Source organism: Rhipicephalus sanguineus, chromosome 5, assembly GCF_013339695.2.
Source record: "Rhipicephalus sanguineus isolate Rsan-2018 chromosome 5, BIME_Rsan_1.4, whole genome shotgun sequence".
NCBI lineage: Eukaryota > Metazoa > Arthropoda > Arachnida > Ixodida > Ixodidae > Rhipicephalus > Rhipicephalus sanguineus.
In genome coordinates, this window is record NC_051180.1 from 78492102 (window position 1) to 78556461 (window position 64360).

Below are 64360 nucleotides of genomic sequence, written 5' to 3' on the forward strand. Positions count from 1 at the left end.
CAGCCATGGCGGCGAGTGTGGAACACCCTTTTTCTGCCTGTTGGCGTCACGTAGCACGAACTTTTTACGAGCTGATAATCAATAAATGATTGCTAATGTTGGCTTCATATCAGAATTTACCAGCTAATGTAGTCATATGTTATCTAAGTGATAGCTATTGTTGGCTAAATGATTATAAATATCGATAAATGGTGGCCGCAAAGTCAGCTCTTGTTAGCCATCTGCTGTGTAACATTGCATTGTCTACATTGAATATAAGTCCAATAATTGGGTAGTTGCTCTCACATATACACGAATAGATAACTTGATCTCGTTCTGACTAAATATTTTTATCGGCGAGCAACAACTCACATATTGTACGCTCTAGTGTACCAACTATACGAAGCCGAACTCTTACGGGTTTGACATTGATGGCTTCACGCAGCTTGATCTTCGCGAACTTCATGCGGCAGTTGCCAACCGTTGATTCACTCGATTCATCTCATCGCTATCGTCAAGGGCTCAAAGACAACACATAAGCTCAGCATACCTGCCAAGTTTGGAGAAACGGAATCCGGGAGATCTACTCAACGGGGGGTGGGGGGGGGGGGGGGGTTGAAGTATGCCGACCGCGGGGGGTGGGGGGAGGAGGGGGGTACTGCGATAGCAATTATATGGACACTGTCAGCGGGATTTTGCGGTCGCGGCTGATCTGTACAGAGTCCAAACCGATAACATCGCTTACGCATCGTCTGTTTCACGTGCGAGTAAAAGCGCGCTAACGAACGCGGTTGAAGCAGAGATGAAACGACCCGGCCGTCACCGTCGCGCGAAGGGCACATGCGATAACATCGCTCCGCGCGCGAGGCCTGTCGTCGCTTGCTTACCAGTTATTTCGTCGGGCAAGGGACCATAAGGGGCGCCGTTGAGACGGGGACGGTCGCGAGCGCTGGCGAACACGCTATCTCGACAGACATCGGTAACGGCTACCCTTTTAAGTGCTGGGCTCTCCACTTAAAGCAGTAGTGACACAATATTTTGAAGGCGAGATAACTTGTGGGATAGATTTTCGTGTACACAAACGCATCATCTACGAAATATTAACGGCTGATATAACCTATAACACATTTAGCATCAATTTTTAAATTGCGTGTAGCGCATCTGTACGCGAAACGTCCCACCTCGCGTCACCGTGACGCACGGGGCGCGCAATGCACTGGACGCGCGGGGCAAAACTGGATTTCCGGGAGATTTCTCTATGACCCGTACAACCGAGAGAAACGTTCAAAATCCGGGAGTCTCCCGGGTAATCCGGGAGACTTGGCAGGTATGGCTGAGGAGGCGGTCAAGTGACCACACCGTAGAATTTTTATATGAAGCAGTGCGTCATGCAAGAATTTTGAACGCACATCATCAAGTCTTTGTTCATTGATGTACCTGGAGCACTGTGTTCTGTCTCTATACACTGCCGGTATTTGAACAGGGCCGTGCTACATTTTCCCGCATTGCTACGTGCTTCAGAGAACGCATAATAGTGCGGGCCACCGGCAACTGCATCTGTTCAGGCTCTCGTTCTCTCGGCGCCGTCTTACCCACGGCTCTTTCATAGGTCGTAAACGGGGGTTTACGACTCTGCCTCCTATACTGTGGAATACTGCACTGTGTGTGCGGAACGGCGAATCGTGCTCTCCATTGTTCTCTTATACGTTTCACGAAGCCATTTGGTACGGAAGCTGACACTGTAAGGAGCACGTCGTAACGTAAGCACTGCACATAAAGCTATTCACTGCGCATTCGCTATGTTGTCTCGTCATCGTGGTCGTTGTTGTTGTCGTTGTTGTTGTTGTCGTCGTCGTTGTTGTTGTTGTTGTTGTTGTTGTTGTAGTTGTTGTTGTTGTTGTTGTTAGGAGGCGGAGCACAAAAATGTGACACCGGCCTGCGACGTGGATCGCATTGTATAGTTACACTGGAGAAGGTGGTTGGAATACTGACATATCTGAATAAACAGGCAAAAAAAAATATTGGCCAAAGTCATAGAACGTGGCTCACGTTTCTCATAATTCCAGTGGCCGTTAACTTCCACTAATTCCTTATGTTAGCAACATCTTCTACTCAGATGTATCACTAGCTTACGCTTCTGTAAAAACAAAACGACCAACATCAACATGAGAGAAATTTTGCTAAGACAGAGAAAAATAAAAGGAATGGTAGCGGCGTCCTTAATAAGCACGTGTACCATAAAATCAACAATTCTGATGGTGTCTACGCTTGTGCCCATAAGTGTTCGAGCTTGTTGGTAAGTAATGATTACATCAGTTCCTCAAAGAACCAAACAGTCCACCTTTGGAGCTTCAAGAACTGGTCATCAAAGCAGCCCATACATGAGAAAACACATTGAAATTCTTATCGTCACAGTGATGAAATGGCGCCAACGTTCCGGCGCTAAATACCGCCGCATATTCAGCTCTCATTTTTTCCACAGAGATTAACCCCTTTTTTTTCCTAGTAAATGAGTGACAACGGGGTTTTGACAGGATGGTTTTCCCGCCAAAGCTTAATGACAGTGTTGACATCTAGTACATTTTAGCGGCTACCTTGGAGTCTCCGGCACGTACTTTATTGTGGAGAAAACTAACAATTTTTTTTTTCAGATATCATAATAACGCCCGCTGGAGGAGAGCCTTGTGAAAGCGAGGGCATCGTGTTTCTTCCAAATTCGTACCTGGCACATTACAACCTTTCCTTGGATGCGAGAAAGCAGGCCGAGTCGAACGTTTACAGGCACATCTTAAAGCAGGTGATTAAAGATGCTGCGCAAAAGGCTCTTCAACTCGCGATGTTGATTTCACCATTGCGCCATTGCAGTGCTACGTCGACGTTCGATTAATTTTACTTCGGGTGCGGCCTAAGCAAAGGAAACGCGCAAGCCGTTTTTTTCTCGTGCTTGTTTTGTCGTTAGCACATGTACACTCCAGGCCACTAGTGCACAAAAATGTAGATTTCACATTTTACAGTTGCCTTGCTGACAGCCTATTTGACTCCGATGTAGTATAGGTTTGCAATCCATAATGCTTAGAATATGAAGAACAACTCGTGTTTTCAGCAATTTCCTGGAACTTGTTTTTACTTATGCAATGAATGAATGAATGAATGAATGAATGAATGAATGAATGAATGAATGAATGAATGAATGAATGAATGAATGAACTGGTTCCGGAAAGACCGTGGAAAAATATCCCTTTCGACAGATGTTTTTCGAAAAACAAAACGGCGCACCCTGTACCGAGACAATGAACGTTTAGTCTTTAGGCGCTCTTGCTGATTCATTCGCATAACTACTCGTGGCTTCTTGCAGTGGATCGGTGGCCTCGTCAGCTTCCATTCCTGGAGAGAAGCATGGTTGGACGGTGCCCTGGAGGCGTACATACTGTACGCTCTGGCCAGAATGCAAAGCGTCAAGTCACCCGAGGTACGCGTGGGGTTTGAACTTAACTAAATGCTTGTTTCTTCCGCGATAGTGGAAAGAGCGAAGGCGATAAGGCTCTAAACGCCACCTGAGACAACAGAGCATTCTGGTCTATATTGTAGGTAATTTTATCAACGAGAGCGCATAGTGATTTAGCAAGACAGTTACTCCTTTATCTCTCTATTCGTCGGTTTTGCGGGGAGTTCAGTAGCTACACAACAATGGCGGTGACTTAAAAATGAGGAAGTTGTACATTTGGTGAAGCGGGTATAATAATTCTCCAAGTATTCAATGTCTGATAGGGTGTTGCCGAGGTACGAGTGCTTGAGTGTCCTGGTACAAGGGCTTACGCTAACTTATCGCAAAATGGTGGAGTGAACGTCATTTCAGGACGACGACAAGCTACAAATGAAGATGCGAGAGATGCTCAGCCTGGAAGCAACCCAAGAAATCCCTGCCCTCTCAAGAGACAATTTCTTGCTGGATACCGATACAAACTTGGCCGTTCGCAAGGTAACCTCTCATATTAAACATTATTAAGGAACGACCGCTAAACATTGCTTGAGCGAGAAGCTGACCTCGGTGCTCTGTGCTTGCCTATGTTCTAGGGAGAGCTGTTGCTCCACATGTTCGACAGTGCTGTCGGTTCCGATGGAATTCGGAACGCTCTGCAGGTGACTTAGCCGCGTTATCTACTTTGAATTATCGCTACAGTTGATAACGAGTGCGCCTGATCATTTTTTGCAGGAGTTGATGGTTAAACGTAAACACCAAACTATAACTGAAGAAGACCTGTGGGAGGAACTTTCTAATGTGAGTATTTTTGTTAAATTATGAACGCAGCGTTAGGCCATGGTGGATCGTGGTGTCCATTGGCATAGCCAGAAGAGGGGGAAAGGGCTGGCTAAGCCAATCGATACCCTCCCCCCACCCTAATTTTCAATTTTGCATGTGTATATTTTGCATGTGCATAGGTATATATATATATATATATATATATATATATATATATATATATATATATATATATATATATACGCACGCACAAACGTACACCAAGAGTCATTGAACCCTCCCCCCTCCCCCCCTAAAAAAATGATAATAAAGGAACTGGCTACGCCCATGATTGTGTCAAAGGGGCTGCTACAGTCACAAGGCGAAGTAGAAGGTTGAGTCCCTTCAGAATGTTCACGAAAAGACCTGTCAAAACCTGCCAGTCCTATCAGGAATCGGATTAAAAGAAGTGTATTAATCCTCATTACAGAAGCATGATCACTTTCGTCGGCTAACCAGATGATTAACTAACTATAATATAGCAATATATCCGAGAAAATAAGAAGCCGCCTTCAGCCTGTCCATTTAATGATGAAATAAAGCCTCACTGAGGGCGCCTTTCAGATAATTCGCTGTAGGACAAGGGGCTCACGTAATGTTCAGGCACCCATTGAACAATATAATTATGCATCCTCGAGTTCACGACAGTGTGCTCGTTGGAGCCTGGTTTACGCTTATCAAATTCATAACGCACAACGCCCCGTGCGCATGTGCGCGTGCGCGTTTGACGTTAAGTATCTATTGCATCGGAATAGGAAGCTATGGGTGGTGTGAGCAAATAGCGTAAGTTCGGGTGACCATGATGAAAATATGGTGTCACGGATGACTAGCATTGGTAAAGAAGCCGTCATAGAGAAACCGCGGCTTTTTTTATTAGCCCTATTTGGCTAAACTTTATTTTCTTTGAAATGTGGCGTGCAGCAACGATACTTCGTTCAGTTTTTCCCAAGAAACACGGAAACACAAGACAAGCAATGGTCGGTGCTGCCTAAAGGACAATGTAAACCAAAGTTCTCTTTTGAGAACTTTATCTTGCACGAAATAAAAATTTGTGACGTCACGAAAGGCCGATGCGAGAAATCATAGGTAGCGTCGCCGCTCGTCTTTTATTTCCGGGCCAGTTTTTCGCATGCCAACCTTCAGCTTCGAACAAGACGTGTAGTCAGCCTCATGCATTTTCCTACAATATTTACTAGCGGGAACGGTGGCGCGGGGAGCACTTCAGCTACCCTGAGAATGATGGGCAGTATATGAAGTTGCCTAGTCGTCGTGCTTGCAGCTTCGAACGCACTTGGGGGGTTTATCGTTGTGTTTTGCATTTTGCTTCGGTTGAAAGAATGACTCGTTGGGAACCTCGGAGCTGATTCGAATCGCCGAGCCTAAAAGCATCAAGGTGGTGAAGTGTGACTGCTGAACTTTTATAAAAATTACCAGTCTCAAAGGTCAGAAAGCCACACGGAGCAGAAAGAACTGAGCCTAGGCAAATCTATGTACTACCGATCATTCCCATGATGACTGAAGCGCCATGCCTTGCAGCTCCCATAGACACTAGCGCCAGACTCCCCTCTAGTGTATGACTGTGAAACTCCGTGGTCAGCCCATCCTAAAATTTCCTCTTTTTAAATGCGAGGCATTTCTTAGTGAACCCTACGCACTTTGATAGTTTCTATCTATCTATCTATCTATCTATCTATCTATCTATCTATCTATCTATCTATCTATCTATCTATCTATCTATCTATCTATCTATCTATCTATCTATCTATCTATCTATCTATCTATCTATCTATCTATCTATCTATCTATCTATCTATCTATCTATCTATCTATCTATCTATCTATCTAGCCGCCTACGTCTGGATGCTCTCGTGATCGCCTCCTTAACTTAGTGTAGACCGACATTGGCATGGGAGGGTAAGAGGATTTGACGAGTATGACAGTCTGGTGATGACCTGAATAACGTGAAAATTCTATCGCGTATGTCGTCAAACCCATTGCTCCAGACATGTGTGGAATATACAAGTACACCACGGGCTGTAGTATACGGGTATGCGCCACAGATGATTGACAATTTATATCCACACAGGAACGGCGAGAACAGACATCGGTAATTTTAATGCGAGAGCATTGAGAAAAACCAGCATCGGCAGTGTTGACCCGAAGAATACAAAAAATAAAAATCAGGATTCCAGCAAGAATCGAGCCCAAGCATTCTTCGTGGCAGTCAGGTATTCTACCACAGAGCCACGCCAGGTCTATAAACTGGTTTGGAAAAAGACCCAATGCAGGCGTAATGTCGGTGCAACGTCAATTGTGGTTGTTATGCTGACTATCTAATTTTATAACAAAGCAATAAACACTAGGTATGTACTATGATACAGGCGTCATGTCGGGTTAACGTCAATTGTGGTTCCAGTGTTGGCTCCACTTTTAAACTGTGTAATAGGCATTGCATATGTATTCCTGTGATCCAGCAAGCTATATTCAAGCGTTGTTTGACCCAGGAGGAATACGCTAACGAAAGTTACGTACGATATTCACATCATCGCACCGTAGGGTGCACTTCGTCTCGAAAACGCGGACGTCTGCGCTCTAGTGATAGCTGATACAGCGCCACACCATAAGTTATCATTTAAACGTCTCTGTAGGCGGCGTACCTGGTAAGCGCACACAACGCCTCCATTTACGAAAACACGTCGATCCACCTCGTAACGCTTGGCTCAAAGCCAAAAAAATGCAGCATAGAACTACTGGCTGCCTGCTTCGCATGAATCCGATTCCTATAAGGCGTGGGATCTGCCGAACTTTTTTTTACGTGCCGTTTCGACTGTCCATGCATTTGCGAGGGCGCTGTCATCGTGCAGGTGAACAACGAGAGCTTCCCTGGCGCTGACGTGGCCCGTGCGTGGACGCAGAGCGCCGGATTTCCGCTGCTGACGATCAGTCGCGTCTACGGCCAGAGAGTCGCCGTCGCACGCCAGGAAAGATACGGACAAAGGTACGGGCGCGCATGCGCACACGACGCAGTCGCTTGACGTATTTGCTTTGTCGAACGCTATAGAGGGTGACGCGTTCAGCAGCCCGGTGAGAGGCGCGCATATATGAGGCTCTGAGTTTCGCAGTGAATGGAAGTTTTAGCTGGTCGTCGGCTAATACTAGGAAGAGGCGTTTAGAATATTGGTGGAAGAAAACAGTGGTAATATTGATAGAATAGCAGTCCTTACAGGTCTTCATACCAGTGCATTATAAGAACATGTCTGCATGAAAAAAAGAAAATAGCCAAGATGTTAGACTGTAATAGATGGAGTAATGCATGATTGTAACCAACAGTCTGGGCTACGCGACCAGGCACGCCGTTTGAAAGGGGATGCTAATATGGATAATCATCATCGTCATAATCGTCATTACCATCATCATTAGGCAAAGGCCGCATGCCGTGTGTGCTTCAATCGTCATACTGCATGTTTTATACTATTAAAAGAAGAACGCTGTTGAACCCCTCAATAACGAAAGCTGTCAAGAACGAAATTCTCGCTGCAACGAAGAAATCTGGCGTCCCCGGAGAAGGTCCAGAGTATTCAATGCATTTGCCCCCTCTCGACCCTACTGAAACGTTCCGTATGCCATTCCAATAATTCCGTACGTTTCCGTAAGAATCTTATGGAAATACATGGAAAACATATAGAAAATATACGAAAAACATATGGATTCCGTATGAAAAATATGGAATTATTGGAATGGCATACGGAACGTTTCAGTAGGGGACGGCGAAAAGATTTTAAAAAGCACTCCCGCAACAACGAAAGTTTCAGGTAGTTAACCGCAACATTTTTTTCAACCCATGAGCTAGACTGGAACCCAAAAGTTCGGAAATTGCAGCACCGCTCATTCGACAAGTCGGGCACATACGTTTCCGCTAACAAGCATCGGTGGGACCATTGTTCTTTACATTCGGTCGGATGATAATGATAGTGCAAGGGGGTTTATTAACGACTTCTGGTAGCAGGTAGACCGCAGGTCCAGCGAGAAACAAGCAGGCTCTGCAACCACAGCTCGCGATCAGCGCTCGCGCCTTTGCACCAAGAGATGATCCCACTGGTGGATGCCTTGCTCTTTCACCGCTACAATACCCCGGCGACGAAGAGGAGCCATCCTGGCGACTCAAGGTGACGAGAGGACAGGAGGGTCGTAGTAGGGCTTGAGGCGGCTGACGTGGACCGTCTCACGACCAAGACGGCGCTTGTCCGTGGACGGCTGGACCGGCTCAATCACATAGGTGACAGGAGAGGGGCACTTGATGACGCGGTAAGGGCCGGTATACTTCGGTGCAAACTTGGGAGTCAGGCCAGGAGAGTGAAAAGGCAGTCGAAGCCACACGAGAGAGCCGACGGGGAAAGTGTCCGGGGCCACATCACGGTCATGGCGAACTTTTTGGAGGGCTTGATTATCCGCCGAATAACCCGAACGCAGGTCTAGCGAAGAAAAGAATTCGGCACCTTGGAGGTAATCGAGGGCGTCGTCTATGCGGGGAAGAGGGTAAACATCTTTCCTCGTAATTTTGTTCAGGCGCCTGTAGTCCACGCAGAATCGGATGGAACCATCTTTCTTCTTGACGAGTACAACTGGGGAAGACCAAGGACTACAAGAAGGCTTGATGACTCCGCGCTGTAGCATGTCGTCAACAGAAGGCGCGTCACGAAACGCAGATAGTTCCACTTCGGCCCGAGCGCATTCGACAACGGCGTGATGGCGTGATAAGAAATCCCATCCTAGAATGATATCGTGGGAACATGAAGCCAACACGAGAAATACAATGGTGTACAACACGTCTCGAATTACCACTTTGGCTGTACATGCCGCAACGGGCTCAATTTGTTGTGCGCTCGCAGTGCTGAGGGAAACCACGGGAGAAAGCGTCGTTACTTTACGGATAGAGCGGCAGAGTCTTTGACTGATCACGGATATTGCGGCACCAGTATCGATGAGCGCAAGTGCTTGTACACCTTCGACAGTTACATCAATAAGATTGGCGAGGGACAGGCGAGTACTTACACGAATAGACGATGACGCAGCTCGTGCCTCCGGTGGCGATATTTTGTGCGCGTTCCTTAAACGGACGGGCGGTCCGTCCGTTTGAGTCGCACGCGAGTGGTCAATGTGAGCCAGAAAACAGCCAATGAGCGAAGTGGAAGCCTGCGTTTCAATCTAATCCAAGCCGTCTGGCAGCCAGTTTAATCCATCCGTTTCGTTTCGGACAGTCTCCGACCGTTCTTTCGCCTCCGTCCGAAACATGGTCCGAAAGCAGACACGTGACGCCACGGCTCACGTGACAACGTCGCGGGGCTCGTCAGGCTCACATTGACCAATCGCCTGCGACTGAAACGGACGGACCGCCTCCGTCCGTTTTAGGAATGCTTACAAAATACCGCCGCGGAGCTGCGGCAGTCAGTTTTCCGTCTCAGTGGGGGTGGGTCGTCGACGCATAGGTGACACAGAACGACGATGAGGTGAAGGGGAAGCAGACCGCCGAGAAGCGAAGGTTTGGGTATCGGGAGCAGCTTGCGCGTCGCGTTCGTAAACGTCAGGTGGCGTGTGAGGCGCGCGGTATGGCGGCCGAAACGAGTAGTCGGGATATCTTGGTGCCTCCTGGTTCACAGCGAAGCGCCGACGACATAGGCGTGCAACGTGACCTGGAATCCCGCAAGCGTAGCAGATGGGCCGGTTGTCAGCAGTGCGCCAGGGATTTCCGTAGTGCTGCAGTGTAGCAGAAAATGGCATGGTGGACGGTCGCACAGGTTGTGGGGGCGATACTGGCAGACGACGCGGCGGCCTTGCTGCGGCAGCTGCATAAGTCAGTGGTGCGGCGACGGGTGTCGGTGGAGAGGCGGACGGCAACGGCAACGCCTCGGAGACCTGCTCTTGAATAGCCTGTCTGATGGTCGGCGATAGGCAGTTGGTGGGCACTTCGGTGGTCGGCAAATACGACAGGCACGAGAGCTGTCGAGCCACTTCTTCGCGTACATATTCTTTTATCTGCGCCAACAGGGTGTTATCACCACCGACGGTCAAGGCGGCGAGGGAATCGTCTGCTGTGATAGACCTCCAAACTGAGACGCGTTGCTTACGAAGCTCTGGCACAAGGTCACAAGCTCGGACACAGTACGTGGGTCCTTCGCCAGCAACATTTGAAAAGCATCATCATCGATGCTATTCAAGATATGTCGGATCTTGTCTTGTTCAGTCATCTCAGGGTTCAGGCGCTTGCATAGATCGATGACATCTTCGATGTAGCTGGTGAAGTTTTCGCCCTGCTTTTGCGCACGTCCGCGTAGGCGCTGTTCGGCGCGGAGCTTGCGTACTGCGGGGCGACCAAACACAGCTGCCAAGGTGGTCTTGAAAGCGGCCCACGTGGAAAATTTCGAACTGTGGTTGTGGAACCACAGGCTGGCGACGTCTTTGAGGTAGAATGGGACATACTCCAATTTCGAGGGGTCGTCCCACTTGTTGGCGGCGCTCACCTTCTCAAATAACAGCAGCCAATCTTCCACATCTTGGTCCTCGGTGCCGTTGAAGAAGGGAGGATCGCGTTGGCGCAGGGTGGTAGGCACGATGGCCAGTGGCGACTGAGCCGTGTCTTGTTGGGCGGTGCCTTGCTCGGTGGTCTGATCAGGCATCGTCGGCGCAGTGGGCAGCTTCCGGCTTCGAAGTTCCAGATTTAACTACCCAGCACCTCCACCACTTTGCAAGGAGGTTTATTAACGACTTCTGGTAGCAGGTAGACCGCAGGTCCAGCGAGAAACAAGCAGGCTCTGCAACTACAGCTCGCGATCAGCGCTCGCGCCTTTGCACCAAGAGATGATCCCACTGGTGGATGCCTTGCTCTTTCACCGCTACAATAGCAAGAAGACTTCTTTCTCTTTTTTTTTTTCGCTGAGAACGAAAAATGCATGAAACGTGCACGAAAAGAACGAAAAGTACACGAAGAGTTCAGCGATGACGCTATCGTCGAAAGTATGCGCAAAAATATGAGAGTGACGACGAGAGAGAGCAAAGCAACTAAACGCAAGAAATGCAAGTAAGTTCGCGCTAAGTTCTTGATGCTTTTGGCATTCACACTTTGCTCGGCGGCCACGACGACAACGAAGCTATGCAAAGCTTATTAAGCTGCGAGGCTCGAGCTGATCCCTCGTAGTAGGTTGAGCCATTCCTCTAGGAACCAACCAATCAAGCAGCTCGAGCCAAGCTCCCTCAAAGCAACGTGAAATAGGGCAAGATCAGCGACTTCTTTAAATAAGTTTTGTTTGTGCGGAGTAATTGGTGCGCGTATTTTTCTATTTTCGCGACAACGAAATCCTCACGAGAACGAACAAAAATCGCTTCCTCGGTGATTTTGTTACAGAGGGGTTCGACTGTATGCCCGCTTTACGAAGAAGACTACGTGATAGCAACACTGCAGTCAAGTTCTACAATGTCTAATTTGTCATACAGTCATCTCAATTTGCCCCTTTGAATTTATTCGCGCGCTATTTCGTTCCCTGTCGTTCCTTAGTGCAGTGTCACGGCATGCGTCGTTTATATATTCTAAAAAAAAATTCTTGCCGTTTCTACGTTTGATTATAATTCGAAAGATGAAATAAGCTTGTGTACATTGTCCGGGTTCCTTGATTAATGTTTCCATACGTGTGCCACACCAAACGGTTACTGAAGGCACGTTCACTTTCTATTCGTTTTATTCTTTCTTGCATTGCCCTTGACAGCTCATCACAAACCGTGTGGAGTATTCCGGTTACCTACACTGACGGAACAAAGATGGACTTTGACAACACGGGCAACATTTTTTGGCTGAACACCAAAGAAGGTGGGCGTACTAGTGACACATATTACGTATAGCCAAGCTGGGCAGAATAAATGCATTCTAACTTTGCCTGTTTTGCAAGAAAGTGCTCAAACACAAGTAGGTGGTACGTCACAATGCATTTGTAATGTGAAATCATAATGCACGTTAGCCATGAGATTGCTGAAAGTTCCGTTTTTCGCGCCTGCAGTCATTTACGCTATAATGAGTGCGAGTTTGCTACTGCCGTCCGACAACTTACGGAACTGGTCTAGGATGCCGACTGAGCCGCTCTAAACCCTTACTAGTATTTCTATCTTGTGTGTTCATTCCTCATATGAAAAGGTTCACGCATGGAATTCGCTTGCGTTACATCGCTGTGTCGATATCTCAGACTGTAGACCTGTCGCGTTTTCGTTTCACAGTAGCTTGTGAACGGCGTACTTCAGAAATATAAATATTGTATACGATAATGTCGTGAGAATTGTGTGACCACACCATAATTTTTCTTCACCAGTGAAGAACGAATCATTCGTCATGCGATCACCATCTCTGTCGTAATATTATCATCGCAATCGTCGTCGTTTTGCCATGGTTTTGCTGCTGACGCTCACGCTGACGTCATGCGCACAGACTTTTCGGTCTGGCAGTGCATGGAGACTCCAAAATGATGACAAATAACCGGTTACTTGCAGTGTTCTTCACATAAGATCAGCTTCCTCGTTGCTTGAGATCTGCATAATTTCTTTTTCGGGCAGTTTTCAGAAAACGACGTTGAACTGAGTTCCGCTTTAAAGGGACCCTACAACACTTTTGCATCATGGTCAGAAACCGCTGCCGACCGGTAGTCGAAGTTCCTGAGGACACGAGAGCCAAAACATTACAGCGCAGCACGCGATCTCGCGTTTCTCACATTCCAATTATCGAAATCAGCAAGAAATCACTCCTCCTTCTCTCGACAAATGATGCCATATGCCCAAAATGATCACGTCATAAGCACAAAGTCCACGGACATTGGCTGATTTGAGCATCGGGAGCTGCATAGTTACCGTGGTCGTCGCGGGATGCCGCCACGTGCCCGCGCACGCGCTCGCAACCACACTGAAAGTAAGCCGCGCGTTCGAAGAAAAAAAGAAAAATGCTCAAGGTCACGACGCGCGCTGACGAAGGTACGCATCTTCTTGCCCCCTTGCCCTCCCCTTCCCTGCGTAGCTTTCAGCGCGCTCGCTAGTACGAAAGGAGTGAGAAAGCGCTTGAAGCGTGCGAGAAATCCCTGTAAGTACGTTCGTACTTGACGGATTTTAAAAAAACATGGTTGATCCCTCTGTCATAGGAATCGGTATAACACGAAAGTAAAACGTGTCTTCACAGACGTAGCTGAGCTCTTGTTGTGGATTGTTTCGCCCCCGAGGGCGAAGGAATGAATGCTATGGCAACAAGTTGTAATGTCACGGGAAGAACGGCAAGCAGCTCGAAACTTGCAACGCGCTGCCCAACCAGAAAGGACGCACGGAACGAACATACACAGGATGAGCGCGAACTAACAACTGTCACAGCTCGACAGTTAAAGCGCGCTGGTCAAATACAAAGGAGGACGCACGAAACGAACGCACAAGTATACACAAGATGAGCGCGAACTGTCACAGTTGTAACTTATTTGTTTGTGAGCACCGCGCTCCTTTAGCAAAAGCGGCCGCTGCAGTGAGCGAAGTGACCTTCGTGCTCTCTATAACTTCAGCGCAAACTTGCGGTGACAGCGCAAGACGTACAAGATAAGCGCGCGCGCAGGAGCGACCACGCCCTGTAGAGGCGCACGCTCATCTCAACGCGTGGGGCGACGCGCGCCGTTCGAGCCCTTCGCGCCATCTCGCTAGTCATAACGAAAACACGCTCATGTACCGCGATCCCGGAGTACAGCCACCAGCAAAGGGTGTATATAAATAGCACGTCGTTAGTATGTTCAAGAACGTGCCGCCTGTGACGGAGTCGTTTCGGGCTGCGCGCTGGGGATCGAGGGGTTGTAAGTTCGACTCCCGTTAACGGAACTTTTTCTTCTAGTTTTTTCTTTGCCATATGTTATTCTTTATATTTTAGAACGTCATATCCGTGACGGAAATGCGTCAGTGGAGCCGTGGCGGACCCCGGCATAAAACACTTTCGTGTTAAAATTTTTGCGGCCGTCGATTCGTGAGGCAATAAGCTCTTTTAACCCATATATTGCCAGTGTCCTACATATAGGACGCTTCTTTGTTGCACTCTTAACCATAGGCGTGCGCAGAGGGGGGGCAGGGGGGGGCGGCCGCCCCCCCTAGTAACCTAAGAGGGGGGGCGCAAAATATGCCCCATACATTGACCCCCCTGATCACCTAAGAGGGGGGGGGGCGCAAAATCTGCCTCGTACATTGACTAACAAGGGGGGGGGGGCTGCGATGAACCTTCGCCCCCCCCTGATGGAGAACCCTGCGCACGCCTATGCTCTTAACATCTCTATTTCTTTAGCTGATGACTAGTGCCACCTACAGCACACCAAGCAGGCCTAAGACTGCTTGATGTGCTGTGATGTGATGTGTTAATGGAGCCATTCAACGATTACTCGGAAAATGTTGCAGCGCCCCTTTAACTACATATTTGCAGCCAAGCTTCCGAGAGTACCCAGGGACGATGACTGGTTGATCGCTAACCTGCGTGGCTGCGGTTACTACCGAGTTAATTACGACCCCCGTAACTGGAACCTCATCACCATGGAGCTGAACACCTACCACACGGTAACGATATATTCACCCACACACGCGCACCAGCATGCCTAAAAATGCCAATTTCAGTGTACTCGTTAGTCAACACTATTTTATAAGTACCGTAAACCGAAGGTGTGCTCACTCGTGTCACACGTAATATTCATATGGATCTCAGGTTATATAATACGCACAAATAGATCGACAGTGTATGATAAGGTGTAAGTTCGGGAGATCCATCAAAGGCTGTCGTTCAAAAATGTAGCTGAATATGGGCGTATATTATTTCCGACACCTTATCAGTTCTGCTGGAGGTTTTTAATACATTTCGCCACAAATTTTTCATTTGGTATTTCACGTTGCCACAGTGCTTAAGCTTCGACCATAGAGAGAGCCACCAGGGATAGTGTTGATCGGTAATTTTCTAACGTTTTTCGGCACTTATTTTTCCCTAATTCTGGTCTCGTCTATTCGCAGAATATCGACGTTGTCAACAGGGCCCGGATAATCGACGACGTTTTCGAGTTGGCTGAGTAAGGCTGCTATTTAATCCTATTCAGTTTTTCTCAACCTTTTTATGAGAGCATCGGTAAGGGTAGGTGGTTAAAATGAGTAGGTGGGTATCCTACAATGATTTCGATACTGCAAAGGTTTCGAATAAGTCCAGTGTTCGGCACTACCACGTAAAATGAAATCCGAGGTGGAACCTTAATGTTTAACCTGGACGGAACAAAGTGTCGGTGCTGCCATAATCAGCGGGTGAACAAAGTTTCCTATGCGAAGCTCTGCTTCTGACGTACTTTTTCTAAGCATTGGCCTCGTCCCGTACGGCACGGCTCTCCATGCGTCCGAGTACCTGCGGCGAGAGAAAGAAACCTTGCCGTGGACAACCGTGCTCAAGCGTTGGGAGTACCTTGAGGCCATGCTCGGCAGCGGAGTCGTGCTCGAGAAATGGAAGGTGAGCCCCGCTTGTCTCTTGCCCGCTTGCAAACACCGTCGACGTGAGTTATTAGGCAGGGTGCCAACTGCGTAAGCGCGCCCTCACGCCACGCCCACAACCAATCAAAGCCGTTTAGCTGCTGCCACAGATAGATAGATAGATAGATAGATAGATAGATAGATAGATAGATGATAGATAGATAGATAGATAGATAGATAGATAGATAGATAGATAGATAGAAGATAGATAGATAGATAGATAGATAGATAGATAGATAGATAGATAGATAGATAGATAGATAGATAGATGCTTAATTGCCCCCATTTTCCCGATAGGAGAAGGGTTACTGATTGTTTTTTTTCTCGGTTCGCTGCTCCCAAACGTTCTCAAGAGCGTTCAACAAATTTGTCTATGTTCATGTTTGCGACTGCTTGAGCGTTGAACATCAGTTAACGTTCTTTTCTTTTTTCCTTTTTTTTTTTCCAGCTGTTCATTATTAGGATTCTCATACATCACATCCACAGCTTCAAGTGGTCCCATACAGAAGAAGACAATGCGAAAAGGTGTGTAATGTTGCACGTGGTCTATGGCACCCATGGCCATAGGTCGGCAAAAAATGTGGAGCTCACTCAGACTCACTCATGAAACATATCTTACCCTTAGAGCTCATCCGGACTCAGACTCACTAAAATTTTTCTCAATCGGACTTACTCGGACTCAAGCTCACTACAATATTACTCACCCGGACTCATTCAGACTCAGACTGACGGCTCGATCTGAGACTGAGTGAGTCTGAGTGAGTCGACTCATGAGTGAGTTTGCCGACCTACGCCCATGGCGCGAGTCCGCTTAAACAGTGATGCTTAAAGACCGTTTCGCAGGCAGCTGAGGATAATACACTACGCGTGGGCCTGCAGATACAAGTACGGGCCGTGTCTCATTGAGGCGAGGCACGCCTTTGAGAGTTACAAGTCTCCTGAGTCGACCGCGAAGCCGTAAGTGCTTTCTTGGTCTACTTCTTCAATGCAATGTAGCTATTAAAGGGGTCATGAAGCACCCCTTGGGCTTGTTGAAAGAACACGTCCTGCGGAAAGCTGACACGGCTATGAACTGCTCTGCAAAATATTACAGTCGTGCGCGCCGCGTAAAGGCCACAAGCGGAGCGCGAAGTTGCCGTTTCCTCAGGCGCCCTCTTTTCAAACAGAGGCCGGTTCTCACTCTCGTCGGTGGGCGGGGCGTCTGCACTTTGACGTCGCGGATCTGCCAGTTTACGTCGCAAGAGATATAGCATGCTTATTGGCCGATAGCCGGATGAGATGCGCTTCTTGCCACGGGGTGCCGCCACTTGCCTATTTCGTGTTCTTACGTCCGTTTTGAGCTCCGAGGAAATGAACATCAACCAAGAGATCCAGCTGTCCAACTTGCCATAGGCGACAGTGTTAAGCCATGGCCGGCTTCCTTCTCTCATATGTACTCCAAACAGCAGAAATTTGCGGCGCGTTTGCTCCACAACAAGTGCGAATTTATGCTCTGTTAATGTGTAATGTTTTTAATCTAGCTGGTGAATGGATAGATTGCAATACCAACTACAGAGGGGAACAGTTATTTGGAGGTTATATTCCCAGACAAAGCGAGAATATAGAATATTGCTTGCCTGAGCTGATTGGCTCCACACCGTAACGAGGGTTTCTAAGCAAACGAAATGACAAGGCCAGAGAAAGAAAGACGACATACAGCGGTGTGTCGTCTTTCTTCTTCTAGTCTTGACAGTGCGTTTGGTTGGAAACCCTCCTTACGAGAATACTGCTTTTTCGAACATCTCGCGTCCAGCAAACTTTCGCTGTACGGTGCACACTCTTCGGTATATTCTCGCTCCTTTCAGCTCAAACGGCGCTAGCCGTTGTCTGTCTAGGTTGTTTTGATGTCATTGCGTTCTGATTTTGATTGTGTCGTGATGTGAGTCGCGCTGAACGTTCCGCAAGGATCCTCCTGGAGCACCAGTTCACCGTGTTTTGCACCGTCATCGAGGACGGCGACGAGGCAGACTGGGTGGCGCTGCGCACGCGCCTCGATCACGTGAGCGATGGCGTGGAACGACGAAACATAATCCTTGCCCTCGGATGCACCAGGGACAGAAGCAGGCTCACCAGGTAAGCATACGGGACACAGACTTAGGTATTCACCTTCAGCGCGTCAAATTATGACTAAGCAATGCACGTGCAGTCTGAATCACACGTGTCTAAAGCGGCCAGTCGGCCGCTTTAGCCGCCGTTTTTTTTTTTTTTGCGAAAATATGCAGACTCACATCGTGATGATACCAAACATAGTGATACCGCATGCTATAGGTCATTGCGCTATATTTCAAGCATAAAAGGAGGCTTGCAGCTAACGCGAGGTAGCAGCTGCGGTCTGCGCCAGCGTCCAGAGCGGCGCGCTCGACCGCTCTAGACAAGTGTTATTCATACTGTACTTTTCATTCCACCGCCTTCAGTTCGTATCACATCGGCGTAACATTGGTCCGTACACTTACATGGACGAGCTTCGATGCTAATTTAAGTGGCCCACACACGTGCCAAGCACTTCGTTATGACACGAGAATAGAGAGAAGCTTACTGTAAATTCGAGAAGCCGTTAGCGTGTGGCTGCGCTTGGATTATTTTTATGGCCTTCGTTACTTGCAGGTACTTCGAGGAGTTCTCGGCGCCCGCTGCGAAGATGGTGCCGCTGTTGTTCACGGAGACTGCGAAGCGCGGTAACTTATGGAGACTGAAGACTGCCGAATACGTCATCGCCAACTGGCAAGACCTAAAGTCAACGTGAGCCCGTTTCTATGGCACGTTGTTGGAAGCGATAACCTGATTGTGTGTTACTGAGATACCACGACAGCAAAAATAGCACGTGGTCTCATCTGTCTACCGCCTAAGCTTAATTCGTTTGCACTTAAAGAAAAGCATATTCAAACTAGAACTTGTTGCTGGGCTAGTAGGTACATAAGTTTGAGGGAAAAATTTTGACGCCTAAGCACCACCAGAAGAAATACGAAGCACTAGAAAAGAGCCTCACCGTAAGCTTTGGCCGACAGGACAATGAAGCCACCCTCCTTGTCGACTTGCAAGAGTTGTAGGTTATTCTTCTTAAAGCACAAGGCAACTTCCTTGATTGGACCCTTGGGTGAAGATGCGTGCGATGGTCAGCTGACGTTTAGACGTCTAAATTTTTCTTCAGAGGTATATTCTTTAGCACGAGTATTTTATTACGATAGCAATTATATGGACAGTCTCGGATGGTTTTTGCTGTCGCTGCCGTCATGCACCGTATATATATATATATATATATATATATATATATATATATCACAAGAAAACTACTTCAGAATACTTTCCGACGCGCGGAATCGAACGGCCGACCTCTCGCTTCGAAACGCACGGCGTTAGATGGCTAGGCCACGAAGAGTACCGTCTCTCAGCATTGCTAACGGCCAGCTATTTATATACATCCATTTACTTCAGCGTGCTTTCTTCCTCACCAGCGAAGATGGCGCGAAGTGCGCGCGGGATGCGCTTTAAAGGTCATCGCCCCGCTCCTGCGAACGCCGATGCTGTTCGTCCTACAGGGCGTGGTCGCCCTCGTGCGCTTATCTCGAGGAAAGAATGGGGGTAGGCCGGGGGGGGGGGGGGGGGTGGAGCTGGGGGTTGTATGTCTTGTGCTTGCCCCACGATGTCCGCGCTGAAGTCACAGGACGTACGAAGGTCACATCGCTCGCTGCAGCGGCCGCGTTTGCGAAAGAAGCGCGCTGTTCAAACAGAAATAAGTAACAACTGCGAAATTTAGTTCGCGCTCGTCCTGTGTGTACCTGTTCGTTCGTTTCGTGCGTCCTGCTTTATGTTTCAGCAGTGCGCTTCAAGTATCGAGCTGTGACGCATGATAGTTCGCTCCCGTCCTGTATGCGTTCTTTTCGTGCGTCCTTTGGGCTCGAGCGACGCGCTGGCAATTTGGAGCTGCTTTCCGCTCTTCCCGTTACATTCCACTTTGTTGCTATCGCATTCATTGCTTCGCCGTTGCGGCGATATTGTGACTTTTTCTTTAAAATGATTCATTAAACCTACTTTGCTTGATATATGTTATTAGGTGCAAAAAAATTAAATTATCCATTCAGAAAGTCGTAATCCAGAAATTGTCCATCCAAAAAGAACAGCACGTCTCTTGAACGAAACAAATGGCTCGAGAAAGAGCGCGGAAGCCGCTAATCGCGTAGTGCTACGGCATTTGCGCTAATGAGCTAGAAGTAGCTGGTTCAATAGAGACCCCGTGATCGCGCTTAGACGGTGGTTCAATGCAAATACGCTCGTTTACATAAATTATAATACACATGAAAGAGCCTATCGCGGTGAAAATGATTCTGACAGCTGAAGCATGGCGGCTGCGGTTTATTAAAATTGGTATTGACCCATATATGCCCAGTGTCCTACGTACTGGACGCTTTTTTATGCACTCTAACATCGCCATTTCTTTAGCTGTTGACTAGCGCCACCTACAGCACATCAAGCAGGCCTCATTCTCAACGTGTGCAAGCCTATACATTGCTTGCTTTTCATGCTGCCACGTGCCGACCGCTTTCTCCGGGCAAACGCGTGATTTGTGTGAAAGACGTCATGGAGAGGAAGAAGTGCACACCCGCAAATGGCACCCCTAATAGCCATTGTCCCGTATGTACAGGACAGCTTGAAAAACAGTGTTGCGTTTACCTGGCAGTAAATAAAGAACTTGTGCTTTCCTTAGAGGGTAGAAGTACACTTTTTGTGAAAAAAAAATTGTTTTGTTCATTTTTCTGAGTTTGGGCATGTATGGGTTAACTACAATATACCAATTTTACTGCGGACGTGAGAGGCTAACGAGACTTCGTTTATGGTGCCTGATATTCATAACGTTCTCGTGCATGTCCACGACTACTTTTTAAAGACGATAGTCTTTCTTGGGGAACTTAAACGCAGAAATTTTGGTCTGTCTTTCTGTCTGTCTTTCTGTTTGTCGGCACGTCACTCGATTCAGCCACCCGGCCAAAGTGGAACCACTTGCCCAAGGGCCAGCCTTCTTGAACGGCTGACTAGGTTCATACTTGTGTACATTGTTGATCAAAAAGCAAACATTACGCATATCTGAGACGCAACATCACTAGGTAAGTATTAGGTGGTGTGTTCCTTTAATAGAAAATACATATATACGTAATTCTAGAGACCCTAGTTTCTTAAGCTGCCCTGAAAATGCGACTGCGCCGAAACTTGGCTTCCTCCGTGCCCTCTGCGCGAGCTCATTGTTGTGTTTCGGTTTCGGTTCAGTATTGCACCGTACGAATGCCATGGGGCGCCGCTCTGGCATTCCTGTTTTACCCAGGCGACGTGTAAATAAAAGAGTGTGTGGAGAGTACTCGTTGAGTGCGGACGTTTCTTCTGCTTCGGCGCTTCGCGCCAAACCGCGTGTTCGGGCTAGCTGGCGTCCCCGCCGGTCGCGTTGGTCACCGCCGGTCTTCGCCTGCTGCTGCGCCGGGACTACCGTCATTAATAGACCGCAACACAGCACTCATGTTTCCCGACGTATTGCCAGATGGCGTCCATATCTCTCGCAGCGCCTCTTCTATCGCCTTTAGATGACATTTGCAGCGAAGCACGCAGATACGCGGCCAATTTTTTCTTTCTTGTTGCTTACAAATCTTGCTTTTCTGGAGGCGTTTCAGGTACATTAAAGCAGCATGCAATAACCTAAGCTTTATAGGCTGTCTTGAATTAATATCCACAGAGAAGGCGTAGCTAGCGATAGCGGAGGCCAGGCACTGCTGATGCATTTAAAAAAACTTGGATTATTTTCTATTATAATTATCAACGCATCAGCGAGTTGCTCGGTCAAGAACACGTGTTTTTGATCTGGTCAGTTTTTGGGGTAGTTGGTTGTGCAGTTGGTCAACAGTAAATTTTTGGTGCCTTACTAAACACGATTACGCGTCATTTTATCACGCGCTAATTATTTTGCACTTACGCTCATTCTACGTGCAGGTATCCGCGCCTCTTCAAGGGTATACTCACGTCCGTGTTCAAGTATGTTTCCAGCAACGAAGAACTCTCAGAGGTACGCACTATTTTGACAGTTTCTTTTCGTCCAATCACTTTATACTGGGCTCATTGTACGGTTCACTTTGACATTAGTAAAATGTATACTGTGCAGATATTTGAGCGTGTTCAGCACAAATGACAGACAGTGGATAAAATACTAACACAAATAGCGATGAAAAAATCCGTAAACGGGAGGTGGGTGCTCGAGCCGACGTTTCCACAAGTGGGCTCGTCGTCTTCAAGGCTGGAACTCCAGCCTTGACGAAGACAAGTCCACTTGTCGAAACGTCGGCTCGAGCACCCACCTCCCGTTTACGGATTTTTTCATCGCAAGCTTCCATCTTCCACTTCCTGCCGTTTTTTTGGATAACACAAATAGCGTTACTTTCAAGCAATTTTATTACCACGAAAATTTCGGCCTACCATATGACAAAAAACTTGTGAAATCGATTTATGTGCACCACGGATATATATATATATATATATATATATATATATATATATATATATATATATTAATGAGAACTAACGGACAATAACGCCAAGGAAAGTATAGGGGGCGTTATCTGTAGTATTTAGAACATAAATGTGAAGAAAGTAAAGTGGACGAAAAGATGGCTTGCCGCTGGCAGGGACCGAACCTGCGACCTTCGAATAACGCGTCCGATGCTCTACCACTGAGCTACGGCGGCGGTCATCCTCCCGTCCACTTTTTGGGGTATATATGTTGATTTAAAAGATCACGTGCTACGTGACGCCACCAGACAAAAAAAGAGTGTTCTACACTCGCCGCCATGGCTGCGATTGGCGCTGACTAACACTCCTACGTTTAAATCAACATATATACCCCAAAAAGTGGACGGGAGGATGGCCGCCGCCGTAGCTCAGTGGTAGAGCATCGGACGCGTTATTCGAAGGTCGCAGGTTCGGTCCCTGCCGGCGGCAAGTCATCTTTTCGTCCACTTTACTTTCTTCACATTTATGTTCTAAATACTACAGATAACACCCCCTATGCTTTCCTTGGCGTTATTGTCCGTTAGTTCTCATTAATATTGTGTCTAACAAAGATAAACGAGCCCTTAGAAAATCATCTCCCTTCCTTCATATATATATATATATATATATATATATATATATGGTGCACAAAAATTGTAGACGCTTCGGGTCACTATCGCGGAAAACCCGCGTGTTTTTCCGCAGAGTTGGGGGCTATCAAATATTCCTCTACAATATTGCGCTTGTCGGAGAGTTTCTAGACTGCTATTAAGGTATTGTCTTGACCAGTTCCTTTCTGCGATAATCATCGTCAAGATCGTCACAGTCACTTACCGACACGTAAAGGTCCTCAAAACTCTCCGTGATATGATCTTAGTAGGTAAGGTGTCGGACTGCTCAGCTGTAGGACGCGGGTTCGATTCCCGGCGACATTTTGATGAGAGCGAAATGCAAGAGCCAATGAAGCCAGGTAGGGGCGGCTGCCCCTCGTAATTATCTAACGGGGGCGCTCCCTTACTCCTTACTCAGTTGGACCATGCCTCGTCATTGTTTAAGGTGCTGGGTTATGACCATGCAAGGTTTTGACGACAATGTGGCCACATGCCCTACACTTATAAGAAAAGAAAAATTGACAATCACCCGCTTGTAGCACGAAGCCAAAAGGAAATCCGTATGAATTTCTCAGGAATAATTCGTCTTAGTTGCCGAAGAATTCGTCCTGGTCCGGGGACAATTTTTTCCCCAGTCCCCGGACCAGGACGACTTTTTCGGCAACTAAGAAGCTTTTATTTCTGAGAAATCCGTATGAATGTATACAAACGGGTGGTTGTCAATTTTCCCTTTCTTAACCTTTCCGCCATGTTGCGGGACTCCTATATGTTTATGTCAAGAGCTGATTTTTTACTGCCCACCTTCTCCACCCCACCCCAGGAAAGCCAGGAACTAAAGGCAGGCCGTTGTGAGATGCATGTCATCGCTTATTTTCATTTCTACATATATTGGGAAGCTCGTTTTCTTTCGAACTACCCCCCACGGTGGTCTAGTGGTTACGGTGCTCGAGTGCTGACCCGAAGGTCACGGGATCGAATCCCGGCTGCGGCGGCCGCATTTCGATGGAGGCGGAATGCTGGAGGCCCGTATACTGTGCGATATGTATGCACGTTAAAGAACACCGGCTGGTAAAAATTTCCGGAGCCCTTCACTACAGCGTACCTAGAAATTATATCGTAGTTTTGGCGCTTAAAGCACCAACAATTATTATTAGTTTTCTTTCGAACTTGACCAAAGGAAAGAGGGGGGCTGCCACGAAACTTCTCCCCCCCCTCCCTTGTAGAGAACCCTGCGCCCCCCTGCGAGCACAGGACAATGTGCTGACTTGGAATCTTTTTTCTACTTTTCTGAACTTCAGGTAAACAATCTGTTAAGGCGGCACCGCTGGTCCTTGCTACGGTACAGCGCAACTTTCGACAAGGTCCACGAGATAGCGAAGAAGAACATACAGTGGGTGGCCTCGTACTACGACGAAGTGGCCCGCTGGCTCAAGCGTGACGTTGCGGAATTCATACTGGACGACCAAGTCTTGCACGGCAACGGTACGCTCAGCGGTTTAGGCAACGACACCAGAAACGAGGAGGAACCCGACAGTCTCGACTTTGGAACCAGTGAAGACTTCGGAGCGAGGAGCATTGCCGAGTTCCGTGTCACCGACGGTGTCATCGCCAAAGAAAACAGCTCCGACTTGGAGGCTGAAGTGAGGGAACTCCGAGACGCACATTTCAACCGTAGTCACAGCGAGGGTGTTCGAGAGTTCTCGGAAACTACTACGATGATAAAGGCTTTCGGCTACGCGTTCGGCGCCAAACGTAACGTTGACAGTCGCGAGGTTTCCGTCACTGCTGTCAGTATAGAGACGAGCAGGAGCCTCAACCGAAGCATCGATGCGAGATATCTCGAAGCCAGCAAGAACCACCGAGGCGTGGCGAATGACGCTAATGAAAGTGCTGTCCTAGTGTCTCTAGTATCCGGAGAAAGTTCGTTGAATGAAAATGAATCCTCTGAATTGTTCTCGCAAGGTTATCCCGGGCAAACTCGTGAAGGTAACACCACAAAGAGCGTAGCGATAAATGCTTACGGCCCAAGTTCGGCTGTTTCCTCACGGGGAAGTGCTGTCGAAACTCTGACCAGAAATACGAGGCTGGATAGTGCGATGTTTGAGAACGCGGAGCTGAAACCTCAACGTTCTGAGGACGATGACTATCCAGACACTACCATAACCATAAAAGATTTCGACCACATATTCATCACTAAACATTACCGCGATAGTCGTGATGATCTTAAAGCAGCTGAAGCAGCTGTGTCTAGTAACAACCGCAACGTCAGCCTGAATACGAGAAGTATGGACACGGCAGAGAGGGCTACAGTTGTTTTCACCGGCGAGTACAAAGACGAAGGTGCTGCCATGAATAGCCGTGCTGTTGAGGACATCAGAATGGCTGAAGCAACTGCAGAAAATGCATCGAAGAAAAAAGATTACATTAAAATCTCGGAAAGTTCTCGGAAGAGAAGCGAGAGTAGCGAGAACACGATGACCATGCGGCAAGATGCAACTAGAAGCCTGTTCGTTGCAGCGCAGAAGGTTGCTGAAGTTCCAGCTGTAAAAGGGAAATACAACGCCTTTATTCTTAGGGATTTGGACGAGGGCCTTGGCAACAATGAGCATTATCAAGACTATACGGACACATCCGTAACTATAACAAGGTTCGAGGACATTTTCCTCACTAGACATTGCATCGGCAGTCGCGGAAATTCCGCGCCTCTTGAAAATGCTGTCATGAGCGGAAGCCTCGGTGGCAGCAGTGGCGCAAGCGCGGCAAGAAAAGCAAGAAGAGGTGTCGGCGCCGGTGACAGAGACGAAGGTGTGTCAGAGAACCAAATAAAAACACGGTAGCTGCCTTGAAAGTTACGATGGTACGTTGAACAAACCTCGCCCGTGCCGAAACCGCAATGGAATCAAGGGCTTAGTTTTCAGCTTCTAGGTGAAGGCGGTGACGCTAAAAAACTAAAATATTTGTTTAAGAATTCAAGTAACGAGCTACATTACCACAGTGTAGTGAGCCGATTTCGGCCTTATTTGCCTGCGTAAAGTATAGTGAACGTTACGTTGGTACGATGGAAAGCGTAAACTACAGCCAAACTTGGCATCGCCATAAAGCCTCATACTGCAGTGTGAATCTGTCCGGGTATTTACATCTTTACCTGCTCACGACAGGGGCGTAGCCAAGGGGGGGGGGGGGGTTCAACCCCCCCCCCCCCCGAAATTTTTGAATGTTGCTTGCGTATATATACACGCACACATACAAACGGACGCACGAACATACAAAAAGTATGGTAGGGTGGTATGGAACTTACAATTTTGAACAATTTCTTAAAGAATTTTATATCGTATCCACAATAGTAGTGAGCTGATTTCAGCGTTATTCGCCTGCGTATAGCATGGTGAACATTACGTCGGTACGAAGGCACAGAGTTTTTTAACGTTGTCTTGAAAAGTGTAAACTAGGGGTGCGCGAATAGTGAGTTTTACAACCTAATCGAATACGAATCGAATAGTGATGATACCGAATCGAATACGAATATGAACCGAGTACTGTTCGAATAGTTTTCGAACAGTAACTCAACCATTTTCAATGCAGCCCCATACTGGTAGGTAACAATGCTCAAAACAGCCAAAGAATTCTACAACATTTCATTTGAAACAAATATTCACAGGCGTTAAACAAATGAACATTACGACTACTACTGTCCGACAAAAATACCACAGTTATTTAAACTGTGACAAGCGTACACAGCAGCAACTAGAGCCTTCGAAATATTTTCTAACTGCAGGCTGAAATATAGCAGTGACTGCAGTATTCAAGGTAATACTTTGTCAACAGCTCTTAAGTTTAAACTGATACATAAATAGTAAGCAATTTTCATGAGTGAGCATCATCATGAATGTCATCGTGAAGACAGCGTATTGATGATACTGCCACGCGCGCTTTTATTATTTTTATCTAAGAAGTCTGTTGCACGCGTGGCCGTTGCCTTGCGCAAATTATTTTAGAATCTCCTTAGAGGCTTGAGCGCGCAAACGCGAACAGCTGAGATTATTCTGGAACTAACGCGGCCACCAGCGAATTATCGACGGCCGACGCTCTGTTCGCCGCTATCGGTGTGCAGTGTTTATTGCTGTAGATTTACTTTCCGTTTCCTGGCCACAAGTACGGCCAAATAAAGAGTTTCATATTGGACACGCCGACTGCTGCCTTCGTCGACGTCATGACCCCGTGAAAATACTGTCGCTTCGGTGACTCCATCCAGATGTCTTCTAACATCTCGTTCTTTCGAGCATTTTTTGTCATTGCTGATTATTCGAAAAATCATTCGAAAAATATTCGTTATTTGTAATATACACTATTCGATTAGAGCACCGAATCCAATAGAACGCTATTCGATTCGCTATTCGAAATTTTCGAATATTCGCACACCCCTAGCGTAAACTACAGCCAAACTTGGCGTCGGTAAAAGGCCTTATACTACAGTGTGAACCTATCCGGGTATTTTGAGCTTTACCTGCTCACGAGCATCGAGCAGCAGAGGCTGGTATGGAACATATAGTTTTGAATAATTTCTGAAAGAATTTATCGTATAACATCGAGTAGCAGAAACTGGTATTAAGCAGTTTGTTAACGAAGTGTATATCGTGTAACTGTCGTATCACTAACGAATTGTATACCGTATAATATGTATATCATTAACGAACTGTATATCGTATGAATAAAAGGCCTTATGCTACAGTGTGAATCTGTCTGGGTATTTTGAGCTTTACCTGCTCATGAGCATCGAGCAGAGTTATAATTTCTTAAAGAATTTATCATATAACATCGAGTAACAAACGCTGGTATTCAACAGTTTGTTAACGTAGTGTATATCGTGTAATTGTCGTATAACGAAAGTATATCGTATAAATAAAAGGCCTTATGCTACAGTGTGAATCTGTCTGGGTATTTTGAGCTTTACCTGCTCATGAGCATCGAGTAGAGTTATAATTTCTTAAAGAATTTATCATATAACATCGAGTAACAAAGGCTGGTATTAAGCAGTTTGTTAACGTAGTGTATATCGTGTAATTGTCGTATAACGAAAGTATATCGTATAAATAAAAGGCCTTATGCTACAGTGTGAATCTGTCTGGGTATTTTGAGCTTTACCTGCTCATGAGCATCGAGCAGAGTTATAATTTCTTAAAGAATTTATCATATAACATCGAGTAACAAGGGCTGGTATTAAGCAGTTTGTTAACGTAGTGTATATCGTGTAATTGTCGTATAACGAAAGTATATCGTATAAATAAAAGGCCTTATGCTACAGTGTGAATCTGTCTGGGTATTTTGAGCTTTACCTGCTCATGAGCATCGAGCAGAGTTATAATTTCTTAAAAAATTTATCGTATAACATCGAGTAACAAAGGCTGGTATTAAGCAGTTTGTTAACGTAGTGTATATCGTGTAATTGCCCTATAACGAAAGTATATCGTATAAATAAAAGGCCTTATGCTACAGTATGAATCTGTCTGGGTATTTTGAGCTTTACCTGCTCATGAGCATCGAGCAAAGTTATAATTTCTTAAAGAATTTATCATATAACATCGAGTAACAAAGGCTGGTATTAAGCAGTTTGTTAACGTAGTGTATATCGTGTAATTGTCGTATAACGAAAGTATATCGTATAAATAAAAGGCCTTTTGCTACATTGTGAATCTGTCTGGGTATTTTGAGCTTTACCTGCTCATGAGCATCGAGCAGAGTTATAATTTCTTAAAGAATTTATCATATAACATCGAGTAACAAACGCTGGTATTCAGCAGTTTGTTAACGTAGTGTATATCGTGTAATTGTCGTATAACGAAAGTATATCGTATAAATAAAAGGCCTTATGCTACAGTGTGAATCTGTCTGGGTATTTTGAGCTTTACCTGCTCATGAGCATCGAGTAGAGTTATAATTTCTTAAAGAATTTATCATATAACATCGAGTAACAAAGGCTGGTATTAAGCAGTTTGTTAACGTAGTGTATATCGTGTAATTGTCGTATAACGAAAGTATATCGTATAAATAAAAGGCCTTATGCTACAGTGTGAATCTGTCTGGGTATTTTGAGCTTTACCTGCTCATGAGCATCGAGCAGAGTTATAATTTCTTAAAGAATTTATCATATAACATCGAGTAACAAGGGCTGGTATTAAGCAGTTTGTTAACGTAGTGTATATCGTGTAATTGTCGTATAACGAAAGTATATCGTATAAATAAAAGGCCTTATGCTACAGTGTGAATCTGTCTGGGTATTTTGAGCTTTACCTGCTCATGAGCATCGAGCAGAGTTATAATTTCTTAAAGAATTTATCATATAACATCGAGTAACAAACGCTGGTATTAAGCAGTTTGTTAACGTAGTGTATATCGTGTAATTGTTGTATAAGGAAAGTATATCGTATAAATAAAAGGCCTTATGCTACAGTGTGAATCTGTCTGGGTATTTTGAGCTTTACCTGCTCATGAGCATCGAGCAGAGTTATAATTTCTTAAAGAATTTATCATATAACATCGAGTAACAAACGCTGGTATTCAGCAGTTTGTTAACGTAGTGTATATCGTGTAATTGTCGTATAACGAAAGTATATCGTATAAATAAAAGGCCTTATGCTACAGTGTGAATCTGTCTGGGTATTTTGAGCTTTACCTGCTCATGAGCATCGAGCAGAGTTATAATTTCTTAAAGAATTTTTCATATAACATCGAGTAACAAACGCTGGTATTCAGCAGTTTGTTAACGTAGTGTATATCGCGTAATTGTCGTATAACGAACGAATTGTATATCGCATAATATATCATTAACGAACTGTATATCGTATAAACACGCGTTTCGAGAGCGTTTTAAAATGCTCAATCTTGCTTCCATCGCAATTGAACTAAGACTTCAAAACATGTAATAAATAAAGCCGACTACTTCGCCGCAAACATCACCTTTACTTCCACATAACCTGCAGCTTTTTTAAGGTTCCAGATTTTTAATTTCTCGCTCGTCTTCGGCCAGAAATTTGCTGATCTGCTTGTACTGTGACGCCATCCAAGCCTTGTTGGCAGCGGCGTTATTGTCCAGCTGCTGAAAAGCCCAGGTGACTTCGGCCGAGGTCCCGTTGAAGTTGTAGAACAAATTGCGAACCTTTAAAAGGAAAGGAGAAAAAAAAACGATAAATTTTTTGAGCTCGTATTTGACATTTTGATAATTATCCTGTTAAACGAGCAGGTTAAACTGTTCGTATAACAGGCTGACAGGCTCATTTGACAGACTCGTGAGAAAAATTGTCGAGGCTGGAAAAATAGCGTACCGTCAGTCGCGCGTACGAATAAAGAACTGTGCTCTCTGGCATCGCTTGTGACGGTGCAAACGCGCCCACTCCGCTTTCTTGGAAGCTTTTCAATAAGGTCCAGTTGTCATTGAACGTTTATCATGTCCACAACGAACGTTTCTGTATAACAACGCACTATGTTTATTTCGCTCAACGATTTCACACTGCTTAACCCGTTCGTTTATTTAAAAATGCCGAGAAAACTTACTTGGTCGAGCTCCTGATCGTTCACCATTTTAGCGGCAATGCGAATCAAAATTTCCACGAACTTCGCGCGCCACCTGCGAGGTTTAGCGGTAAAATAATAAGGACGTGTCGTCGTTGACAGTACGACGACCAGTAACTCAAATCATAGCAACAAGTTGTGTAAAAAAAAAGTGTTCTTTGTTGCTCTTGTGTCCCTGTTCGCTTTGCGCTACTCACTACGAAGATCGTGTATCAATAAGTCCTAATTTGAACTGTGTTAATTGAAACAATCAACTAAGCCTCGTGCTGTTCCTTGAACACTTTCATCCCCCTTTAGTTAAAAAGGTCGCGCTACTTACGTCAAAAAATTAAATGCATCCATAAAACACTAACTGCATCACAACAGCAGACAGCGACACCTACAGAAATGAGGTTTGAAGCTCAAGGAAACAAGTGAAATGTATCATGCACGCCTGTGCACAACATCAAACTGCTCTCTAATGTTTTAAATGAATTCCACGTAAAAACAATACAAGCTGCACCGCCGCAGACACCACGAAAGCTAATAAAGTAGTTAGGTACAAATTTCATTTTGGCTGCCAGCTACCCTTCTTGCGTAGTCAGGGAGCTCTTACATGAAGAACATTGACGGCCAGTTCTTGCGGATGAAGTCGAGCGTGAGGTTCCTTCCTTGGACGCTACGCTCAGCGACGGAGGTGAATATGCGACGCAGTCAAACACGTTCAACAGTTTCTCGTTGAGGGTCTTCCTCAGGAGCCTGGGCACAATAGAGACGACTCGGATTGCGTAAAAAAAAAATTAATGACAAGTTTCACACATTGAATTGCGAGACCAGCCGTTCCTTCTGTCCTATTGTTTTCTATTAAAGCGATAGCCTTAGATGCGTCATCAGACGCGAAAATTGGCCGTCGGCGGCGTCAACACGAATTATGCGAATCATCATCACGTGATTACGTCACAGATCACCAAAATGTGTGACGTCGTCGTTTGGTCAAAGGTAGACCGATCCCGGAGGCAGTGCAAAACCACGCTAAGTGCAGAAAGCTTTAAACGAAGGGGCGAGGTCAATCAATTTTGACTGAGAAGAAAAAGTTAAAGAAGGTTGTTTTCGCGTTTGAGTCGTCTTAGGCGAAGACAACAGGTACCGTACGACTTTTTCTTAAACATTCTTTTTCGATAAGTAGCGATGATTAGTACCAGCAGTGTGACCTGTTGCTTCTGTCAAACAAGACCCTTTATACCTTCTGGTGTTCTCAAACCAGTGCGTGGTGTAGTATCGGTGATTTGTGTCCTAAGACTCCGTGTTTATTCACTTGTTCCTTATGACGTTTTGCAGCCAGTTCAGCAATCGACGCGGGTGCCGCATAATCTGTATCAGAGATCGAAGTTCAGGTATATGTGCTTTGTTTCTGGTAGCAACTACTTTGCAACTTGTATGTTTACAAGCAAATTAAGCGCACAAATCTAACTCTGAGCCAAAAAAAGGCAGAACAAAACAAAAAGAAACTGCCCGACCTAAAAGCGTCTGCTCCTCCGGCCCTAAATGACCAAACAGCAATCATTAAAATAAGAATCTGAAGTTCTACGCACCGGAACCGCGATGTCACAATAAGGCACGCCGTGCCGAGTTAATTTTGACCATCCGGGTTCCTTAATACGAACCTAAATCTAAGTACACTGATGTTTTTTTTTTGCATTTCGTCCCCACATACCCTCTAAAGACCCCCCACGCAACGTATTCCAAGCTCAGAATGCGACCGCGCTGTGACTGGGACTCGAACCGGCGTCATTGTGCTTAGCGGCGCAACACGGCAAACGCTAAGTCACCCTTGTGTGTAAAAGGCAAAAAGACCATCGCAAAAGCACGACAAGTGTAACTGAAACGCGCGATTTCCGGTTCTCGAAAAAAAAAGGGAAAAGAAACAGGCCAGTTGCTCCTCAAAGTTATCTTCATCTTGGCGCGTAAGACCTACTCCAGTTTCTTGGACAGTCCGGGAAATCCCCGTTTCTTGAACACGATCGATCGGGCGAAAAATCGATTCGCTGCACTCCCATATTCAAGGCGCTCGTAATGATGCAGGTCAGCAGCAGCGTGGGCTCACTCTTGCAACGAGGGCTTTATTTTTATTTATTTTTTTACTGGGGAGGATACGCGCCAGCCTGAAAGGCAACTGAAACGTGCCAAAGCTCACGCGCGCTCGGCCCGAAACCGCGCCCCAATTAAATCACTATAAAAAAAGAAGAGGAAAAGAAAACTCGGTTTGAGCAATAGTTTCAGCACGACAACGTTCGACAATATCGACAATGAAATGGCTGTCCTTGAGAGCTGGTAAAAACTTGAAGCTTGTTCATGCTCTTGTTTCTTCGAGGCACGGTTTTTTGGGGCTGAATTAAAAAGGATTTTCTGTTTTATATGTTGTCTTTAAAATTTCGCTGTCGTCACCGCTAAAAAAAACTTGCCATGCGCCAAGATTGTCGAAAACTTGCTCTTCGGAGCAATCATAGTATAGGTGTTTTTTGTGAACACGAGATTTTTTCAGTATCGACTGTCGTACGTTCGTCTACAATTCTACAACATACCGACCTTACTGAACATACCACTGTGTGTGCACCAGAAAAAAAACGAAAAAAACACTGCTACGTGCTATGCTCACATATTTTTCATCTTAATTTCCTTCGTTGATTAAAAAGAAATTGAGCAGTGCAAGCAAGATGATATTCCATATGACAGCAAGAGGAAGAAGTGGGAGCTAGGCGAGTCCTATGACGAAGTCCTCCAGCAGATTCCCTGTAAATGATTATATTAACAGAATTGTTACCAAGAAAGCAAAATGCATTCTAAAACGGTTGTAGATAGAATGATGTGCTCAGGTCAAGAAATTTGTAGACACATAATGGGATCGTCTGTCGCAAGACACCGGTAAGCGAAGACGGACGGGAAAAGTTTTGTGATATACGGTGTACATGAAATACGTTGATGATCGGGCTGCAACCTACGCATAATTTCGTATATAGTCTCGGGGCAGGAATGTGCAATTACGTTCTGGTGATCCTCTGATTGGTGGAGCAGCTCAGCGCCCAGATGAACTCGGAGCGCTCGAGTCCCGGTTCGTGCGCATGCTCCACAAAGCGGTCCCAGACGAACCTCCAGTCCGAGTAGTCGCCCCGCTGTACTGCCGTGCAGTACACGAAGCCGCGCTGGTTGCGAGGTATCCTGCGTTGGTACCCGCGGACACACGTTGAGTGCTACTTGGAGTACGGGGCTCGAGGCTGCCACGCTATACTGCAACTAGCGCACTGAACACACCTGCACTCCACAGCCATGTCTCACAAAAACAGAAATGCAAAAACAAGTTTCTCCTTAATGGCGGAGCAGCTCTAGGGCTGGGCCTGACAACAGACCAGTGTCCGTCATGTCATGCTCCGGTTACCAGATACACCCACAGATGACGTGACTGCTTCGGTCGCGGACGAAGCGGTATTTGTAGGTGGCGTTGGCCGGAGAGGTGGTAATGCGAGGCCGCGCTGGGCGCGAGGAGGAGCGGCGCGGTGGAGACGAGGCGACTGACGCATAGAAGCGGGGTTTTAAGTGCGCCGCGCGGTTTCTGAAGATGGGCAAGACTTCTCGTACGCCCGAGGAAGACGACACTCGTCGCGAGCGGCAGCGGGAGTTGGCACAAGAGCGCTGCGCTGTTTCGGCAGCTTTCACTAGTTCGAATTGGCTTTACCTTTCTTTTATTTCTTTAGATAGGGCTTTGTCAATGAGGGCGCTGAATATATATATATATATATATATATATATATATATATATCAATAGAAGCTCTGTAACATTCCATTAGGATTATAACACTCATTGTAACATATGACCCCCGTACGGCGTCTCTTATAATAATATCATGGTTTTGGGCCGTTAAACCCGAGATATTATTATTAACATATGACCTCTTCATGTATAGTGCATATTGTACTTACACGTATTATTTTCACAATCACCCCCTCATCCCCGCATGAGATGCCCTCACGGCCCCTTTGAGTCATATTGATATAAAATGCTTATCTTGTTTTCAACACGCTTCACCTTGACAACAAAATGCTCAAAAACATGTTTGTTGCCACGTTACTTGCGCAAAAATTACATTTGCCTTTAAGCTTGCCGTAATAGTAGCGTGCAAAGTTACGGACGAAAACCAGTGGAGTTAGCGAGCTGAAAGAAAATTTCTTAAGACTTCGTCATCCGCCACACGTTATACGAGTTGCACATGCGAAACAATAAAGTCACAGCAGGGGAACGACAGTTGCTGCTTATGTAAGTCAGTGAGCAAGATATAACCAGAATATAGGCGCGTGCGCACGCTCAATTACAAACGGCTGGCAGTACTAAAAAAAATGAGGCTAATTTTCGGAGTGAAGGAGCTTGCGTTGTACTCAACTTGTTTTGCTGCCGACTGGCGCTCTTGAACGCCTTGAAATAGTTGACTGCAGCCGACACGCAGGGGGCGTAGTCGTAACGACAGGCGAGCGCGTAGATGTCTCTGCGCAGTAGCCTGCCAAAAAAGATGAACACTCACACTGGCAGCCATTGGCGAAAGATTTCGAGCAGTCGTATCAGAATACTATTAGGCAGACCTCATTTGAATACGTACATACATATGAAATGGTAGCTGATACATACGCCGTAAGTGAGAGTCAGTGTCCGTTTCTTTTTTTTTTTTAGTGACGCGTGGATACTCACGAATCTGGCTCCAAGTGCGTTTTGATTTGATATTCAGCGGCGTTGGTTAAGTGAAACAAGAGACAGGCGGGACCGCCAAAGTTTGCATAGCTATACTTTGTGTACTTCGAAAGTACAACATGACATAAGGTGTGAGACTTAAATCAGAGAGCAAACAACTAACTTTAATCCGACTGCAGCAGATTTTGTCGCTGGGCATTGTTAATGATTATCGCACGCTTAAGCGCAGTGACGTAAATACGAGCACAACCAAGCTTACATATTCGCAGTGACCCAGTTTTCGAGATGAGTTGATTAATAAACGCTGCTTCTGGTGATACAGAGTTATTGAGAGAAAAATAAAGCGATCTTTCAAGAAAATGAAATTAAACTTGCGTTTTCTGAACATCGTCGGTAGGCTTCTCTTCCCAGTTTAGCGCCGTGTAAGCGGAGGTGATGAGACGCACGACAAATGCCTAGATGCAAACAAATGAAAAAATATATATATACAATTTTGTTACTGTAAGATACAGCCAATTAATCGGTGAAGCGAGCAGGGGCAAGGATCTTGACAAAATTAAACTCTCTTGCGATTATAATATGTTCAGGAAATCTAAATCCAGAAAATGCAGAATTTTCTGCTAGAAAATGTGGGAATGTTTCATTATATGCGTCGAGAAATGTTTACATAGAAGGAATTTCGGATATTAAGTACTCGCTGGTCAGTCTGCGTAAAGACCCACCTTCCAGGACGGGAATATGTTGGTGCCCAAAAGAAGCTTCTCGATGCCTTTCCAGGCATTGAAGACTGCTTTCCACGGCAGAAACTCTCTTTCCTTGGTCAGGTAGCGACTGGCAGAGAAGGCTAGGCTCATTTGAAGTGCGCCCGACCTAGCACCGAATGCGAACGCAACAATCAAGAAATCGCTTTCAAATTGACTTGTTCACTTTTACGGATAATACTGAGTGCATTAAACTCCCAGATTGGTCTCCCGACATACAAACTTACCGGGCAAGGTCGTAGATGTCGCTGAGTATTTGTGCCCTGTTTTGATGCGGTATGACCTGCAGTGTAATAGATGCGGTGAAAATAAATAGGCTTGGAAAAACTTCGGAACGCAAAATACATACTCAATCTTACGTTGGAAGCTTTCTCGTGTTCAACCTATCTGGCAGCCCGAAAAAATATGCGCCTAAAGGGATTCCACCTCCGAACAAATTAAGTTGACAATATTTTTCGTTCAGCTTGGGTGCGGATGACGACATAACGAGGTAAGTGAACACATTTTGTCGTTAGTACCTCAAGGGCTCAAGGGCAGGCTTGTAAAACGTCCGCGATTCTTAGGCAATTTCTTAGCATGCCAGTTTTGCTTTAAGTAATGTAATAGATATGTGTCTAGTGCAATAGATATGTAACTCTACCATCATACCAGGCCATGTATAAGGTCCTTTAGATATTTAGAGAACAGGAACAGGAAGATATTTAAAGAACAGGCCTTATAGATATATAGAGAACAGGAATCTTTCGATAAGCGACCGATTACCGCAAGTGTAGCAGCCGATTCTGTTCCTTTTTCATGCGTTTATTTGAGCTGTCGCTTTTATCTGGCGCTTAATGTGTGAAATCATGCTACCACCTTAGAAACTCACCAGCCGCATAACGCGTTGCTTCGTAGTGGCGTATCGAAGAGAACGAAATATAGCCGATGATTGAAACGAAGTCACGAGAGCAAGCAGCAAGCTTTCGAGAACATCTCGAAGCAAAGCACGAAGTTGCGACCACAGAACACAAGGGCGGGAACGATTCACTAACCGTGTGGTCTTTCTTCAATTGTTCGATGAGCATCATCCAGTTCCGCTTGTCGTAGTTGACGCGGTAGAAGCCCTTGGCTTTCAGGTTGAGCAGGAGCCAGGTCGTGTTGAAGGGAACGTCAGTCAACTTGCCTGCGAGAAACAACCGCCACCGCAATTGCACGACTGTGATGCGTCCTTCGAAGCCCTTTTGCGATTACTGTGATTAGTTGTTCAAAGCCGTATGTCACTTTGTACAAGGAGTACCGCCGAGAGGCAGTGTCATTTACCATCAGGCTTTGACAACCACACGACGGGAGGGTGGTCCTTGAATTGCGAGAATGGACCGCCGTTGGAAAAAGTGATCGGAATGTGCCACACGTTGCTGAAAAAGGAGGGAAAGCAAGTCAGACAAACCCAAAATCAGGCTGTTTATGCAAATGCGAGAGAGTATCAATGCGTTGAGATTGAATGAATTGCAGAAATCCGTGGATTTCTAACTCCGCACCGCGTTCGAAAATATCACACTAAAATATTTGCGGCTCACGACGTCACTCCTGATTGCTTTTTCAGCGTTTCAAATTTAATGACGCAAAGGGCGAAGAAAGACGCCAACGAAATGACATGTGGGTTCACGCATCCGCCCAAAGTGCTATCGCATTAAAAGCGAATCGGTCGCGATCCCTGACCTGTTTTCCAGGCGAGGTTCGTTGAGGAAGTAGCGGCACTGTGAGACCTTGGCAGTGCCCGAAGCGTAGAATCGTTTCACGGTTACCAAGGGGTAGCCATCTTGCCTTGTCCACGAGTGCATCACCGAGGTCAGGTCCATGGGATTGCCCGACATGTTTTCGACCTGTCGAAACATCACACATGCACGTAATCCACATATATTTATACGCAGCACATAAACATCACGAACACATATCATGCACATCACATACGCATCACATACACATCACATATGCATCACACACATCACGAACACATATCATGCACATCACATACAAATCACACACACATTAACACACATTCAAGCGACGGTTCGTTTCAACTGAGCGTGTGCTTTAACTGCAGTGCAGATACCATGAAATAAGTTTATGAAGTCGAGAGTTTGGCGGAAACCCGCCTTCGCCGGGGAAAGACATGGACGAAGGAAACACAGCGCCGACCAAAAGTAAAAAATATATTCTTATAAAACCTTTTTAAAAACCTTTTTTTTAAAAAAAAAACCTTAAAAAACGGCCTTTTTAAGAATATATTTTTTACTTTTGGTCGGCGCTCTGTTTCCTTCGTCCAATGAAATAAGTTATGCTAACGCTCCTCGCTCCACGCTCCCCCCTCCCCCCAACAAAAAAAGAAAAAAGGAAATCTTCATAGAATAAATGTGAACTTTCTCAGGTTCAACGTATTGCCGGGTCACAGCGGCGCATGAACGAAACCTTACCGTAGCCAGAATTTGTTTAGAAGGGCTAAAGAAGAAGCCGGCTTATTTTTCTGTCAAATGCATGTCAGATATACATGTTCATATAAAGAAGACAGACAAAAAGCGCAGCAAAGGAAAATCAGTAGATGTCTGCTAGTAGCGGAGAGTGCACAACATGAAGATGCCAGTTAGGCAGAAGTTAAATCATGTTGCCGCAACATTAGATTCCTATTTCGCTGAAACGCATGACTATCGGGAAAAGAATAATGTCTAACGTTATTTTGTTTCCATTTCCCCCGTGTTCTTTAAAATGAGTCAATGCTACATATGCGATGCATATTAGCGCCTGCTTTTTCTCGGCAACAGTATGCGTCCCTTCATCTATAGCCGTGATAGCGTAGATTTTGGAGGCAAGGTATGTCAACCCGCAACAAAACCTGCTCATACCATTAACAGCGACCGACAACATGCCCAAAACATTTATGCGGCTGAGTGTCGTTGGCTATGCTGATGGTAGCCCGCATGTCATTGTCGTTGTTGTTGTTGTTGTTGTTGTCGTTGTTGTTGTTGTTGTTGTTGTTGTTGTTGTTGTTGTTGTTGTTGTTGTTGTTGTTGTTGTTGTTGTTGTTGTTGTTGTTGTTGTTGTTGTTGTTGTTGTTGTTGTTGCGACATCTTGCCAAAAGCAGGCGCACAAGTCGAACGTGCAGTCGCCTTACACCAGCCTCAAGACATGCCTCACGTGCAAAAGTACAGCCACTTGTTTTGTGGCAATTAAAAAGTAATGTCAGCGAAGCACGCTTAAACATTTCGAACTGCTAGGCAGTACCTTCTCGAAGGCCCTCCATACGTCGTCCTCGTGTATGCGCTCGTGCCTGTACGACTGGAGGAACTCCTGCGACAATAAACACAAGCACTCATGTATCAGTGGGAACGCAGTGGTTACCGATACACGGCTGCTCCATAAAAAAATTATACAGAGGTTATGATAGCGCTAGTTTACGCAGCGGGTACTCACGCTCAGACCTTTCCGAAAGCTGTTGTTGCTCAAGAACGCCTCCACCATTCTTACCAGTGAGAGTCCCTGGAAGTATTTACAATATTCGCTCAACGTTTCACCACGTGATGGCAATACGAAGAGTTAATGTTGAATGCCCAGTTATTCATTCTGGTGCAAAGTACCTTCTTGAGGTCGACGTTGATGAGAGGGTTTTCGGACGAGTATGTCGATGGATTCTTCGTCCGACAGCGCGTAGTGAGTACCCAGGCTGTCCGAATACAACGCGTCGTGAACGTCGTAGACGAGCTCCAAATCAGCCTGGTTGCGAGAAGAGCAAAGAAAACTAAGTGCGGCAACGTCGTCCACTATATATTTTTAAGCGAAGATTTTATCGTGCTCACGAAAAAAGTCACAGTTTCGCCGCAAGGGCGAAGCAATGAATGCGATAGCAAGAAACTAATGCTATACGAATTAAAATGGATACTCTCAGTTTGAACAGCGCTCCTGTTGCAAAGGCGGCCGAAGCAGCGAAGGAAACTAGAGTGCTTCAAGTGTCGAGCTGTGACACTTGATAGTTCGCGCTCATCTTCTGTTTGTTCGTTTAGCGGCGTCCCTTGAGCTCGAGTGACTTTCGTACGCTCCGTAACATGAGCGCGGACATCACGGTGAAAGCTTGAAAGCGAGCTCGCCGACGACTTTTAATTGCGCCCGTCGCGCTCCTAGCACCATCTCGCTGGTAGTGAAGAAACGCTTATAAGCGCCTACCGTCTCTGAGTCCGTCCAGCGGTAAAGCAGGTAAAGGGTGTGTATATAACGCTCGCCGTTAGCTGTCGAGGATCTGCACTTTGTGGCGTAGTGGTTAGCGCCACTCGCTGCGAAGCAAGAGGTCCGAAGCGCGGTTCGATTCCGCGCTTCGGAAGCATTTTTCTGAATTATTTTGCTCAGGGGCTTTATATATATATATATATATATATATATATATATATATATATATATATATATATATATATATATATATATACTTATACATACACGGTGCATGACGGCGGCGACGGCGACGGCAAAATTCAGCCGAGACTGTCCATATCAAATCAAATCAAATTTTTATTCCGGTGTACAGCGAACACTGTATACCGAGGAAATTGGGCTAAAGGTGTGGTAATACACCTGACGAGGGCCCAACTTCCCTTCGGTAATTGCTACCGCAATGAAATGGGGGCTGCGGGATGATCGAAGGCTACAAATTTTATTTTTCTATCGAGCGCTCGTTCTAAGTACGGCGTATGTCTTCTTTTAGCAACGTTCGGAAGATTAGTTTTCAATGGTACGTGTATGTAGCTTCTAAGTCAGCGTAAAAGAAATGGTTAGAACGTGTCAAGATGTGGGACTAAATCGTGATACGAATGCTGTAATAACCGAACATATGGCTATGTCATTTTGCATTCACCGTGAACCAGTAGAGAAATACGAACTTGGAGTTTTTTTTTTCTTGTACTTGTCGCTGAAGTAAGCTTCCGGCATGCCCTCCTTAAGATGTACACCACACGCTTCAGTCGCTTTTCGGTGTCACAAAAAAGCAACGCTCCAGTCGAGCTGGCTCCTTGTCCTAGGAGATGTCCCCTGGCTTTTCGTCTGCAGCTTGCTTTTCAGTGACGAACCCTAACCTGCCCTTTCATGATAGCCGTAGATTAGGTATTTCGTTGTTATTAAAAAAAAACGATAACCATGACCTTCATGTGTAATTAGTGTTACGTTGCATCATATAAACCCACTTGCGTAAAGCGAAACTGAACCACTTTTTCAGTAAATCGCTGATGCCCGAAAAAATCCCGTCGAGTTAGAGAAGAAGACACGATAGAAAAAAGCGCCCGTGCTGTGTCGCCTATTCCAGCAACTTACGGTGCTTGTACCGCACAGTTCATTTGAAGTTACAGTACGAACAAACTATATTATAGCTCGCAAAGTACAACTTTTTTCTTTGTAAAGCTTGCTTTTTTGCGCAGCGCAGATGTTTAAGGTGCTGCCGTTGTACAGGATTCAAAGGAACGCCGTCACCACCATAGCACGTGTATAAAATTCGACTTGCGCGTGTAGCACGCGTGTGCTGCGCAAACCAAGTAAAGTTCATTTGAATCCGCAAGGATATATGTGAAGTATTACGGGACTGGTGACTTACGGAATCCCAGTAGGGATCGATTTTCTTCAGCGCCGAGTACTTGTTGAACCCGGCCAGTGCTCGGCTCAGCCAGATGTTATTCCATCCAGAAAGCGTCACGTGGTTTCCAAACCACTTGAGTTGGCAAAAAAAAAAAACGGAAAGAACACCGACAAAGACTGATATATTAAATGTTATAACTTCAGAGCCTCTAGAATGCTACAGCGGGGTTGATGTAAAGGTTTAAATAGGAGCGGACCAAATTATATCGAAGTATATTTATTGGTGATTCCTAAGGTACATATAGTTTGCGGCCCTATCTGGTTATTTGAAAATCTGTATATAACTGCGAATTTTTACTGTAAGAAACAACTAATACGCACAAGCATGCTATCATGCACTGAGTTTCCTAAGATTTCGAAGCTTTCAGTCAACATCAGTCCCACATTTAAACGTCACTACGTACACTGCGTCAAGTGCGCTCCAATCTATAGATTGAAGTCAGTGTGAACGCACAAACTCACCTGCGCCGATACGGCGTGAGCTAAAGCCGACAACCGCTGCAAAGCATCCTTGGCCATCGTCTTTCGTGGATTCTGAAGGACGAACGTCGGCTCTTTCATGAAGATCAATCCAAAGTAGCCGGACGTGTCAATGGAGCAGTTGGAAATGATCACGATATCTGAAATGCCGAAGAGCAAGTTTTGGCTGTCTGAATTCCTTGTCGTTCAAGTATTCTGGCGAATAGCCGACAAAGCAAAAGCAGCGAGGCCGCGGTCCTTACACGGACAAGTGTATAATCATACAAGTCACGTGAAATGCGTTCATAAAGTATTTGGGCTTACCCAGTTTCGGCATCGGATACTTCGTTTCATAATAATCTTCGTAATGCTCGAGTAATTTTGGCACAACGTCCAGAGCCAGTTTTTGTGCCAGGGCCGTAGCCGACGCACGAGTCCAAACCCTCATCTGAAGTCAAGTGAACGAAACATTACCGAGCTTACAGTGTATTCAAATGGGACATGCGCAGAACATGACGCGTGGAAGTGAATCCTGAAGTTGAGCTAAGACTAATGTGAGGGACACGAACGACCGTATTTCAGAATATAACATTAATGTAGAAAGAAACGAAATTCGGTTAAGTATACTCTTGTACATCAAATACTTTTATCGCATCTGGCAATGAAATGAGCACATTTACGACGGGGATTGCTGCGGCTGCTCTAGGCGATTCGGAGCTGATCATGTGACCAAGCACGTGGTTATATGTCGTCGAGGCATTAATGCTCACCGTGCCCTTGCCGAAGGACGGAAAGTCGTTCAGCGTCATGGCGATGAGCAGCGTTGGTATCCTCGGCGTCCTGGCAAAAGTGTCGGCCACAAGGTCTGGCGTCCTTATATACATTAAGAAACAAAATTTACGGAATTGTACGATTGTATAACAGCATAAAAATATAACTAAGTACCATGATACGGAAATCCAAATCACACAATGACGCCCATAAACCGTTCTCACAATATAAAATTTGAATTTTCTTGTCGTAACACATGATGCGGTGCTTCGGGAAGCCACCTGCCTATGCGAATCTGCCTCAAAACATGTGAACTATCCCTTAGCTTGTCACATTTGTGCAACCAATAGCAAAACAAATCACGAGGGGGAAAAAGAAAGGTGAAAGCACAATTTCAGTATACAGTGTAAAACTGGAGTCAGGGCTGGGCAAAGATACTTTAAAATTGTATCGCGATACGATACAAAATACTCAGGCAAAAAGTATTTGAGATACAGATACAAGATACTACCGCAATAATTGTATCCGATACGATACTCGCCAATTGTATCGTAAGATACTTCGATACATTCGCAAATTAGTTATTACATATCCATATTATGTAGCAGCAAACGCCCATGCACAAAAATGTCTGCTAGTACCCTAAAAGTTTGTCTTTCTTGCTCAAAGTACATTAGTTCAATTCCGAAACAACTAACCGGTGTTTGTTTAAGCTGCTTAACAGGACATCTCTTTATACACTTTGCTGACAGCGATTCTTGCTTGTCTTTTTGTAATTGATGGGAGTCGCTGCTCAGCTTGCCGACCAGCTAGCGGGTTGCCATCTAATCACAAGAACTTTAATAAGAAGCCTTCACACGATGGTGCAAATACGGGCGTTACCTTGTCCGTAACGGAGAATTCACACTAGAGAAGCGAAGACAAAGCGAAAGCGCCACAGCGGCCGGGAAACCGTATTCGCGCGCGCCGAGAATGTTCACATTTGTTCTGCCCCTCTTGCTTGCCGTGGCTGCATTGGCCGCTTCGAGAATTCATTCTATTTTGTCCGTTTCCTGAGCATTTAATTTTTTACCGAATTCAAGTAATGCATGCAAAACACAGAAAATAAATGGCTTTCACCTTTTCAAACCATTGTTTCAGGATATACACCAGCAGAAACTACATAAGTGGGCACGCCAGCAGCAGCGGCGGCGGATTCACCCGGCTGTGTTAAAGCGAGATACGTCGGGGCACGCCGGACTCGCTGCCGCTTCACCTTCGGCGAATTCCAGTCTTCTCAGCAATCTTAATCCAAACCAGGCTCTCAAGGAACGCCTTCTTGTCGAGGCTGTCAGTTTTGTCGTGTTGCACGGGTAGTTTGCAATTGCGCGATTGCGCCGATGCGAGCCAGCGCCGACGCCCTGGCCGCAGTGTTGAATCAACATTGCGGCCGGCCGTTGCTTACATCACGCGGTTTAAGCTAATGAAAACAAAGCGACCAAAGTACGGCTTCCCGTGAAGCGGAAAGGCGATCCACTTCGCGTGGCGGAAAAGTCGGTCTCGGACCGATTTTTTCGCGTCGGGCTTGCAGCCTGGTTTTCAGGCCGCTTAGGCGGTGGAGGGAGTGAATTTCCGGTGAGTTTTGGCACTTTCGCCCCCTTCGAGGCCAAGTGTGAACGCGCCTTAACGGGACAGGTGTATAGCAGCAGCAATGCCGGAAGCGAAATTTTTTGTGACGCGTAGTGTATATGAAGGGGACATACAACTGCAATGGCTGTTCATATTCTACGTATCTGCTGCTGTAAAGCGTTCGTTATCGATATACTCACTAACATGAAATTTTTGAACAATTTTTCTTAAACGAAAGAATATCTGCAACCCGGAAAAGTCTCAGGCATATTGTATTGTCACGTGGTATAGGGACGATTAAGATGGCGGCAGTCAAATTGTAGAAACGAAACTCTTTACTGAACTAACTTAAGGCTAGACAATAGAAAATTCATTGCAAATGGAAGATTGCCTGAAACGACTCGTTGGGACACTCATGAGGAAAACGGAGAACTTGGTATAAATGTTTCTCGAATCTCCGATCTAACGCCTTTAAGATGGCTCCTTATAATTTCCGTTATTATAATGCAAATTCAGTTTCGTTGTTTTATTAAGCGGTAAGCAGAATGTTTAGTACTGCAAACTCAGGACCTGCCACGGTGGTCTAGTGGTTGTGGTGCTCGACTGCTGACCCGAAGGTAAGGGGATCGAATCCTGGCTGCGGCGGCCGCATTTTCGATGGAGGCGAAAATGCTTGAGGTGCATGTTCTTAGATTTAGGTGGTACGCTAAAAAAACCCAGGCGGTCGAAATTTCCGGAGGCCTCCACGACGTCTCTCGTAATCATAACGTGGTTTAGGGATGTTAAAATTCAAATATTATTATTACTGTGTAGTACCCAAGGCACGTCCACATGATTATATATTTGTTTTCAAAATCGCCTTGGCAGAACAGTAAAGTCAAATGAATTATAAATGTATTAACAGTAGCAGAAATAACGCAGACACATAAAAGCAACAAAAAAGCAGAGGACTTATTTTGGCAGCACGTTACAAAAGACGCATTGCAGCGACCACACCGGATAAAACAATAAAGAGACCTAGGTAATGTATGGAATGAAAAAGGACAGCTAAGAAAGCATTTGTGTTAACAAGAAAATTATGATTTAAAAAAGATCTTTGTGTATATATAGACAGCAGGGAAAAAAAGAAAGATACGGTACACCGAGATATATTTTGTTAGGCAAAGTCTTGTTCTATTAGATCGAGTATCGGTATCGGTGAAGCTATAGTTCTTAGCACCTTATTTGCATATAAAAAAAAAGTCGATGTCGTCGCATGTAAGCCAAACTTACATCCACGAGGTCCTTCAAATCGCCGGTGTGTGAAAGCCATGAAGCGCAAGGTAGCGTTGTTCTTGCATGCTTCAGATTTCGTAATGAAGCACTATATAGGCAAGAGATTCTTCAATACGACACTAAGCGGCACAACGATTTGCGTAACAGACGCTGCACTCATGGAAGACGCGACGCAGGACCGTGGCTAAGAGCAAGTGTCATGGAACTGACACAACTAAAAAGAAAAAAAAAAGAATCTAGAAAACAAAAGCTACGTGAGCTGGCCGTAGACGTTCGCGCGCTTGTTTATGTCGAGACTGCGCGAGCGCTGCCACGTGACTTTGCTAAACCAATAGGGACGCGCTGACCTTATTGCCTGCCCTCACTAGAGGATTCTGGCAGAAAAATAAAATTATGTCGCTGCCCTTAGTTTTATTCAGGTGGCTTAGTGGCACCAGTACCAGCTTGAGAAGCGCAGTTAGCCAGCGATAATTGTGTCGCGCGGTGGTGTTGCGGTAGCAGTATCTTGTATCTTAAGATACAGGATACATTCTTGAATGTATCGGAAATACAGATACTCGCTTTGCAAGACGTATCGCGATACAGATACAAGATACCCGAAGAGTATCTAAGATAGTATCTAAGATACATGTATCTTCGATACTGCCCAGCACTGACTGGAGTGAACGTATTATCTTGGAAGTATAATACTCCTTTCCTTCTTTCTTTCTTTCTTTCTTTCTTTCTTTCTTTCTTTCTTTCTTTCTTTCTTTCTTTCTTTCTTTCTTTCTTTCTTTCTTTCTTTCTTTCTTTCTTCTTTCTTTCTTCTTTCTTTCTGCGTTTTCTCTATGGGCCTGTATTCAATGCATAAGTTATGGAATACATACTCTGGAACTGGTTAGGCAACGTATCTTCTGGTACTTTTGGTGCTGGCCTCAGAAAAGTTTATACACATTTATCCCATAAGTCCATGCATGCTACACACTACCTTCTTTCCGTCCTATAGACTGGCATGTTGGACACAGCGTTGACTGCCTTCTTGTGCACGATGGTAATGTCAAAGCTGGCCGTCACTGAAGGGTCGTCGAAACAAGGAAACACCCTACGTGCGTACGTGGGACGCATTTTCGTGAGAAGAGCCCACCTGCACGTGTCAAGCTCAATGTCAGTACTACTATTAAACATAATCCAGCTGACAGACGTTCTTGTAACGTCTGCAAAACACCAGCTTTCTAAGGTATGTAGATAAATCGTGAGTTAAATCCTTAAAGAAGTCATGAACCACGCCTCGGTCTTGGTCAGAAAACACATCCTTCGGAAAGCAGACACTGCTATGAACAGCTCAGCCAAACCTTGCAGCCATGCGCGGCAGAAAGAGTTAAGACGCGGAGCACGAAGTTGCCATTTTCTTAGGCGCCCACTTTTCACACAGAGACCCGTCCTCATTCTCTTCGGTAGGCGGTGCCCCTGCTGTGTGACGTTACACGACAGACAGCATGCTATTGGCCTGTAACCGACATAAATCGAGAGCGGCGTTCACATCAGATGCGCTTCTTGCTACGGGGTGCCGCCACTTGCCGGCGCCGCACTCCTCAGTCTGCTAAGTTTACACGGTAGCCACGCTTGCGCACACGAATCACAGCGAGAGAGAGCGATCGCGTTTAACCACACGCGCTCAAGGTCATCACGCGCGCTGACGTAATGTCTTTCTCCCGTGCCATCCCTCCCCGTGTAGCTTCCAGTGCGCACGTCGGGACGAGAAAAGGCAGAAAGTGCTCAGAGCGCGCGCCAGACTCCCGTAACTCCGCTCGTTCTTAACGGATTCGAGAAATTTTTGCGGCAATCGATTCAGGAGGCAGTAAACTCCGATAATGGGGGTATTCGATGATTACTTGCACAAGTGGTTCATGACCCCTTTAACATTCCCACATCATGTGCACGCGCGCGCACTCACGCCTTCTCTCTTGCTTTCCTTCCCAACATTCAGTGCAGAGCGAACACTGATAAAATTTAAAGCATATTCATTAACCGTGGGCATAAACGCAACTGTCAGATATTTACTACATCATCGTACAGCCTTCGTAAAAGGTAATAAGGTCGCTCAGAGCCTGGGTGCTGCAAAGTCTACAGAATTCTTGCTTGGGACATCTTCGAGAGATTACAAGTATTCTTCGAGGAATAACAAATAGAGACACAAATAACGTAACTACAACTTTCTTGGGACGTCTTGAAGACGACCCAAGAAAGCTGTATAGTTATGGTCGTAATGGACTTCACTTGCTACTCCTCAATTTTCTTTTAGACACCGTACATATATTATTCCCCTATAGTCATCGCCGTATTTGTCACAGTAGATAAATAACTGTAGGCATCACTACCTTATTTTTGTTCAGAGCTGAGAGGACTGGTGCTTTTACAGAGCGTACATGAGAGTTCTCCATATCCGATGTGCAAAACAGTCTACCTTTAGTTTTGTTTTATTTTATAAGACTATGAAGTCAGGAAATGACTGTCCGAACCAGGGCCGTAGCCAGAAATTTTTTTCGGGGGGGGGGGGGGGGGTTCAACCATACTACTGTATGTTCGTGCGTGCGTTTGTATGTGCGCGTGTATATATACGCAAGCAAAATTGAAAATTTTCGGGGGGGGGACCCCAACCCCCACCCCCCCCTGGCTACGCCCCTGGTCCGAACACTATGTTCTTCGTAATAGCTAGATAATTATGTAATTGTATGACTTTTACAAAGAAAGGTACCGGCTTCTGGCTATGTTTTTTTTTTCGCATTCAGTTCTGGGAAGTTATATCGCGAGTAAGGTGTTGCGAAAACCGCGTACCAGGTAACGTACTCATATCTCGAAAGAGAGAATGAAAGAGAAACGAAAACGTTAGCAGTACAATGCAAAAATGAAGCTGTGAAATTCGTCATATATAAATTTTATTTCGCCACTAACGTTAGGGCACTCACTTGTGTCGCTTTCCGGGTGCATCGATGTAGCCGACCCGGTACAGTCCTTTGGGCTCCGTGCCCACCGTACCCGAAAAGCGCAGGGTCACGTTGTAGCGTTCGTTCCTGTGCAGCTGCTCTCTCAGTCGAATGTGGTACAGGTCCTCGATTACGTTGCGAGACGTGTTGTCGATGCGCAGCGGCTTCTGGACGCTCCTAAAGGTGGCCACGACGTTGAGCACATCCACTGCCAATCCGGGCGCGGCGTGTAGCGCTATCTTGTCCGTGCGCTTACGGCACACGAAAGTGATGGTGACGGTTCCGTTGAACGAAAAGTTGGTCGCTTCGTCCATGCTTGGCTCGATCTCCAAAACGTAGTGAATGGGAGTGGAACCTTCCAGGCCAACGCGGCGCGTCCCGTGCACGGTCGGTGTACTTGGAAGGCGCGTCGTCCCGGGATTCGTCGCGTCCGTAGCATTTTTCTCGGCCACCTGCGCGCCTTGCTCAGACCCGTGTTTCTGAATGCCGGCGTTCACTGGCTCCGGCGGAAGCAGCGGAGCGTTCACGACGTGCTTCATGTTGCGCATAGTCTCGATCGACGACTCCTGGTCGGAGGTTTCTTCGTCTCCTGATCGAAGTCTCGGTAGAACGTTTCCGATGGTCGTGTTCGTCGCCGTCGCCGCTCCAGCGTGAGTGTTTGTGCCGAAGTACCACCACGTGAGCGCACCTCTGGCACGGCCGACGCTACGTCGAGGCACGGCGGTGGTGGACAGCGAGCGGTGCGGAGAGCCGGAGACGGACGCGGCGCCGAAGCCCATCATGACGACCACGCTGATCACGAAACACGAGGCCAGGCAGACCAGCTGCCAGGGCTGGTGTTTGACTACCGCTGCTTGTGCGCTGTCGCTGACAATAGAACGAAAGCGCTTGCTGCTCGGGTCGCTCGACTCGGCAGCTGCTCGGCGCGCAGACGACGCCATGTTGCGGGTACCTGTGCTTGTCGACATAGATGAGCACGTAAGCACTTGCGGACGGCTTAGGCCATCAAAATCCTGCCCTCATGTTTCAGATAAATACATATTATGTATTTATCTTTATAGATGTCCGATCGCTGTAGCGATGGGACATCTTTTTTAACCGCGAAGCTGTTTAAAGCTTGAGGTTCGGCCGGCGTTGCTCGGAAAAGCTTGCCCACTCGCGCCTAGCCTCCTCGACACGTTCAGATAGGGAAAGCCTAGCCTAGCCTAGCCTAGCTTCGCCGAGAAGACCACCGAAAGAGAGAGTGATGTGAGGGTGAGGATGTGGGGACAGGGTAAACATTGTATAGTAGAGAATAGCGAGGAGGTGGGAAAGAAAAGTGAGGGTGAGGAGGAGGGGAGAGGGTAAAGCATAGCATAGCCATGTTTAGTACAGTCTAGCAGGGGGTGGGAAAGGGGGGTTAGGCTGAGGAGGAGGGTAAGGCCACCAGCTCCGCTGTTTCCTCATTCTTCGCACCACTTAGTGCGTAGCTGTCCCAGTTTTTGTTTCTTTAACTACATATGCGATCGCAAAGTCACTGTGATTCATCGCAGTGGCATGAGTTATGATGCAAAATTTGAACAGCCACGTTGCGCAAAATACTTCGTAATGTGCTGCTAGAGAGAACAGATGCTTAGTTATTCTGAGATGCGGTATGACGCGGTCACACTCGTCTTGAGCATGGTTAAATTTGTATAGCGGTGCGTGACACTTTCGATTTCAGTCTCCTAGCTTCAGCAAATACGACCTATTGCCAAATAAATATGCTTACCTTGCGTTGGTTTGTTTGTTTGCCTTAAGGAGACTGTGCGCCTTGGCCCTTAGGCTTTTCTTCTTCTTCTGGCCGATATGCATGCACCTCGAGCTCCATGCCTAAATTTTTATTTACACAGAGCTGATCTGGCAGCTTCCCCTAATTGTTCTTTTTGTGAAGTACGTGAGACAACAGATCATTATCTCATTAACTGTAACAGATACTCTACCTTGCGCAAACTTACTTTAGGTGTCGTCTTCCGACTCCTGAGGTTAAATTTAAGTGCACCAAATGTACTTTCTTTCGGGGCTTTTTTCCTTGGATAGAGTGACGGGAAGATTGCCGATGCCCTGCAGAAGTTTCTTAAAGGTTCACAAAGATTTAGGCTATAAAATCAATCTTTACTCCTGTTTTTCTACTTTTCCAAATTGCTTTATTTTTTATTCAAATTCTCCGCTTCGATGCGTATATATTATATCCTATTATTCTATTCTTAATATTTTTTGTTCCATTTTTACTTATTTCATCTTAAATAGACAAAATTTAAGCTTTAATTTAAGAATATATGTTAAAAGCTATCCAGTTCTTCGCCAATCCCCCAGCGTGGGTGTGTGCCAGAGTTTCGAAGACCTACTTTATACTCTACTCTACTCGAGCTCGACGGTCGAGACATGGTACCCGCCTCGCTTGTGCAAGATTATTATGTTACGCGATGTTGGCACTGTTCGCGTACTGCAACTTGTGCCCTAGAACCTGAGCCGACTTTAATAACGTCTTTCTAAATTGCCCGAACAAACCCAAGCCCCCTTAGCAAGGGTCAGAGCGCGGGGTCAGGCCGGGCCAGGGGTCGCCGAAGCGCAGTGTCCATCTAAGCAGCCCGAGGGCCCATCGTCGTCCTGCTTCTTCCTCCTCAGCCCCTCCCCCCTCACATGAGTCTTCGTGAATCAATAAAGTTGCTTACCTACCTATACCTACACGCACTGCACACAGAATCAATCTGCCTGTCGAGGCTGGACTCAAATACGTTTTGAAAATTCGCATCCTTATCACGACTGCCCTAAAGAAGAGCTTATGTCTAAGCCCGTTTCAACTAGGAAGTGACCCAGTGACAGTACGACTTGTTTGGGATGGTCAACCTGTCTCCATGCGCCCGAAATCTGCTCTAATTGGACAATGTACACAGATAATTGCATCATCATTGCATCGTCAACCGACCATCTGAGTAGAGTAGAGTAGAGTAGAGTAGAGCCTGGAAGCTGTGGCTCATACCCACACTGGGGGATTGGCCAAGAACCGGTTAGTTTTTAAAGGAAAAATTGAAATTGAAGTTCAAACTTTGTTTAATTAATACGAAAGAAGTATAAATGAATTAGAGTTAAAATTATACTACTAATAATAATATAGAATAGAATTGAATCAATAAAACCGATAATTTTGGGGAAAATAGAAATAATATTTGGAAAGGTAAATTTTACAAGTCTAAATCTTTTGAACCTTTAAGAAACTCCTGCAATGCATCAGCAATCTTCCCGTCACTGTGGCCCAGAGAAAAAGCCCCGAAAGACAGTACATTTTGTTCATTTAATTCTAATCTAAGCAGACGGAAAACAACACCTAAGGTATTTTTGCGCAAGGTAGAGTACCTCTTGCAGGAAATGAGAAAGTGCTTCGTTGTCTCATGTATTCCGCAAAAAGGACAATTAGGCGATGCTGCCAGACCAGCTCTGTGTAGATAAAAATTGAGATAGGGAGTTTGACAACGTAGTCTTGTGATTGCGACTTCTATTGCTCGTGATTGACATACTTTACTATTCCACTGATGACTTAAATGCTGGAATTCTAACATGGTCGTTAATGACGGTGCGGAAAATTCTTCTAACATCATTTTCCTCCTAAATCTAGCACCTGTAATGAATTTGGATGCGGGCAATACCTGAATTACCGGGCCATTCAATGATGACCTGGCTAGCGCGTATGCCATTTCATTCATAAATATGCCCTTATGCCCAGGAACCCACACTAATTTGATGAACTTTATGTGCAGTGGAACTAATGATTTGAACGCATCCAAAACATACGAGTCCTCGTTTGCAGTGAGGGAGGAACATACTGATAGTGAGTCCGTCAAAATTATTGCGGAGCTTATTGATGCTTCTAATTTACGTAAGGCTAGACTGATGGCTAAAAATTCTGCTACAAAGATGGGCACAAAATCTGGAAGGCGAAGTGGAAATGACCAATCTAGAGTAGGAGAGAAAATCCCAATTCCACATTTTTCTTCATTTTGGGAAGCATCCGTCGCTATCACTGTCTTAATTGGCATATGCTCCAGGTAATCACTTAATATATCGTTAATAATCGGTATGACATTAGCTTTGCATTTTTTGGAAAAATGTCATCAAACTGTATTTTAATAGAGTTGTTACTATTACTGATTATACACAGATCATTAATTTGAACGTTTATTTTGTCAAGAAGGCTTTCTATAACTAAAATTTGGGGCTTATGAAATCGCGGCCAATATAATCCAAAATACAAGTCAGGACGTGCAATAAAAACTGTTTCGGAACGTCTAACGGAGGATTCATACAGCCTTAGAAATGCCTGTACTGCTAACAATTTAAACCGGGTAGCAAGTGAGGGGAGTCTAGCTTCCATATACAGGACCTTTATTGCAACAAATTTAGGAAGACCTAGGCATAATCTCAAAGCTTGTCTCTCGAGAACTACAAGAGGATGAAGCTTGTAAGCAGCAGCCCCAGCGTATAATATGCACCCGAATTCAAGCACTATCCCTGAACATATATAGTCTTCTTCTCCTTCTAATTGCCTCTGTGAGAAAGAGCAGAAAGACCCTCGATATATCTCTCATGCAGCCACGTATCACGAGCGCCACGAACAATTAAGCGCATCAGAGAACAATACGCGATTTATTGATGATAGCTCAAAAGCGGCAGAAAATCAAGACACCAATCCAGGGGCTCAGAAGGTGCTTCTAAAGTCCCTGTATAACCGCTTTGTTAACCGTTCTAACGGTATGACGTACCGTGCTGGTCGATGGCCATGGCACATTACGTAACTCAGGTAACAGTGGTCGCTCCGCGACAGTGGGACAGGGGCATAGTTTGGGTATACTATAGTTCGGGCCATTAGATGCGTGCAGAATGTTCGATGGTTTTTATCGTGCAGTACGTCAACAATGTAGGACGGGCCGTCCTCTGTGAGGATGCCACATACGAATGATGTTTTTTGCCGTTCTTCGCAGATTGACACAACCTTAATGAAAACCAACAGACAATGAAGACAAGGAAGGTATAGGGGACGTTATTTATACTCTTTTAACTCTGTTGTAGTAATTACGATATTGCCACGTGCGTTTCTTATTATCACTTTTGCTGTATTCGGTTTTCGCCCACAAAGACTGTCAGCAACGCTCAGCGCGAAGCGCGCCTCATTGTTCGAGAACCATCGCGATCATTGTACATCGTTTTGTTAAGACTGTGCGCAAGACGCGCACACTCGAGCTTATTCTAGAATTTGCGCGACAGCCAGCGATAACGCTGGAATATTCGACGGCACATGTTTAAATGCCGACGCGCTTCACCGCTTGTCAGTTCGACGGTCGACGCTCTGTTCGCCGCTATCAGTGTACGTATTGCTGTAGCTTGACTTTCAGTTTCCCGGCCACAAGTTCGGCCTAATAAAGAGTTTCATCTCGGACGTGCTGACTGCTGCCTTCGTCGACGTCACGACCACGTGACAATATGTGGGAAGAAAGTAATGTGGACGAAAAGGCAACTTGTCGCCGGCAGGGACCGAACCTGCAACCTTCCGGTAACGGTGTGGATAACGCGGTGTGTTATATCGCAGGATAATAATCATGCGATAAAACGGTGTGTGCCCCACAATAGTAAGTGCGAGTAGGACGTGCCTGCGGATGGATGGATGCGTGGATGGATGGATGGATGGATGGATGGATGAATAATTTTATTGAGGTCCTTCGGTGCCTGCGGAAGTTCGGCGTAAACCACAATGCATGCACCAGGGCCGTAACTAAGGGAGGGTTGAGGGGGTTCTCTGACACCACCCAAAATTTTTTCATGCTTTAACTTTTCGGATGACACTAAAATACTTTTGCATGTCTTCACAGCGACCACCAGCTGCCAAAGTTAGTATTCTACACACAAACACCCCCCGAAAAAAATTCGCTGTATATATAGCGAGAGGCGAGAGATAACGCAGAAATTTCCGGGGGGCGGGGGGAGTGGAGGGGAGGGTAGGAACCACCGACTTCCCGAAATTTGAACGTTCGCAACCACCCTCTGGCAGGGGTGTAGCCAGGGGGGGGGGGTTCAAACTCCTCCCGTAATTTTTCAGTTTTGCTTGCGTATATATACACGCGCACATACAAACGCACGCACGAACATACATAAAGTATGGTCGAACCCCCCCGGAAAAAATTTCTGGCTACGCCCCTGCCCTCTGGCTATGTCAGTGCTCTCATACCAGTACGTTTTTCTGTGGTATATATTATTTTCACCCTCATTAACGCACAAAACTGAAAAGCCAAAATTTGGTGTCCATTTCATTAGGGTACGTGGCTATGGGTGGCCACCATAGTTTCATTGCAGCGTTCCTGCACCAATAAATCATCAATATTCATGGTTGATTCAACGTTTGCCAACATCGTACTTCTAGCAAGAACTACCATATGCGACAAATACGATTTTGTGGAGTCCTTTTACCCACCCATTAGTTCACTCCCCGTGGTTTACCCAGCAGCGCTCTTTCCAAAGGATCAGGGGCGTAGCCAGAAATTTTTTTCGGGGGGGGGGGGGGGTTCAACCATACTTTATGTATGTTCGTGCGTGCGTTTGTATGTGTGCGTGTATATATACACATGCAAAATTCAAAAATTTCGGGGGGGGGTTTGAACCCCCCCAACCCCCCCCCCCCCTTGGCTACGCCCCTGGACAGAGGTGATGCAAATAATATTCGCGAGGCGTGACTCTGGTCATGGCCTCTAAGATGGCAGGCGCAAGAGAAGCGCCGCACGTTTGCAATCTCGAAGGCCATGCTCTAGTGTATGTGTTTCGGTTTCGCTTTTACACGAGTGGCGCTGGTGTCCTCAGTCGCGGTGGCTTCTGGTATCGTTATGGGAGCCTAAAGAGCGGCTAGAGGACGTCCTTTTTTTTTTCTTTCCTATCAGTGTGCGTGTGTGGTGTAGTTGCGCGATGCAACTGATGCAGTATCTTGTAAATACTTAGTTCTTCCTCGCGGTTATTTTGTTTCTCCTATCGTCATAGTAACCCTATGAGTAGTTCCCTTTCTCCCTACAGCCCGAGTGAACCCCCATCCATTTGTTACGAGACGAATAGCGATCGATTATTTCGCGAAAGCATTTAGTCGCTTCACTCGAGTACAATACCCGTGTACCGCGAGTTTCCGGTAGTTGTCCTTGCAGTTCGGTCTTTGGAATGTTAGATACGCGCCCCCTGACATATTTCTAGAGAGACGCTGTTACTCTCCTATGGTGAGCTGACACCATGCAGGATGACCTGAACGTTCCTGCGCGGATCTACCAGGCTACAAGATTTCAGAAAGGTAAGTACGTGTCCGCCGTATCAAACTGTAAAATTAGCTCAGTTCTGTCGAAACGCTCAGCTTACACTCAGTACCTTTTGTCGGTCGCGCTTGCTGTGCCTGACATATGTTTGTTTTGGTATTCCTTTAGGCGATGACCGATAATGTCTTACAATGAATTGGAGCAAGGTTATCTGGGCCTGACAAGTCAACCATTGTTCTACATAGGGGATGACTGTGGTTATATTAATTGGAACAAAATAGAAAAGGTAATCAGTTCTATCCTTCGCATGAGCACGCGCGTGCGTTACTTTCTGCGTTGCTGAAAAATTGCAAAATGCGCATCGCAGCCACGACTCTCTTTCATTGCATGCCTACCACCCGCAGTTCCTTAGAGGGCTTGCTATAACCTTTGTGGGCTGCAACCCTGAGCGCTTCCTTATAAGCATTTACGTTACGTTCATTACTGTGGAACAATATGCTGCTTAATTACGAATGCCAGCATGCGTATTTTCTTTAGCTTTCCCCTCTTTCTTTTTGGTCAGTCATGTCACACAAACGAAAGAACAGTGAAATGACTCAGCGGTACATTATACGAAAGAGCATGAACTTGATTAAACATTCCTTCCGGACATTCCGTACTAAGGCCTTAGGTGGTTTTGGGGCATGTACTTATCGTTGCACAGCTGCCAGGAAGTTGCACAACACTGTGTGGAGCTCAATATACATGTTTCAGCAGAGCACACAGGCTGGACACGTACTACCGCACGGGCCCATTGGTGTTATGTGAAACCAAGGACCGTGCCACGAGCCGTCTCCATGGTTTGAGGAAACAGGAAACCTTTCTTGCTCCTTTATCGACTGTTCTCCTGTTGCTGCTGCTGTGTGCATCCAGCTGCCCCCAAGCCCTTCAATGTCTTACTATGGCTTTCCCTTGAATCTCTCGACAAACGTGTCCATTTTTCACCCTTGGAACAGACCTGCAGTGGATATTGCCGCTTATTGGAGGGCATTAAGATGTGTATGTATGCTTTCTCTTTTTTTTCGTTTTTGTTCTCCTTGCTTTGTGTTCTGTACTGATGTGTTCATTTATTTGTACCCCGCTTTAGCGTTTATTTCTTCCTCGCTGCTCCAACGTGTTATCGAGATAGCATTATACACATTTGTGCTTTGCACATAAGGTGTTGCTATTTTCGCTTTTTTTTTTCGTTGTTCAAGCCAAATTAGTGATCGAAATTTTTATTGATGTGTTCATGCAGATTGCTTTAGATGCCATGTATTAAGTGCATGCTTCTGATTAAAATCTGATTTCATCCCTGAAGTAGGGCATGATGTGCTGAAGCTTGGATTTAATGAAAGGGTCCGGGGATGATGCCATTAATTTGGTATTTTGTATTACATGAACAGCTCTGCCACATCACTTCATGATATTAGCGTCCAAGTCACAGCTCTCTCACAGCGTGTGCATTATTACTGCAGACATGCCTGGTTTTCCGACACGTCTGAAAACTTTCTGGATGTAATATCCATTTCCTTGACAGCTATGTGAAGAATGTTGACAAAAGTGAAATAGGAGATATTATTGTCTTTTTCCTTTACTGAAACTTTCTTGTAGCATGTTTGAAAGTTTGTCTCATAGTTTGTATTGCTTCTTGTTTGCTAATACGAAAAGCTATTAAAGTTGAGCATTCATGCATAGTGCAGCGGTTAGCAGCTGGGAATGTACAGTGGCCAGTGCTACTGAATGTGTGCTTTTTTTGTATGTATGTACCTGTCTGGTTCTCTTGGTCATGCATGTGCATGGAAATATTGTTTGAGGAAACTATGAAATATTTGCTGTGGCATCATATGTTTGTTCAAGGAAGACTTCTTCCACGTTTATATATTTTACTTGAAACTGCACTTTGGATTGGTAACATTATCAGCATTGTGGAGTTTACGTGATATTATGAGTGCTGCAGTTTTGTTTTAATCGGCTGGTATAATATAGTTATAGCCTGCATTATGAGAATGCATGCATAAAACATGAAAAGAGAAAGAGAAAGTGACCAACTTCAGCTAAACGTGGCAGTTAAATGTCACAACAATATGAGCAATAAAAGGAAGGTGCATTCATGACGTGTAACAAGTAAGCACTCCGAGCATGTGTTAAAATCTGTTGGCATAAATCGGTGCAGTGTGGATGCTGTCGTAGAATTACAGGGAACATTACCTTATGTGCCTGGAGTTGCTTGTGCAATGTTTCTTTTGATTGTAGTTGAGTTCACTTATTGAAACCTTGTGCGTAAGCAAATTCTCTATTGTCGAATTTTTTTTCTGTCGTGCTGTTGGTGAAGCTACTGTGGAGAGCTACAGTCCTATTTGAGGTTTCTCTTTTCTTCTTGTTGTGTAGTCACTGACAGGATGGCATCTAACTATGCACTGCCCTGTTGCTTTGTGTGCGTGTTGCACTTGCTTCCTAATTGCATTCATTACCTCTCTCGCAGTGAAATATTGGTGCTTTCTGTGGCATCTTCTTCGCATTGATAATGACATCGTCAGATTGAACTGACTTTGTTTTAAAAAAAACTTTTGTTTACCTCGCATGATTAGAGACTAAAGTACTGTTTTCTTTCAGATCCTTTAGGCATCTCTCGCTTACTTGTCTACTTGATGATCAGGCAGTGAAGGCTGCTTGCCCACTGAGCTGATATGGTATACAGACTGCTATAAGAATATGCACCTTCAACTTACAAATGTTCACAACATTCCCCACAAAGCCTTCTTAGAATAGTCTTGAAGTATTAACACCTAGAGAAGCCCTATCCTCATAGTGTTATTCCAGTTCCTGTGCTGTACATCTGAGCAGTGTAACTGTCCCTACGGAGAGAAATTTCCCGGAAGTGTAACATATTCTGCAAGATTCAAAAAGATAGGCGAGTGAGTGCGTAGCTGTAGCCAATGGGGAAAGCATAGGTCCTACAGCACGGCTTGGCATGTGGGATATGAAATGGATGTGTTTCAGTGAAGGCTGTTATAAATTACTGAGTAACTGAAAAACAGGTTAACAGTTACCAGCTCTACATCTTTCCACAGAGGATGATAAGCTGCAGAGCCGGGTTGTACGAGACTGACACGTCTATTCAGCAACGTCTAGTTTATTCTGCCCAACAAGAGAGAGGAAAGTATGGCAAGTGCACACAGTGCACCGGTAGTGGCAAGAGTGAAAGAGAGGATGGAGAAACTGGAGAGGAGAGCAGCACGTTGCTTGGAATGCTCATAAACGAAGAAAGAAAAGGCAGCTCGCGGTCCGGCACTGACTCGAGGCGTCCCGCAGAGTTATTACGGCCGCGAGGGTGGCCGCACCGCTACAGAGCTTTTACTTGGAGTGCGGTATTGATTATGCGAAAGTTTCTTTATCTCTACCCTTTTAGATTCTCATAAGTCCTCACTGAAACACCCAGCATATGTGCCAGACTCTGCATAAACAGAACTCAATGCGGGACATAGTGGACGTCTCGGACAAAAAAAATGTGCCTAGAAAAAGAAGATAAAAGATAAGTTAGAGGACTATGCTACAGTTCTTCAATTCGGCAAGGACCTTCGCAAAAAAAGTTTGGTGGCAAGGTGCACAAATTTAAGCATAATATGGCAAGAAACAGCAAAATAGGCAAGGAGCAATATTGCACAATTTCTAACTCTAACAAACAATGTTTGTCTAACACTGGGTTAGTTATGTGCACATTAGTTGTGAGCATAGAATTTGAATCCTTGGCTTTATGGGTAAAGAAAGCAGTCATACCAAAGATCAGGGTTAATCATAGACCAAGTCAAACATAAAGAGAGCCAAGATGTTTCGAAGCTAGTAGGGGTTCTTTGGTAGTGTGGTTACAGGACTGGATGAATTTTTGAATTCTTGCATACTATAGTGAGCATATGTGATAGCTCTAGGTCAAGATTTAGAAATCTGTAGTATATTGTTGTACATTAGTTCATTCAATAATGTAAGGTAAGTGTGGTGCATGACATTGTAGCTTAATAAGCCTTACTGTTAGTTCCCTTCAAGTTTTGTTTAAGCAGAGTCTTTTGTGTGATTGTTGGACACCAGAGTCATGTGCTCAACTGCTTAGAATACATTTAAAGTATTGAGACACCCCAAAGCAGTGTTGCTGTTTAGAGAATGTTTTAATTTATAGGATTCGTTACGCATGATGCGTAGTTTCTTGGGTACTGGTCCTGTCTCTAGCCTGTGGTGTGAGACTTTAATCAAATACACCTCATTGGTTCTTGTTGTGATAGCATGATGTTTTTTGTCACAGTGTGCCTTGTGCAGCTTCCAGACAATTGTGAGACGAGACCTCTGTTCTAGAACACACTTGATTCACAGGTCACACACGCATTACCTCCTGTAGCACCCAGCATATTGGTTGGCATGCACACAGGAATGCATTAGCTTTACAACCCTTTAATTGCTGTTAGCTTGTAGATGTAGCTCATTTATGTTTTCGTTTTGTGGGTGTACGTATCCGGGTTTGCATGAGTTCCTTTTGGCTGCATTTAATTTACCCTAGCCGCATATTTTGATTACCTAATATTGTTTATGTGTAGTCAACTTTTAGAAAAGTACTGCTGTCATATGATGGCTTAGACTATGAGCAGTGTGCATGCCATAATACTCCATCTGGAATTGCCTTTTTCTCTTTATGCATTTAGTTCTGATCTCTTTACCATCTGAAGACAAATTATGACTGCTTTATGAGTAATATGGCACACACGTCAATCAAGATAAAGAATTGTGATATTCAAATTGTACTCAAGCAAAGACAGATGAATTGACACTGCCTGTTGGGCAGTCAAAGTCTAGACAACTATCAACTGGCCACTGTAGGCTTTTAAAAAGTTCACGTATTAGCTTTTGTACATAATTAGAATGTGCATTATGATTCATCTGCCTGTTGTGTACATAAAGTTTAAATTTTAGTTAAGAGAAAGAATTATTTCTGAAGGCTTAGGCACACTTTCTGTAAACTACCACAGAGCATGTTTATCATTGAGTATTAGAAAGTTTTATGAAACAAGATAGTATCTATGCTTTGATACATACTCTAATTGTGTCTTTCAGTGTGCTTTTTCATGTGTAGTGGCAACATGAAGTGCTGAAAGTTTGTTTTGCACGACTCGGCACAATGAGGAATATAGGTGTGCTTGATACACGCTTCTTTGCTCTTTAGGATACCGAACATGCAGATTCGGAAGATGAAACTCTTGCTCCAGGGAAGCAAGTTCTGGTCGGCATTTGTGCCATGGCCAAGAAATCTCAGTCCAAACCGATGAAGGAGATTCTCACGAGACTCGAGGAATTTGAATACATCAAAACTGTCGTCTTTCCCGAGGAAGTCATCTTAAATGTGAGTCCTTCATGGCCCACAAACTGTGAGAGCTTTTCTTGTAGCTACGTGTACAAATGTTTTTCACTGCTGGAGGCTCAGTGGCTTGTGGCATCCTAGTGGCTGAGCATGGGCACCTCAGCAACTGCACTTCTTTCGTGTCTTGGAAGGGTAATTCACTAATACAAGGAAAATTGTTTTTCTCTTTCGTTTCATTTAAGCACAAGATTAAAATAGCTGAAGAAAGTCTGCATGGTGCTATGACTTCCCGTGCTCGTGTGAGTGCTTTCGAGAAAGCATTTTGCAGCGGTGTGCTTTTGTTATATTCACGCAGGAGCCAGTCGAAGAGTGGCCATTATGTGACTGCCTCGTGTCTTTCCATTCCAAAGGGTTTCCCCTGAACAAGGCCATCGAATATGCTGAGCTCAGAAATCCTTTCATTATCAATGATCTTTTCATGCAATATGACATCCAAGACAGGTATGTACTTGGATAAAGTTTGACTTTGCGTGCTGTCCTTTAAAAAAAAATAGATTCTCAATCTGTTCTTCAAAAACTATTTGAAAAAATAAATATAAAGAGACAATGAAAGAAATTCAATACACTGAAGATACACTGAAGAAGTGTGGCATTTTAGGCATCATGCACTTTCCCTCTAAGATGTGCTTAATGCTCAAGTGCAGTTTTTTAGGATGGGCTCATCTACAGGCGTCGCACATAGTAATATTGTAAAAACCTTGCAAGGGGCAACAAAAAGAGTTGTTCAACACAGTTGACTGAACTTCAACTACAGTGCTGGAAAAAATATTTTAGTAACAGCATCCCTTATGGTTCCCGGTACACTTTCTGATCTTCTGTGTCCAATCAGTGATGTGCCATTACCAATGAACTTGTTGTTCATGCAGGAGGAAAGTGTACAGCATTCTTGAGGGTGCCGGCATTGAATTACCGAGATATGCGGTCCTCGACAGAGAATCAACGGATGAAAGACGTACGTTATTCTTGTGTGTTGTCATGTTCTGGTTAAGCTTTGAAGGCCCTTTTTCAATGCTTAAATCCGTTAGTGTATACTTCATGCATATAAGTACAAATAAATGTGATATAATTGTTTCATATGGTTATTTAAAACAGGTGGAGTGGGTAAGCAAGCTGGCTGTATGTCTGTCTTTTCACTGTGTTTTTTGTGCTTTACATGCCTGAAATTGTGTTGCTGGTTTACAAAACAGTCCTTTAAAGTGACCGACAGCCAATTTTTATGGTACCTGTTTTCTTTAGCGCAACAGAAAGCTTACTAGTCAAAGTGTCTAATCACTGAACATTAACGCAGAAAACACCATGTAACATTTATATTCCAAACGATTCGGTATGTGGTGATTATGAAGCCGTATACAAACAACACATGCTGCCAACAGTGGGAAGGGACTGTGAAAGTGCTTCGTGCTCGTGCGTGGCGGTTTGCTGCGCATACGTGTACTCAGCGCACATGCGTCGCGGCTCGACATTGTCCATCTGTTGCCACGAAGGCAGTGCCGCTTCTCAGTAAGCATCTCGTTTTATATTGTAAGCAGCACAGAATAGAGCGGGGATAGATAATAATATGCATACCTTAATTTTGAGCACTAATTACGGTGCGCACGAAACCATCAGACTACGTACAGCAAGGTGAGCGACTCCATAATCCATCTTCAAGGCTCTTCTGCTAGGCTGAGCGACACACCGGTTTTTTGTGACTTTTAAGGGGGGACGTGGCAATGAAAACTATCTTCGTTGTTTATGGAGATAAAGTGATGAAATTTGGCATGCAGATGTGATATGTTGTGCTGATATCTTAACTGAAATCGGTTTTGAGTTATCTGTTGTAGTTCTTGAGTTACAACACTTGATAGACTCTCATTGTCATCCCAAAATTAATTAATGAATTAGACATAAGTTCGTCAAGATTTTTGCATAAAGATATTCACAAGGGCCCATTCTGTGCCATAAAGCTATTGGTTTATTTTTTAATATTCAAATAAGCACACACAAAAATTTTTGACATTTCTTGTACATATTGCCTTACTAACAACTTTTACAAAAAGCTAATTATAAAAATCTGTATGACGTGCAGACAAATATGGACAGCTTTACGGCACTCAACAATTTCTCAGGATGTAAGCGCAAAAAACGGAATGGTTATATCTGTATTTGTTGTGAAATGGCGCTGGGATGACTGACAGCAACTGTTCAAAAAATGAAAGCTGAGAAAATGGAGCTCAAAGAAAATGAAGCTAAAAAAGCTAAGAAAATGGAACTCGAAAGGAAGCTGGTTTTCTTTTTCATTGGAGAAATGCAGCTTTGCGGCTATCTTGAGCTCTATCTGTCCTCTTTATGATGATGCCAATACGGTGGCACTCTGTCAAGGGAAAATTGCAGATTTGCATTTTCTAAAGCCTAATTTTTTTGATGACAGCACACTAGGAAAACGCTTTTTTTTTTCAACTTCCACTGCTTATTTTAGTCTAATATTTTACAATGACGTAAAATGTGGTCTCAGGATTGCAGAAAAAAATAAATTGAAAAATTGAACATTTTGACCAAATTTACCATTCCCATTGCCACGTCCCCCCTTAAAGGCTGTTGAAAAATAAAAATCCTACTTGCATCGTGAAAATGATACTTGAATCTGTCACTGTAACTCAGGGTCTTTTCATTTCCGCCAGGGATCTAATCACACGTTCTGGCCAGTTGTCAATTCCTTTAAAAAAAAAAGTGTGCATTTGCGAACAAGAACAGCATAAAAGGAAAGGAGAAAAAAGCGAAATGGACAACATTTTGTTTAGCTCGTTTTCTTGTGTTGTTTTTCTCGCTTTTTTTTTTTATTGCCACGTACCAACTGGCCTAACAGCCAACTCCACTGTATAGGCATTATTGCTATACATCAT

The 64360-nt window shown here is 45.2% G+C and overlaps 3 protein-coding genes and 1 long non-coding RNA gene across 4 annotated transcripts in view; 2 read left to right on the forward strand and 2 right to left on the reverse strand.

Moving 5' to 3' along the window:
• Nucleotides 1-3859: 3859 nt before the first annotated feature.
• On the forward strand, nt 3860-18605 carry LOC119394735 (aminopeptidase N). Its single transcript, XM_049415971.1, has 12 exons — nt 3860-3958; nt 4054-4119; nt 4193-4258; nt 7144-7277; nt 12037-12137; nt 14748-14878; nt 15323-15378; nt 15656-15803; nt 16272-16348; nt 16667-16780; nt 17768-17935; nt 18467-18605. Exons 1-12 carry the CDS (start codon nt 3860-3862, stop codon nt 18603-18605), a joined length of 1299 nt encoding a protein of 432 aa, XP_049271928.1.
• A 17043-nt stretch (nt 18606-35648) lies between these two features.
• On the reverse strand, nt 35649-36320 carry LOC119394736 (uncharacterized). The gene is made up of 3 exons (XR_007416379.1): nt 36264-36320; nt 35998-36145; nt 35649-35730 (listed from the first exon to the last, which is right to left on the reverse strand). It is a non-coding gene; the product is annotated as an uncharacterized LOC119394736 (long non-coding RNA).
• A 5788-nt stretch (nt 36321-42108) lies between these two features.
• LOC119394737 (aminopeptidase N-like) lies at nt 42109-49699 on the reverse strand. Its single transcript, XM_037662043.2, has 5 exons — nt 48741-49699; nt 46763-46918; nt 42912-43014; nt 42466-42589; nt 42109-42302 (listed from the first exon to the last, which is right to left on the reverse strand). Exons 1-5 carry the CDS (start codon nt 49697-49699, stop codon nt 42109-42111), a joined length of 1536 nt encoding a protein of 511 aa, XP_037517971.2.
• A 5950-nt stretch (nt 49700-55649) lies between these two features.
• The window catches only part of LOC119393820 (inositol hexakisphosphate and diphosphoinositol-pentakisphosphate kinase 2-like), a gene marked incomplete in the record, with an annotated part of 70396 nt that continues 61685 nt past the window's right edge, over nt 55650-64360 (forward strand). Inside the window, 5 exon segments of the mRNA XM_049416380.1 lie at nt 55650-56094; nt 56225-56342; nt 61284-61460; nt 61774-61919; nt 62345-62430. Of these exon segments, the coding sequence (XP_049272337.1) occupies nt 56238-56342; nt 61284-61460; nt 61774-61919; nt 62345-62430 (514 nt within the window).

What these genes read in the sequence shown, in the direction of transcription:
- LOC119394735 (XM_049415971.1), top strand. Translation starts at nt 3,860, where the DNA reads ATGCGAGAGATGCTCAGCCTGGAAGCAACCCAAGAAATCCCTGCCCTC. An exon ending in CAAACTTGGCCGTTCGCAAG is followed by an intron (nt 3,959 to 4,053) that starts GTAACCTCTCAT and finishes CCTATGTTCTAG; the next exon opens with GGAGAGCTGTTGCTCCACAT. An exon ending in TGTGGGAGGAACTTTCTAAT is followed by an intron (nt 4,259 to 7,143) that starts GTGAGTATTTTT and finishes GTCATCGTGCAG; the next exon opens with GTGAACAACGAGAGCTTCCC.
- LOC119394737 (XM_037662043.2), bottom strand. Translation starts at nt 49,699, where the DNA reads ATGGCGTCGTCTGCGCGCCGAGCAGCTGCCGAGTCGAGCGACCCGAGC. An exon ending in GTCTATAGGACGGAAAGAAG is followed by an intron (nt 43,015 to 46,762) that starts GTAGTGTGTAGC and finishes AATGTATATAAG; the next exon opens with GACGCCAGACCTTGTGGCCG. An exon ending in CGTCCTTCGGCAAGGGCACG is followed by an intron (nt 42,590 to 42,911) that starts GTGAGCATTAAT and finishes ACTTGACTTCAG; the next exon opens with ATGAGGGTTTGGACTCGTGC.